This window comes from Bidens hawaiensis, unplaced genomic scaffold (genome assembly GCF_021521415.1).
Source record: "Bidens hawaiensis isolate Kalapana, Puna unplaced genomic scaffold, B.hawaiensis_p1.1 tig00011635_1, whole genome shotgun sequence".
Classification (NCBI taxonomy): domain Eukaryota; kingdom Viridiplantae; phylum Streptophyta; class Magnoliopsida; order Asterales; family Asteraceae; genus Bidens; species Bidens hawaiensis.
The window spans coordinates 450,911-522,999 of NW_027491913.1; the positions used below are offsets into that span (position 1 = coordinate 450,911).

A 72,089-nucleotide genomic window follows, 5' to 3' on the forward strand; every position below is an offset into this window, starting at 1 on the left:
GCCATACTTATGATCATCTTCTTTATGGTAAAACCTGGAGGTTCTTTGCCGGCGACCTTTAATTCTTTCTTTGGTCGGTGATGAAAGCACCTGATGACTTAAATTTTCTGCAATCCTCGCGCTTCGACTTAACTACCCTACACAGCGACTTCTTGCGGAGGTGAACGGTGGTCGATAAAGCTTTCGAAACAAGAAACAGAACCTGAAACTCCAGCAACTACCCTTCCTGTCGCGGCCCAAAAAAACAGACTGTGGGTAACGCGGCGAATCCCTAGCTCTGACTCTTGGTGCAGCGACTACGTACGAGACTAGTTCAAAAAAACGTGTTCTCGTGTGATCCCGATCGAGATCCGAAGCTCTGATACCACTTGTTAAGATTAAACGCACGCAAAAACTGAACACACATGCGAAAGCAATAAACGACACAAGGATTTAACGTGGTTCGGTCTAAACTGACCTACGCCTAATGGTGGCAACTAGGTATTCTTTATTAAGTGACAAATGATTACAAGTACATAGAATGATATATAGAGAGAAATAACTAGGGTTTGCATCTTATTAAACAAGAAATCTAAACCAGATCGGGCTTAGTCTGACCACCGTACACCCGTCTGCCCTTTGGACTTTAAGTAATAAACCGGGCATAAACGAAAGGCCTACGAACCCAACAACTGTGTGGGTGGAAACGAACTCTTTGGGGCATTGTTGATATGTCTGAGTAGGAGAAACTGGCTGATTAGGGGCTGTTTGGATGGGAACAAGCTGCTGTAGGGCTGTTGTGGACTGTCGGGTACAGGAGAATGGTTAGAGGTGGTGGTGGTTGTAGTTAGAATAGATGGAGAAGATTGATTGTTAGGGATGTGGGCTGTGTTGGAGAGAATTTCAGAGGTGGCAGGTTGGTTGGGAGGAATTGGGAAGGAGGAGACATAGGGGGAGAGTTGAGGGGATGGATTTGGTGTGTAAGTAGGTTGAGCGAATGGAAAGTATTGTTCGTTAAAACGAACATTTCGGGCTACATAAAGACGATTAGTTGTGGAATCAAGACACTGGTAACCATGATGGGATGGACTATATCCAAGAAAGATACATGGTAACGAGCGGAAGTCCATTTGTGGTGATTATAAAGACGTAGATGAGGGTAGCATTGACATCCAAAAACCCGCAAAAAAGAGAAATTGGGTTTAAATTTTAAAATGTGTTCAAAAGGAGAAATTCTAGAAGCAACACGAGAGGGCATCCTATTGATAAGATAAGCTGTCGTGTCGAAAGCAAAGTTCCAAAATTTCTTGGGAACACCCGACTGAGCAAGAAGTGTAAGACCTGTTTCCACAACGTGTTGGTGGCGCCTCTCAACATATCCGTTTTGCTCACTTGTGTGAGGACACGAGAGACGATGAATGATTCCAAATGAGGATAAGGAGGAGAGAGGTCGAAACTCTCCGCCCCAATTTGTTTGGACAGATTTTAATTTGGTTTGAAATTGGTGTTCAACCATGGCATGACAATGTTTGAAAGTAATATATGCATCAGATTTTTGTTTAAATGGGAAAATCCACATATATCGAGTGAAATGATTAACACAAAGTAAGAAATAGTTATCACCATTAAAAGATTTAATCAGGTGCTGGTCCCAAACATCACAAAAAATTAAATCCAAAACATTGCTACTTTTAAAAGTTGAAGATAACAAATGAAGTTTTGAGGATTTCCCCATGTGACAAGAATAACAAGAGGTACTTAAACTTTTATTGCTAATAGGAAGTGAAAAATTAAATAACATAGACTTCAAAAGATTTGATCTGGATGAGGATGTCCAAGTGTTCGATGCCATGTGTCGGTAGAGGCACGGACAGCAGAGAATGCAACTTTGTGAAGAAGACGAAGAGGTGGCAGACAAATGGAGTAGAACCCGTTGTCACTTAGAACCGTGAAGAGGGTATTGCGTGTAAATATGTCCTTCACAGCAAAAAAAAAGTAGAGTGAAATTTAAAGAAAACGTTATTATTGTGATAAAACTTTTGAACAGAAAGAATGTTTCAAGTGGAATTTAAAGAAAACGTTATTATTGTGATAAAACTTTTGAACAGAAAGAATGTTTCTTATATTGTGGAACATGGAGTATATTGGAAATTGAAAAAGTTTTGGTAGGGGAATGAATTTTGGTTGAACCGATAAGTAAAATAGGTAAACCCTCACTGTTGCTAACATGAAGTGAATCCTCATCATAACAGGGTTCTTGAGTTGTAAAGGCTGTGAAGATCTGATGCAACGTGACTGTTAGAACCAGTGTCCGGAAGCCATACATTTGATGCATGTGAGCGATAATCAGCATAGTTTGCTGATAGTTGTCGTTTCCTTAGGGTGTTAGAATCACAGTTGGGGCACTCAGACGGGATATGCCCAATTCCACACCTATTACATGTACCATAAACTGTATTTTGATTAGATACCCAATTAAATTGACCTCGATTACCTTCATTGTTGTTTCCAAAAGAACAGGAGTTGCTTCGGGCACCATGATCGCGATTAGAGTAACCGCGATCGCGAGAAGCATAGAGGGCTTGCGGCTGTGGTGTTTGTGGCTGAACTTGAAAACCAAGTTGAGACATAAATTGTTGGTGTGCCTGAAGGGTCTCAGTAGGAATTGGACTAGTTGCGGCTGGAGGAGATGGCCTACTGGTTGTGGCAGTGAAAGCCTGAGCGGGAACTGGATCTGTTTTCTTAACCATATAAATCATGGTAAAAAAGAAGACTGTGAAGTTCTATAAAGGCAGTCGGAAACTAACTGGTCAATATGCTAGACTTCAAACTATTGTACTCAGCGCGAAGACCAGCCATAACGAGCATAACTAGGTCTTTTTCTTTAAACGGTTCACCTATATTAGCCAAGGCATCAGCATATTCTTGTCCTCCTTGTTAGGGGTGCAATTGTGATGGTGGAATCAGGACATGGGATAGACCAGTCAACATAACCAGAAAGCTTGTTGGTGATAAGAAAAGGTTGCATCATAGTTTTCCAATAACCATAGTTAGTGGAAGAGAGGGTGAAACCAAGTAAAAATTATGATTGGTTTTCTCTATTGTAGTGAATGAAGCAAGCAAAGCCATTGTATTTGTTTTTGAAAAAGAAAAAAGGAGAAGTGTGGTAGCAACAGGCAATGGTTGATTGCCAAACTTAGGGTTGCAGAATGTTTGGCGGCAGATTAGGATTAGGGTTTCAGGAACGTGGCAGATTAGGATTAGGGTTTCAGAGACGTAGAGACGTGGCTCTGATACAAATTACCAAGTTAATCTTGGTGATTGCATTTGTATATTGTGTCTAATGATATGATGAACTAAGGAATATTAATAGAAAACATAAATACATTCTAGACCCTCTATTATAACATAATATAAATATTGTCTAATAGGACAAAGTGTTATCTTAAATCTTAACACACTGATTTACCATCCTCAGGTCATTTTTAAGGTTTGTAAACATCAAAAATGTTATCAGATGCTACTTTCTATATGAGAAATTACAACATTTTTCAAGTGCCATCATGATCTTTTTATGAACCATCAACCAACAGATTGCAAAGCTTGACCTTTTCATGTGATAACAGTCATAGAAAATGGCTGGCGATCAAAACCCTCGGTTTCTCATTTTCTGCTTCAACTTCTCTTCTCGCCCCGTCTCTAATTTCCTCAACCCTCGTGTCCCATATTTTGTCAACTAGCTTCCACGTATCGTCACTAACAACTTGAGTCTGCACACAACAAAAATGCACCATATACAAGAAAACACATGTTGAGACTTAAATCCATATGTAAACATAACTTTGCAACCATATATTAGATTATATTAGAAAACACAACATTTTAATATATTAGATTATTATTGAAACAATATAACTTTGTAACCATACTTAACGCACTACTTAATAAGAAAAAAGTTGCATTTTTAGACAAAAGTTATAAGTGGCAATCATGAGCCATTCTTTATAGAACGGGTTAATTCGGACAATAATAAATTGTATATGGATTTATTTAGGTAATCCATTAATCAACAGGTCACATGGGGCCTACTCAAATTAGTCAATAGGTCAAAACGGGCAGCTAACATAACACTTGTTAAGTTAAAACAGGTCTAAATGAGTTAGCACCACACACTATCATTGTTAAATATCTTTAGTACAAGCCTATTTTGACCCGAACCAAAGAGACACTTATTTAAACGGACTGTTTTGACCTGAACTCATTTTCACCCGAACCTCGTTTCGACCCAAACCAAAGTGACAACTTTTTAAAACACCCCGCGTTGACCGGAACTCATTTTCACTCGAATCCATGCTGACCCAAACCAAAGTGACCGTTTTTTTTAAAACGGTCAGTTTTGACCTGAACTCACCTTCACTTGAACTCGCTCTAACCTGAACCCAGCTTGATCAGTACCTGTTTTGACCGACACCCAACCCGACCCACCTGCTTCGTCAAGCCTAGACAAGACCGAACCCAACCCATGGTACCCATTTTTGACCCCTTAATTTGACCATGTTACCAATCACTTAAATCACATCTATAAACTTTGAACTAACCTCCATCGGACGCGGAGCACCAAAAGTTACAAAGCCAACATTTCCAGGTGCAAATGTGGCCCTACCAGGAAGAGATGCACCATATATTCCCCATCTTCCCGCATATATCAGTGCAGCATATTCATCCACCGGGGTCACACTAGGCTGAATGATAAAAAACGAAATTAATAATAATAATAATAATAATCATAATCATAATCATAATAATAAAAAGAGCATATGCATATATATTTTAAACATCAATTTCAAATAGATTATATAGTGTAGACAATTTAAATAATATCTTATACATTCAACTGCAAGAGGAAGTGATAACCTGAGATATCCGAGGGGCAGTTTTGTAGATACTCCAAATTTCATCAGCTTCAATTTCTCCCTTCTCAAGTAGAATATCTGAATATAGTAACAATGTGTTCTTATCTAAAATTAATCATAGTATATTACATTCACTTATCAAACCTGTGATCTCTTCTACCGCAGAATAATATCCTCGTAATACAGAACAACATTTTTCCATTGCAAAACGCATGTACTCGTCCTTTAATGCTTCCAGTTTGGAAGCAAGCTATGAAAATAAAATAGAATTATTTTCACGACCAACAAAACATGAAACCCTAAATATAGATTCCTATGCAAATGCACTTACATTTGGCACTAAATCATGTTTCTTCCGGTAGTAAGCCTTCCCAAATGATGTCATTCCAGACTGGAGAATTAAAAACTCAGCATGCATTGAAGCTTCTAATGTAGCCTTTGCAGATATCCAACATAAATTGTCTAATCCAAACATCTCCTCTTCAATTACTCTAGCTATTATATTAATTCAGGAGAGAATATTAGATACCATGTGTGCTGGTGGGTGTGGGGTTGTTATTTTGAAGAATCGAGATTATTATATACTTACGAGCACAAGCACGGACAATGGAGTTTACATAATCTGATTTCCTTTTAAACACGCGCCCTGAGTATTGCATGTTTGATTGACTCTTAACAGAATTGATATCCGTCTGCATATGAAACAATATTATAAGATGATACAGATATATATGTGTGTGTATATATGCACACACACATATATATACACGCGCACATACTTACCCCCTGAAAAGGACGATGGGGATCTGGAAAGTAGCATGCAAGAACTGAAACCGCAGCTTCTCTATACGCCAACCTCAGTTTTAGCTCTTCAGGGACTTCACTTTTATCTTCTTGACCAGTTTCAAAGGTTCCTTTTTGCTGAAAAATAAGCCATCAATATTTCTTAATCTTAACTAAATGTGACATATTAACTCTCTTCATAACGTTTAATACATACCCTTTTCAAGGCTTCTAGAAGCTCTTCTCGCCCTATGTAGTCCATGTCCTTTCTGGCAGTCAAAATGCCAGCTTCATTCCTGTTGACTTCATTGTCAGCTTCTCAATTTCAAAACTAACACATTAGAAGTCACAATGTCAACGTAGTTAAAACTTACAGTATATTCTGCAGTTCTGCTCCAGTAAAATCTTCGGTTTTGTCTGCAATTTCCAGTAATAATGTTTCCTTTTCCTCCTCGGATCGAAAAAACTTATTTTTCGCATGCACCTAAAGTGATAAAACTTGAATAATCATAATAATATTTAATGAATGTGGATACTGGATAGTGAAGATGGGAATGTTTACCTTCAATATGGCGAATCTACCGTCTCTAGAGGGCAGACCAACCCTAACAATCTTATCAAAACGACCTTTCCTTAAAAGAGCGGGATCAAGAATATCCAGCCTATTGGTTGCGCCAATAACCAGCACCTACATAGTAGTGTTAGGTTGTGCAGGAGGACAATTATTAAGTATATGATGGGAAAAAAAATGAGTACTTGAGATGTTGACTCTTTGAAACCGTCCATTTCTGTTAATATTTGAAGCAGCCCTTGTTCCCTCTCTGCACCACCCTATCAAGTCACAGTTTGGAACAGAAAATCATGAATGTGTATTTTTATGTATGAATGTGTGTAATGTATGTATTTTCCATACAAAACGTATATGTATGTATATTTATAATTATGTATATGCATTATTGCATTTAAAATACATATGAATGTATGAATAAAATGTATGTATGTATATATACGTGTGTGTGTGTAAGAATGCATACATATATCTACATATATATGTATGCATGTATATGTTTTTCATACTAGTAAAATGATTTGAAGTTTCACCATTATGTAAAAACTGCAAATAGTTTAGGGGTGTTTGGGATTCCTTATTTTTCCCTCCTTATGACTTATCTGTAAGTCATAAGTCACAACCTTGTGACTTATGAAACTTTTCCACTCACACATTAAGCAATCCCAAACACCTTTTTAACTTTTCAATAAGTTGTAAGTTATAAGGAGGCAAAAATAAGGAATCCCAAACACCCCTTAGTTGTAAATAACAAGTCGGCTTGTATTCTTTTAAATAACTAGCAGCCTAATGAAGATACAGTTATTTGATCTGTAACTTCATTGTAGGTAAATCTGATATAACCGTAAACAAAATATGTTAGAAAATAATACTAAAGAGCAATTCTCGGGTTCGTTCTAACTGCACTGATGAGTCATGAGATCCTTTTTAATAACTAAATTAGTCAAAAAGATTATATACGTCTGCATAGTTGTTAAATAAATACAAATATAGAAAATGAAAGAAAACCACGATATCATATGTTAAATATCAAAAAAAGATTTGAAATTTTGAACTTTTTTTCTACCGATACATATGTGCAGGGGTCTTTATGAAAAACGTTAGGGGCCATTAATGAAAAATCGCTTCTTTTTCAGACCTTGTCACGTATCAATGGTTTCAAGTACAATACTTAAGAGGTGTGAACATATGTAAATTAAGATGTTAAAACATTATTTGGAGGTTAAAAGCAAGTATTGTTACCATACCCCGCCAATATCAGGACCGCCACGTTTACTACCAATAGCATCTATCTCATCAATAAAAATAATTGAAGGAGCAAATGATCTTGAACTAGCAAAAAGATCCTTTACACGCGACGCTGCAACTCCAACAAACATCTGCATACAATTTCAAAGTTACCCATCATTCTGCCAAACCTTAATTTTCCACCTTCAAATCTAATACCTCAACAAAATCCGTGCCGTTGGCTGCAAAGAAAGGAAAGCAATAGCTTTTGCTAGAAGGGTTTTACCTGTTCCAGGTGGACCGTGAAGTAGGACACCTTTAGGACAGTATATGCCTTTATTTTGAAACTCTTCCTCATTCTTTAATATTCTAACAATTTCTTGCAATTCCCTCTTTATATATTCTTGTCCTGCAAAATCATCAAACGTGACACCTGTTGTCTCTTCCGCTGATATAAATTTCGCCCTGCACCCATTTTTGAACACATGTACATATGAATGAACTGATTATTTAGTTATTTTTATAATAAATTTATATATAATAATAATTAGTATATAATCTGGATTGGGATTATTATAAAACTTTCAAATAATTTAAAAACTCTTAATGACCAATCATTTTATTTATTTAGTTTTTATATTTAATATCATTTGAGGGTAGTTTTGTCATTTATTATGTCATTTTATGCTTACATATATGTAAATTGGTTATTACACATGTAAATTATTGATTAAATATATCATATATGTAATCATAAAATTACATATAACAAATGACAAACTATGCTCATATAATATTAAATATATAAAATAAATAAAGAAAATAGTTGGTTGTTAGGAATTCTTGAAGTTTCATAAACCCTTTTGAGTTCTGAAAACCTATATAATATATATTAAAAATGTTAACTAAAAAATAGTGAATAGTAGGCTCGTTTAGGCTCGCAAGCCAGCTGGAGCTTGATAAGTGAAGCTCGGACTCAGGCTCGATTTTTAAACAAGCTTACTTTTAGGGACCAGCTCGTTAAAGCTCGTCTCAATTCGAGCTTTTAACGAGGCAATCTCAAGTACTTGGTTCATAAGAATTGAGGCACTTACCGACTCTCTCCTAAAGATCCAAGTGTCTGGTTTTTTATAGGTTGTCTAATCTTTTTGGGCGGACTTCCCAAATCACACGGGATTAACTTTGCATAGATTGGTCTCATCATATTGTCAATCCATACATACAATCCTATAGCAAGTGCAAGTCGCATTGACCACACGACAATAGTTGCAATACTTGAGTACACTTCTGTATTCATGTTAACAACATCCACATTCACCACTTGTTGATGCAACTTTTGCCAAACATCATTCCAGCTGTCAACTGGCATACGGTCAACGATATGTCTCTTGAATACAACTTCCTTTTTTGATTCTCTATCCTTATAATAAGGTAAAATCACTGATACTGTTTGACCATAATTTGAGTACTCCATATATTGAACATTATTTGAATTAAGGAGTTGTAAGAATTCACTATACGCGATCTTGTGTGAATTTTCTGGGTCCCACTCGGTTCCTCTTAATTTTTGCTGCATTGTTAATAAAGTTCTACTCCAATTTGAAGCCATGACAAGTTGTCTTTCTAACTGTGTGTTTGCTTTTCGGTCAAGCTCCTCAAGTTTGTTAATACGGTCTTTTTCTGACTCCTTCAGCTTCTGAAAACATAATCGGTTAAGTAAAAATATATTATTAATTATGGGAAGGTTTAAATAAAAACACTAAAAATCGTGAGGAGGGTAAAAGAGAAATTTGGACTGTTGATCAAGTCAGATAAATGGCAATTTCGTAAGAAAATGGGAGTTAGTCAAGACTGGGAAAGGCAAAAGAAAAAACACACTCTATTTGCAACATTTTTTAAACGCATATAACTTTTATATACTTCATTATGTTTTACGTTTTTCATTGGACGCATTTACCCCTTTCCCTACGGGACGGCACGTCCTAGTGGCTTCTCACACTTGCCACGATTTAACCCTTTTCAGCATAACCACCTCTTATCATTATTAGATACAAATTCAAGTATAGTTGAATCAACTTTTCTTTTGCCTATCTCTTAAACCATATCATATTATCATTCGAACATTTGTTTGCAAACAAACAAAATGATAAATCTATTTCTAGTGTAAAAATAAATCCAGTTATCTTTGTAAAAGTAGCACATCATTTAAAAATTAAAAAAAAAATTAAAAAAAAAAAAACCTAACTCTGTATGGCAATGCATACGCGGGTCTAAATCATGAATCCCTAGTATGCCTATATTTATTTCATTTAGGCATTCACTTAATTGTTTAGAGTCTACTATGTAAAATTAAGCTATCACTCATTACAATTTAGTCTGAGTTTTATTAATGTTTTAGGGCAAACAGATAGTTTACTTCAAATTAGTGTTCACTCAGTCATGTTCATTCATTTATGTTTGTGAAGCGTTGGTTAATACTATTGACGAGCAAACATAAACGAGCACAAACATGTCCATTTTCTGAACGATTTTTAACACGAACAAGAAAACCTTTTCGTGTTCTATCGTTTGTTTGGTTATAGTTAAATGAACGAACACGAACATGTTCGCTCGGTCTGTGTAGTGAAATCAATGTAGCAATATCCTTGTTCATTTGAATGGCATAAATCAGCATATTAAACTTAACAACTAACGCCTAATTCAGTATCGAGATTACCTCGAACAGCTGCAATGACTCTGAATTGGAAGCCTCTGAAGCCCTAATTCTGAGTCTGCAGTTTCCATTAGAAGAGAAATTAGATTTGCTGTTGCTGAGGTGTAATCGAGTGAAGAACACATGGGGAGATGAGGATAATGGTTTAACTAGGGTTTTGTTACAAGCAGGGGATGATGATGATGATGATAAACAACGCCAGATATCAACCCTAGGCTGTCTTCTCCCATATCTGATTAAAGCTACAAGACTGTTCATTCCCTCTGTTCTGGATCTGGATCTGGTCTTTTGAATTGAAGCTTGGTTTTTCTAATTCATACGGTAAGCATTAGTTCCTTTGTTTTCTCTCTCTAGATTCATGGATTTAGTTGTTTAATTGACGTTTTCAATTCCTTTGTTTGATTAACGTTTTCATTATTAAAAATCAATTTCTTTGTTTAATTGACGTTTGAGGGTTTTGATTTGGCCGAAATTAGGTTGAGTCAATTGAACCCCATGGCGGCTGAATTTGTGCATCCGTCGCTCTCTGCAAATCATGTGAGGCCGGTTTTGGTACCATCGTCTCCAACTGCTACAAGGGTATGAATCTTTATTGTTATATGTTACTACAATTAGTAAATCCAGTCGGATCAAATTTATAGCTTGATGGGGAATTTAGGTGTTTATACTTAATGAACTGGTGGATTTATATGTAAATTGGTGATAAGTAAATCTAATGTTTTGTGGTAACTCTTTCTGCTGTTTGGTCTTTTGATCATAGTGCTTTTTGGTTCTGCTGATCATAGTGCTTTTGATCACATTGACACCTTCTACCGATTTCATTTTATGTATTACTTAGACTGTAGTGGTGTAATTTCCATTAATCATTGTATTTATGCTTTTAAGTACTTCATGTCTAGGTATAAAAATCAGTTTTCACAAATTGGAGTGTGTCATGATATAAAGTTTGAGGTGAACTAAAAAGTTGTCAGAAATAAAGGAATTCAAAATTAAAGAAAAACATGAATGTTTTATTATTGCCCAGAATTACAAAGTACAAATGAAGAACAACAAAAAATAGAAATTGTCAGTCGTTTTCTTGCTAAGGATTTTGAGGGATTTTTGCTCGATTCAATTAAAATAGAAACTCGAGAAAACATACAAAATATACAGTCATGGCTGCATCCGGGGTATTGCTTATGTGTTGCAGTTTTGTTTGGCCATTGTTTTCGATCTAGAACGAAAGATACAGATGGCGCGGTTCTTGCTAAGGAGCCAAATCCGACTGCTGCAAGGGTATGAATCTTTGTTGTTATATATTACTACAATTAGTAAATCGGTTCAGATCAAATTTATAGCTTGATGGGGAATTGATGTGTTTAGATTATTTAGTTTATTATTTTTTTGATTATTTAGCTTATTATCTTTGTGATTGTAGGGGTGAACTGGTCATTTTAAAAAACTAATAGAAGCTTTTAACGTCAGTTTGTGGAAATGAAGAAATTTGTGACAAGCCTTAAACATAAAGAATGATTTGTGTAACGAAGATTAAGAACGAAAAATGTAATTTACCTTTTATTATTGATCAATAATTAGTGTCGAATACGATTGCTAAATCATATTACTTTGTAATAATCGAAGCTTTTGAATAAAATTAGGAGCTTCTATACACTAAACACACGCAGGCATTGGCCCGTTTAACCTGCCTTTGACCCGTTAAAAACTCACATTTTTGAAGAGTTTTTACCATTCTCCTTTAGTATGCAGCCAGCTTTTACAAAGTGAGATTGCAAGGCCTGAATTCATGAGCTGGTGATCGCCAGATAGACTTAGTTTGACCCCATTTAACATCTTGTAAGTAAGCGGTTTTCCTACTTCCAATGGAAGCTTCGAATGTCCAATAATTTCATTTGTTAACTTCAACCATAGAAAACAGAAAGAGTCTTGTATAGACATGACTTAATTGACCAGTTGACTGTAACGCAGTTTCCCCTTTTAAAATCTATCCACTTTCCATGTAAGTTTGTTTATTTGATATTTATTTAATTTCAAGTGGAGTTTTGTTATTTAAACTCAAAATCATCCCGCAAAAAGCTTGTTAGAGCTCATATTACTCACGTATGGTTGCCACATTGTCAACTTGTATGAAGGATTTACCTTTTATGCTTTTGCGGTCACTAGAGGAAGAGTTCAACTTCCTCATCAATAAAAAGGTTTTATTATTAAATTCTCTCTCAATGTATAATTCCATATTATTTATTCTAACTACTAATATTTCAGGATCAAATGAATAACGAGACTAAGATAAAAAAAACATTTGTTTTATCGAAGAGCTTTGCAAGTTTAAGATTGCACCATCTGGGCTCATCTTCAGTTGTCTAAAGGTAACTCAAGGCATTTCATTAAACACATTAAGTGCGTGCTGATTCGCTGTTTCGTTTAACAATTACATTTTTGTTTAAAATATTAACATATTTAATAAAATATTACTTTACTAAAATTATTTAAGATAACTATAGAAAGCTAAAATCAAGGATTATTAGTTGTGTAATTTCCTTCATTCGTGTGATACAGCTTATAAACCGGATTTCATTTTTTTTTTCCTTTTTTTGGCTTTATAGGATTTTTATAAATGAAAAAAGTAGACATAATATGTTACTTTAATTTGTATTAAAATTTCATAGGTTAAGGTGAGAATTACCATGATAAGGTGAGAATTAGTTAAATGCATTAATATTACCAAGATATGTACTAACAAAGGGTTATAAACTGAAATCATACATGTCAAGGATTAATTTTATTTTTTAGGATAAAAATAGATTAAGATCAAATTTAATATACTATTTCAATCTTTCCTAAATATATACTATTTAAACCAATCTATTAATATTAAAAAGTTAAACTTGCTTTATCAATCAAGTCAACTATTTAAAATTAACATATTTAATAAAATATTACTTTACTAAAATTACTTAAGATAAATATGAAAAACTTTAATCAAAGATTGTTAGTTGGTTAAATAGTTATACGGTAAATCAATGTAATTTAAAACTGCAACAGATTACTAAAATATCGACTAAATATACGGGATTACTATTAAAATTTTAAACTTTCCTTATCTAATATTGAATTCAACTATTATATATAATATTTAGGTTTAGGTAGAATTCTTGCCTTTTCACTTCTGGTATCTAGGAACTCATAGTAATATCACAATTATCTAAGCAATGGCAAGTAGGTTAGTATGTGTTTTTTATGTTCTTGGTATTCATATTAATATGTTATCAAACAAATCATTCTACCTTTTATGATTTGACTGTCTTATATTTTGCTTTCTAATACATATATCGGTTGGTGGCAGCAAACTTATCATGCTCAATCAACTTCCAAGTTCGAAGGACTGCCAGGATGGCTCTACAATCAAAGCTCGTGTAATCCGATTATGGGATAATCATGTTTGGGTAGGCCATCATCTGATGTTGAAGAAACCAAATTATTTGCAAAATGGCTTTTAGATATAGGTGAAGGTAATGTTGGCGATCCTAATGATGGTGTTGCAACGATAGATATACCTAACGATCTACTTATAAAAGATTCTGTTGATCCTATATCAAAACTTTTTGACTTTGTACATCCTGATATTCTACAGAATTACGAGAACCAACATTACTTTCAGGATAGAGACATACTTGCACCAACAAACGAAATTGTTGATGAGATTAATGATAGTTTGCTCAAGTTTTTTTCAGGTGATGAAGTCGAGTACTTAAGTTCAAATACCATATGTAGTTTAGAATATATCAATGACACAGTTGATACATGTTTATACTCGCCTGAACTGCTTAATGGTCTAAGAATATCCGAACTACCAAACCACAAGCTTGTGCTAAAAGTTGGTGTTCCTGTGATGCTCTTTAGAAATCTTAACCAGAAAGAAGGCTTATGTAACGGTACTCGACTACAAATTATATCTTTAGGTACTTGTGTAGTTGAAGCAAAAATTATTTCTGGAACTGACATTGGACATAGAGTTTTGATCCATAGATCACCACTGACTCCAACAGACAACAAAATAGCATATAAGTTTCAAAGACGACAGTTTCCCCTTGCAGTATGTTTTGCGATGACCATAAACAAAAGCCAAGGTCAATCATTATCTAGGGTTGTTTTGTACTTGAAAGAACCCGTGTTCTCACATGGACAGCTATATGTCGCCTTGTCAAGAGTTACAAGCAGGTGTGGGCTAAAGATTCTGATTCTTGATAAACAAGGTAATTTGACCAATACAACCACATATGTAGTGCAAGGAAATTTTTCTTATTTGTAAAATAGTTGCGTAATGTTTGTTTTGTAATTCATGTAATTTTACTGTAAGTTGTAATTGTATTAACAATATATGATAATTGTCTCATGTGTTATTGATTCTATTTTGCTTAATGTTTAAATATTATAATTTTTATTAATTCCCTGTGTGATACACGGGTCTCAAACTAGTAAATGTAATATAATAAACGAACACAAACATGTTGAGTCCGATGCTAAGTATAATAAAAGTACTAATAACATGGAGAGCCCGAGGACGTTTGTGGCTAAGGTGGAAGAGAGAGATGGGACGGTTTTCTAAAATTGGATTCATCCACATGCCCAGTAAAATGAACACAATCATGTTTCTTTCGATCCGGACCTAAATATGCGCACCCCTAGCTACAAGCACTGGTTTCTAAAGAAAGAAGCCAAGAAGCTAGGGACCTCACCACGATGGCTTGTGAGCTCATAAGATTAGTAGCATCTTGTTATAGTTACTTAGCTTAGAAAAGTCGACTATGATATGACTTAGAGTAAAAGCCTACTAAAAGTAACTATAGGTACTTGCGACGCCTTCTTTTGTGAAGTAGGATTACACCTTTCACAAAAAAGGGATAACTAGCCTACACAAGTTAAGCCAAGGAGATGACTCTTTACAACTTATGGAAGACCCGTTGTTTCGAGAAAGCTCTTAGTTCGCCTATAAAAGTAATCACATGCACTTCGTGGCGTTCATGCCATCCCTTTCTCTCTATCTATCTCTGTGTGTGTGTGTGTACTTTGACATCTCTTTCACTTATCAATAGAGGTGTTATTCGGGTTATATTTTCGAGTTTCGGGTTTTGGGTTTTTCGGGTCAGGTTTCTTGGGTTCGAGAAATTTTTTTCTAGTACTCATACCCAACCCTAATCTCCTCCGGGTTATTCGGGTTCAGGCTTTGTGAGTACGGGTTAATCATGTTTCGAGTATTTGGCCTAAAAACTATACATACACACACACACACACACACAGACACATAGGGAGATTTCAAATAAGAACTACTTTAAGTTTTAAGAAATTGAAAGAACTCAATGTAACAATTTTTTTTAGAATTTTTTTTACATATGCGTAATATATGTAAGTTACATATACGTAATAAAATTACAGATTTTTTTACGCACCGAGTCGATTTTTTTACATATGTGTAACGGACGTAAAAGTTAGTATAATCACTTACATCTTTATTCTCTCTTATACTTTGACTTTTTTGCCAGATTTAATCTCAACCACATATTATAATCCATTTAATTAAATGTGTGGCAAAGAATGGAGTTCTTAAGTTCTTTAAATCGACATGGTTCTCAAAAGATCTCTCCCCTATATATATATATCGAATGTTTCATGCGAGAAGTGCGAGAAGTCAATCTAGGCCACTCATTTAATTTTTAATCTTACATCATTAAAAATATATGAAAAAGATATTAAAGTAATATAAATTTATTCTCTCTCCAATTAATATATATAATTAAACCATATGAGTTACATCTCTAACTAATATAATTAATCTAATAAAAAATAACTAAAATAATTAAAAAATAAATAAATCCATAAAACAATAAATTTATCTTTATAATTTTTTACCCTATATTTTGAGTTCACCCTACACAACTATAATTTTTTCTTACATCCCCTCAAAATTTTCCTACATATCTTTAATTTTTTCATACACGTCTTAATTTTTTTCCTACTCATTTTCAATTATCTTCGTACGTATGCTTTTTGTCCTACACATCTTATGTTTCCTACGCATATTCAATTTATTTCTATACATCTTTAATTTCTTCCTACACATCTTTAATTTTCTCATACACGTATTATTTTTTTGCCATACACATATTTGGTTTTCTCATACACAACATATTTTTTTCATACACATTTACGTTTGTTGTACACATTTTTTTTTCGTCCTACACATCTCCAATTTTTTCCTACACATATTTAATTTCTTTCTACGCATCTTCAATTTTTTCCTACATATCTTTAATTTTCTCATACACATCTAAATTTTTTCCCCTACACATCTTTAATTTTCTCATACACATCTTATTTTTTATCCTACACATTTTCAATTTCTTCGTACATAGTTTTTTCCGTTTTACACATCTTCAAACTATTTTTATATTTTTTTCAAAAGAGTAATCAAAGATGAAGATACTATTTTGCTTAAATCTTATAAATTAAAAGCTGTTTATTGAAGAAAAAAGAACAAAATTATATCTTACACTAACAAATAATGAAATAAATAAATTGTAACTTACAAATCATAAATTTTGGATATTTATGCTTTGGGCTTTTATTTAGGGATAGATAAGATAAATTAAATGATGAATTATTTTACTATAACTAAACTACCATTTTCTTATTTATTTTAATGTCTTTCAAATTTTATTAAATACAATAAATTCAATAATGTTTCAACCATTGATTAATAATCTAATGGTTGGGATTACTTCTTGCACTTCTCGTTATAAGAATTACTTCTGAAATGAACCTAATAATATATATATATATATATATATATATATATATATATGCTAAAATTCAAGCAAACATATCATTTTCAAATTTGAACTTATATAAGCAAATAACAAACTACATAATACAATAGAAAGAGTCTGAAGAACGCTTCGATTGATGGAATGAACAACCAGTCGACTGATGAACTAAGCCCGTAAAACGGATTCGATTGATTGAATAAATACCTTGTCGAATGAATGTTGGAATAGTAATCGATAGATGGGGTTGAAACCGGGACGGAATTTATATTCATTAAATAGGCTAAGGCAGGTGATATAATAATTAAATAGAATACTTAGTCAAACGGGTTATTCAGGTTTTTCGGGTTTACTCGAAACCCATTAAAAAGTAATTGGTACTCGACTCGTATTAGTTTGGGTTGTACTCGGTTTCATTAGATTCAAGTTCGGATTTCATGAGTACGGGACTTTTGAGTTCGGGTTAATAATTATTCGTGTCGGGTTTTGGGTTACAGTTAAAAATGACAACCCTACTTATCAACTAGCTCCCGATATAATATCTTACTCTCACGTCAAAAGATGATCGCAAGAGACCCCTCATGTGGTTAGGCTAACGGTGTTGTTGTTCTTAACAGACCTAGGAAGCTCTGAGCTTAGTATATCCTTGGACCTTGAACCCTTAGAAAGCCATATTCTTGTTATGGCAACAATTATGTTTATCTTATTCCTTGTTTAGTAGAGTTTGGTTTTCTGGAATGCATAGATATAAATAGGGCCATCGTAATTTAGATTGCTCTAACCTAAAATTGTTATACTCATTTGTTTGGTTTTACCCATACTTTCTTTCTTTTATTTTTTCAATCACAAAACCCATCTTCCTTAAACTTAAACCACCAGTCTTCCTTTAAAACATGGTCAGTGATAAACCACCAGTCTTCGATGGAGAACCATCCAACCCCAAACCCAAACTACGTGGTGCGATTCTTCATTTCCAATTACATTGGTGATGAAATGGTGGTATAGAGGTAGGGTCGTAAAATAAGGAAATAGACCCAGAAGCTCTTGGTCCGTTAGACACTTCTACGGGTCATTTCTGCCAAGAATAGTACCCTCGAAAGACACCCGCCAAAAAGTAGAAGTTCAATCAATTCGTCAGAAATCTACAGAAACCCGCAGGCAGAAGAATAAGTGAATGTAAGAACATTCTTCTAGAAGCTTGCTGGAGGCACCCATAGGAAGGAGAAAGAATGACTTCACATTGTAAATAAAAGACAGTTGGCAAATAGAAGATTCCTGAATAGTGACGTTTACCTTCTCAATAGAGAGCATGTGAAGGTGTAACCAATGAGGAGGAGCCAGCTGGATACTCCCCAACAGTCTAGCACATGGCCAGCTGTTACTCCCCATCATAACCGGCCACGTGCCACTCCAGGTAAAAGAAAACATCTTTTAGATAGTGACAACTTGATTAATCATTCTCTCTCACCCCCGGCTATAAATACTCTCATAATCATCAATCACTTTTCATTCAATACTCTCTCTCTCTCTCTAGAAATTGTTACCAATTCTCATGTCGGAGGGTGGTTACAAGAAGACACTCCATCTTGTCATTCTCGTAACGAGCTCACGGTGGGTTGTTTTTGCAGGATCTCGGTCTATTAACATCCATTTTACCCAACCACGTTACTAAATCCTTATTCTGGTAACGTAGATCTAACCCTAATATTGCTCTGATTCATGCTTCTTCATTTGCGTCATCCGTGAGACTCGAACCCATGACCACGTTTATGGAGGGAAGGGGCGTGAAGCCGAAAATGAGTGAGAGGTGATATGTTTGTAATCATTTACATAAATAGTCAACGCATTTATATAAATAGAGTTACATGTACAATAGTAAAGGATGAAAGGGTCATACAACCCAAACGTGCTACAAGTTTGAAACCATGAACCCAAACTTGTAACCTTTAAAACATTAAATACCCAAAAGTGTACCTTTGGTCAAAGTACAGGAACTGTATTTATAACCAACACTTTGAAAATAAACGCAAATATTATTTTGATTTGAAATATACCTGGTTATCCTAGATATCCTCTCATAAATCAATATTATTTCTTGCATGCATATTTCTCGACTCCATAAATCCATAGTTTGTTTTATAATCGAAACCCTAAAAATCCACATCTTATTATTATCCTCAGCCACAGAAACCTATCACCGCCAATAAATTTAAAACCTCTCATCTTCAATCCCCACAAACCCACTCAAACTCTTAACCCATGGCCATAACCAATGCACCCGAAACCACCCGCCACAAACCCCATCAAACAATGGACGACTATGACAAGGTTAAAAGCTTGAAATCACTCAACGACAGGTTGCTTAAAGAGACCACTGAAAAGCGTCAGCAGGTTGACTCGTTGGTTCAGAAGAATACGTATTTGGAGTCTGAGGTTAATCGGACGGTCATGGAGAACGATGAGTTGAAATCCGAGATGGGTTTGCTGACGGAAGCATTGGTGAGGCTGGAGATTGAGAAAGATGTAGTTTTTGTCTATTTGAATGTGCAGTTGAATCAATTAATGGAGCGTTTGGAGGATGATTTGAAGAGGGTTTTGGAGGACAAGAGTGAGATTGAGAGGGTGAAGCGCGAGAAGGAGTCGGAGATTGCGGGTTTGAATAAGCGGTTAAGCGAGTTTCGGGTCGAAATAGACGAAGAGAGAGCGGTTTCGGCTCGGGTTAGTGACAAGAGGGATGCGATTAAAGTTTTGTTGGAGGGTAAAGTTTTGGAGGTGAATGAATTGAAAGTGAAGGTAGCTAAAATAGAGGAAAAGGAAGCTCGGGTTTTGACGGAGGTAGCGGAATTGAAGGAGGAGTGTGATAGATTAAAGGCGGAGAATGTAGCTGGTGTGATGCGGGTTGAATTGGTAATGAAGGAAAAGGAGGATGTTCAAGCGAGATTGGTTGAATCGGATAGCATGGTTGATGGATTGCGGAGGGATGTTGCTAATTTAGTTGAAGAGAAAAAGGTGATTGCGGACGAGAAGGCTGCACAAGATGATAAGAACTCTGAGTTGCAAGGTTTAGAGGATGAACTTAGGAAGCTGGTAGAGAGGATGAGAACCGAAGAGGGAATATTGCGTGAGAGGATTGCTGATTTGGAGAAGAAGTATGCTGCAAGTTTGGATAATGAAGTGGAGATGAAGAGCAGAATCAGTGAGTTGGTTGAAGAGAAGAAGGAAACCGAGAGGCGGATTGAGTGTTTAGTTAATGAAAAGAGTTTGGTTTTGAAAGATTTGCAGGGTGTGATGGACGAGTTGCAGCAGCAGAAGCTTGCATTTGAGCAGGTTATTGAACGGAAAACCGAATTGGAGAATGTTAAGACGCACGTGGAGAATGAGATTGTCAAGAAAGACGAACAGTTAAGCGCATGTAAAGACACGATTTCGTCACTGGAACAGTCAAATTTTAAGCATATTGAGAAAGTCAAGGAGTTAGAGATTGAATCAGGAAGCTACAAATCTTTACTTGATCAGGTTACAGTTGAGAAGGATGAAGTTGTCAAGCAACTTAATGATCAAAAAGCCGTAGCAGATGATTTAAACCAGACGATCACATCAATGAAAATGGAAATTCAAGATTTGAACCTAAAGTTATCAGCTTTGACAGCAGTAAATGAGGAGAATTTAGGTGAAAAGAATCGATTAACCGATCAGTGTGCAGGGTTGGTTAAAGAAGTAGCTGATCTAGAAGCAAGATTTGCTGAAAATCGAGTCGAACTGGAGGGTAAACTTAGTGCAGCAGAGGCTAACTTGAACCAGGTGCTGAATATGTTGAAGAAAACAGTGATGGTGTGTGAAGGAACCGGTGATTTTGATCAAGAAAACGGTGTGGAAGATGAGATTAAAGAGCATGTTGCAGGGATTGAAGCGATTAAGAGAGCTTTGATGGATAAAGAGAGTAGATTGGAAGAGATGAAAATGCAGGTTGAGTTGGTTAAAAGCTCGGCTAAAAAGGAGAAGGGGTTCTGGACCATGGTGTCATCTGCGACGACACTGTTAGCTGCGGCTGCTTCTCTGGCGTACGTGGCTCGAGCCCATTGATTCAGTTCAAGTTTTGTGGTCGATTTTATAAATTTTGTTTACTGTTACTGAAAGGAGTTTATTGTAAACTCGGTTTTGGGGTTACATAATAAAAGATGTTTATTAACTAATGGTTTGGTTGGGCTCGGTTTGGTTAAAATGCGTTTCTATAAATGTATCAAATAAATTTAAACTGAACTTATATGTTTTTCATTTTAATGGTTCACTAACCAGTTTATATCGACTCACCTATATTTCCTAAATATTTAGTTGTGATTATTTAAGCTCACTCTGGTCTATACAAGTACATATTTTCTTTTTCCTTCTTCATAAACATATATGCCTATGAACTAGTGACTACACTAGTATTAATCCTACACAGATGCAAGCCTATTCTTGCTTCATTTGTTTGCATGTCACTGAAAATGAAGGCAAGGTTTAAGCATATTCGTTAGTATTGATACATATTAAACAACATTCAGTATTGAAACGAAGTTATTTCATCACCATATTTTTTTTCTATTGGAAAATCGGGTAAAAGTAGAGTAACTTAAGTTGCTTGTAAACCATAACCAGAATTTGGTGTTCCAAAGTGAGGTTTAACAACTTTGATGACTAGTAACTTAGGATGCCTGTAGTTAAAAGTAAAATTGAGAAAAAAATTTAATTTGTGAGAAAACAAGGTTAACCATTCCACTGTGTGTCATGCTTAGATCAATAAATTTTATAGTATATGTAACATAAAAAATTCAAAAAAAGTAGAGGAATGCTTAACCTTGATCAGTTGATCAACCCTTAATAGGTCATATCTGATAGGTCATATCGGCCCGTAAGAGCCAAAACTTTGTTTTTAGTAGAATTGGATTTGCTATCTAAAAGAGGGTTGCGACGCAGCTTGTTGCCCGCTTACCTGCCACTTCATTGCAAAAAAAAAAAAAAGTAGACTAGGGAGGCCTTTTGGTTTAGTTTTGAAGTTAAAATGAAGTTGGTCAATAAGATCTTGTAGCGTTACAAACTTTTTGAAGCCTCCTTTCGACGAGCAAATATCATAATAATTTCTTGTTCTGCATAAAGAATTTACAATGGGGTTTCACTGACTTTGTATTCACGAGTCTTATTCTTCACAATATTTAGCATTACAAAATACAAACTATGTATTCTCCGCAACCTTTGATTTGTCCAATAGAATAAGTTCTTTATAGGCGCGTAAATTTATATATCGAAATTCAACTGATTATTTTTAACATCTGCCAACCGTGTTAAAGCCTAACGTTAAAATCCATGGTTATTATCAAAATTCACAGTTCAGACTTCATAGCTCCCAGGGCCGGCCTGGGGGGGGGGGGGATGGTCTGGGTAGTCGACGACCCCCGGCCTGATGCCCCGCTAGGCCTGATTTTTTTAATTTTTAATAAAAAAAATTATATGTATTTATATGAAAAACAATATGTATATTTAATGTTTAAATCAATTACATAACAACCAGCTTAGTTTAGTGGCAAAGAGGTATGACTTCCAACCAAAAAGTTGTGGGTTTTTTTTTTGAACAATAAACTTTTATAAACAACAAAACGCGTCAAAACCGCAACCTCCACAAAACAGAGAGAAACCCCACCAAAACAAAAGAGAAACTACATAAATGCAAATTTACACCACTTTGACCAATCTATATGTCTATCTTTCGATTTATTCTTGTACCAAAGAAAACGATAGACTTTATATCCCCAATTATGTCTTCAACCTTCACTTAGAAAAGGCTGTGAGCTCTAGTCTATTTTTATACAAAAGTTTTTAACGTAACCCAAATAATAATGAAGTAAGCCTGTTTAAAAATTAAATTGTTTAAAACCAATAAAATATTCTTTTTAGTTAAGTCTCAAAATATTTTTCTCATTTAGATCAAAATATTTTAACAATTCTCGAAGACCGACACCGCCTTAAAACAAACTATTAACCACACGTCCACACATAGCACTAAGGAACGTCTATTTTGATGTACTGTATGTAAGACGACTGTGTAAAATTAATATATATATTCGTGTTGCACAAGTCTTTCTTCACTCTTTCAATCATTCATTCACCGGAACGGAACGGAACGATGTCTACTGAATCTGCTGCTTCCGCAATCCTCAGGTTTTACTCCCAATTTCAATACCTACTGTTCCTTGATTTGTAATATGAAGTTAAGTGATGCATATGTTTGAGCAGGTGGATTTGCTGGATTTCATCGACTGGACGGGAGTCGAATGCCTCAACCAGAACACGGCTCATCCTTTCGCCAATGCTCTCAAACAGGTAGCTCACTTTTCATTTCTTACCTAGGTTTTTAAGATAGTTGCTGTTAATTAATACCGAGGTTTTTAAGATTCAGACCTAGTGAATTTCAATTAGCTTTCCACTTACACTGGTAGGGTTTGGTGAGGCTGGGTTGGGCCAAACCTTTTCGCTATTCCGGAAGATACTGACACCGCTGACTCCTCTTGACATGTAAACTATAGTATCCAGATAACTAACTTTGAGTGTGGCACAATACAAAAGTACTAAAGTAATAGTAGTAAACTACTGATAACGGTGATGGATTGGTGAGAAAACCATACCAACTCATGAACCACAAGTAAGTATATTCACCTAAATAGGTGTCACGAACTCACGGTTATATGGATTATTAATATGATAGATTAATGAAGTACAATTCATCTGAAATTTCGAGTTTAAAAGTTTAGCGTGAATGCGTGAGATGCACAAAGTTAGGAAATGACAAAGTGAGTGTGTGTGTGTGTGGGGGGGGGTAGGGAAGATAGGTTAGTCTGTTCAACCCCATGCAAATATACACGAGAATCTTACTTCAGCTTAGTACAATTAGCTTGGGTTCGTGTGTGTAGCACAACCTGTGAAGTGAGAAATATTTGTCAATGTGTTTTTTGGTTTCATGATCTTTTTAATTTTTGAATGTTTTGGTTTGTGGAACAGGGTTATAGAGAAGACGAGGGTCTAAATCTGGAAAGTGATGCAGATGAGCAACTTCTGATTTATATACCATTCACTCAAGTTATCAAACTGCATTCTATTGTTATTAAAGGACCTGAGGATGAAGGTAAATGTTTCTGGCCTTCTGCATTTTATTGTTATTAAAGGACCTGAGGATGAAGGTACATTTTTCTGGCCTTCTAGTTGTATCATGCATCTGTTTGGTTGTGTACCTGCAATAATGTATGACATGGACCATACCTTAATACATGTTTTTGGCTATAAACGATACTGCTAATCAAGAGAATACTTATGGTCCACAATCAATTTCACTAATATCTTGTGATGATTTCTAACATAACAGCCAGTCAGATAAATAAGGAATTTAACCTTTTTACTAAACGAAACTATTTTTTTTTCTGGCTATAATTGGATATAGAAGTTTTGCATTATTGGGAGTATTGAACTCACTTCATGCATGTGCAAACTATTTGATTGTAATAAGTACAAGCTAAATTTGATATGCTGAAAATCCAAAAAGTAATAAAAGTTCTGTTCATCTATAAAACAGCAGTTAATTAACATTAAATAGTGCATAGTGTTATATCTTCTAGTATGCAAGAAGCGATAAACGATAAAGATATAAAAGGCCTAAAAATGTGAGGACATGGAAGATGGTTTGGAAATTTGAGACAACTTGTAACATATGAATATATGCTTTTGTCAAATCTTCTTATAAAATGTAACCTGTGAAAGTTTCATGTAAATGCTCTAGTGCATAGTATTATATCTTCTGGTATGCAAGAACAATAAACAATAAAGATATAAAAGGCCTAAAAATGTGATGACATGGAAGATGGTCTGGAAATTTGAGACAGCTTGTAACATATGAGTATATGCTTTTGTCAAATCTTCTTATAAAATGTAACCTGTGAAAGTTTCATGTAAATGTTCTGGTTGCCAGCTTCTTGTTGTTTTTGAAGTGACTTATATTCTTATCAATACCTTTTACCAATATTTGTTACTGGAACTCAAGTCCAGTTAGATATAATGTTGTAAATTTATTGTGAATCTATTGGACCTTCCTACACTCTTTATCCAATTTGTAGGTCCTCAAACCGTAAAGCTTTATACAAACAAGGAACACATGGGATTCAGGTAACTTAAAAAAATATAATAAGTTATTCTCCTGGTTCGTTTATCATATATAACCGGTTATTACAATGGCTATATGTAATGCAGTAATGTTAGCGACTTCCCCCCTAGTGACACACTTACTTTATCTCCCGAGAATCTCCAGGTAAGCCACATACTCATTTTCTTTAATACCTTATATAATTAATGAACACATAAATTATTATTCTTGCAATAGTAATATATTAAGTCTTGATGATTTGGCCAGTTTTCTTATTCAGTGTTTTGGTTCTATGTTCATTCAGGGTAAACCAGTTGTGTTGAAGTATGTTAAGTTTCAAAACATGCGCAGGTAATACATATATTTCTTTACTTGAGATCATGATAAACGATAGGCTGGCTAATTAACATATGCTTTGGGTCAGTTTGACAATATTCATTGAGGACAATCAGTCTGGTTCGGATATTACAAAAGTTCAAAAAATCATTCTGCATGGGACCACGTAAGTTTCTTGTATCATCTTTCTTGGTGTATACGTTTTGTACCTCTTTCACGTGCTATTATAGATGGCATTACAGTGTTTATGCGATATCTTATTGTTTGGATGCACTTGGGTGGTTGAAATTGTAATAATCAGATATTTAAATGTTATCTATGCTGCAGAGTGGAAACAACAGATATGAAAGGCTTGAAAAAGATCGAAGATCATTGATGAAGAGGGTTGTTTGAACTGGTTATTAACTGTTTTGGTTTGATGGCATGTAATGCAACATAGATTTGGACCTACCATTACAAACATATTTATAATAAGGTCATGGATATCCTTTGTGACATTTGCCTGGCACTTTGTTTTTAGACCACTTCTTTTTTAAGTAGCGATTGGATGCTTCGTTTATCATATTATCATTGTAAACTGCTTAATTTGGAGGTGTTTACTTTCGCATGAGTAATTTCACATATCCATGTAATGTTCAAACGTTAAAGAGTTTTCTAAACGGATGGCATTTTGTTAAATGGATGGACCGATGGACCAATATCGTCACCATTCAAATATTGAATTTGGAATGACATAAATAGAGGTTTTGACATCGTCAGCAAAAGAATAGTTCTCCAGAGATCTTTTGGCAGAACTCAAGGAAGTTTCAAAAACCCATATTTGACATGATTGAAGAAACGAAGTCGATTAAGGGGGTGTTTGTTTGGTTCTGAATGGTCCCATTCAGATGCTCAAGATGCTCGAGTCTGAATTGCTCATATATAGGGGTGTTTGGTTCATTAATTTAAACCTCTTAATGGTTCAGGATTATATCCTGAATCATTTAGCTTCAGAATGTTGCTAAATCATTCAGCAGACCTTCACCTCCTCACCACCCATCTTTATCATCGTACTTCACCTCTGAACCTGTCGACCATCACCGCCACCGACCCAGCACACCATTCCACGTGTATTTCTGCTCGTCGATTCCATCCTCGTGGCTAACCAGGTTCAATTTCGATTTCTCTTCCATTCTCAAAAGATTCAATAATCTATTCATTAAATCAACTATGGTGGCTTGCCCAATGTCAGGTTTTGCGATTACTCCTTCTTTACCCCTCCTGAATGGCTGAATTATTACCCCTCCTGCAGTTGCCTTTGAACTTATAGGTATATTAATCCAATTTCGCTACTATATTGATTCAATTTTGATTAATTAAAGTTTTTATTTTCATACTGTAAATTGTTAGATTGAGTTAATACCTTTTGTAATTGAAACTACATAACCACTATGCAGTTAAGGGCATTCTCATCCAACCCCTCATATTATGTGAGGGGTGTTTTTATAATTTAGAAAGTGATCCAGGGTGTTGTGAGTGAAGAGTTTTTATATTTTAGAAGAAGTAGTGACTTTTCTTTATATTTGAAAAGTTACTGTTTATCCCTATAATTTTTTAATATATTTTGAAAGTAGTTGTGAGTGAAGGAAAGAGAAAAGGTAATGATAAAAGGTATAAAAAGTATTATTTAATTGAAACAGAGAGAGAAAATAAAGTGAGTTTTAGTGTAATTTTTGGTTTAGAGATCGGGGGTGGGATGAGAATATAAGGAAACTTCTTATTTCCTTCCTGTTAACTTCATAGGCCCCTCATATTGATTTTTTTTTTTTGTGGTTATTGTCAATTTCTCATGAAAAATAGCTAAAATTTGGAATTTTATAATTACTTTGCGAAAGATCAAGTATTTATTGAAAGAAATGGTTATTCTCAAATTGTGTTGCACAAATCATGATTGGTTAAAGTACTTGTTGTATCTGTATAAAAGCTAGGCTTTGTGTTTGCAAATTCTCAAATTGTGTTGAAGAAATCATGTTTGGTTTTGTACCTTTTCAATAATTGAATTACAAGTTTGGTTTTGTGTTTTCTTTTCGCACTGCAATACGGAAACATGTATCAATATTTTATTATTTTATTGGCATATTACGACTTTATTCGACTTTATTCTGTTGTTTATTTTTTCATCAAACCAAAAAATTAATATCAATAAGTTGTTTGCATGCATACAACGTGCTGGCTGTAAATGTATGCATGAAAAACTTTTTTTGGCCACAAACTGGCTGTATGTAATTTTGATTTTTTATGTTCAGATTGGTTTTGATCAGAAAACTGTACCCGTATGGTACTTTGGTGTAAAGAAACTGATTTGGAAACAATTATTGCCACATTAAATGGTTGTTATGCTAATTATTGATTGTTTGTGGGACTTTTTTAAATAAGTAAATAAATGTTGTTTCGGTAGCCTTTCATAGCTTCATATCGGAATTCTTAATGCAGAATACAAGAAATGGTTGAAATTGTTGAGATTTGAGCTTGGTTGTCCAGAATTGGATGTTTGACTTATTAAATGCGGAGTAATCTTTCTTTTAATGTCCTCAAAGTTGGATGTTTGACTTTTAAACTTGGTATGATCACCACACCTGATATTTCGCTTAGGGTTTGATGAAGATACAAGCAATAGGTTCTGATAGTTGTATACCACCTTGTAATTCTTTTTAGTATGCTTTTAACATGCTCTATTATGTAAAAATTGATGTTAAAATTATCATAACCGTCATTGTAATCTTATGGGCAATGTTGATGTGCTAATGATAATGCAGTTACTCATTATACTACACTTACCACATCTTTAGTTGTGGTTTATGTAGTATTTTGAAATTAAAAAAAAAAGAGATTTTTGTATTTTTAAAAAGCTTTTTAATTTTTCTTTTTTCACACCCGCCGTGAAGCGCGAGCTCTCTGCTAGTGTTTGTGTGTGGTGTGTATATATTAACTATTAAGAGCATTACCTGCTAATTAATGGAACAATTGAAATTAATGAAATTAATTATGAGTCCTCACCTAGCCATGGCTAATCTTTCGTGGTGATAAATTGTAGGTAAAGCTAGTGTGGTTGTTTTATTAAAGTGACTGAGTGAAGTGCACTAACGAGACAGCTTTAGGTAAAGTTATGGTATGCGAGGCTGGAGATGATAAAGTCTTCGGAGCGGGTCAACGAAGTGGAGAATTGTGATAATATCATTTTTTTTCGTAAGCAGCATTATTTCGTAGTTGCTTTAAGTAATTAGTTATGGGCTTCATGTATTATCGAGTCAGCCGTATCTTGTGAACTGTTGGTTATTAAACAGGTTTTGTTTTTCGTAAGCATTACCTTTTATACAAATGAGTCATGTCAAAAATTTCTAAAATATGTTATTAGGAGCTTTGACTAAACAAATATATTTTATTCAGCACAAGATAGTTCAGATGGGTAAAATAGTCCTTCTACACATTCATTCAGATGTCTAACCAAACAACACTTATTGGTTCAGCACTTACTGGCTCAGATGTGACATCCCACATCTGTTGGGAAGGAGAACAAAGCCTTCTTTATAAGGAGGTGGATAGCTTCCCCATCATAACACGTTTTGGGCGCTTAATGGTAGTGGATGAGAGGAGAATTCCACAGTTAAGCGTACTCAGGTGGGAGTAATAGCAGGATGGGTGACCTCCTGGGAAGTCTTCACCTGGACAACCAAAAACAAATCCGTGAGGCGATAGTGGTACGTCCTGGCCAAAGCGGACAATATTATGGTGCGGCGATAGCAGGGCTGTTACAGATGGTATCAGAGACAGGGCCGGACTGGTGGTGCCAGGTCCCGTGAGGACGCTGGACCCCTAAGGGGGGTGGATTGTTACATCCCACATCGGTTGGGAAGGAGAACAAAGCCTTCTTTATAAGGAGGTGAATACCTTCCCCATCATAACGCTTTTGGGTGCTTAATGGTAGTGGATGAGAGGAGAATTCCACAGTTAAGCGCAATGACGAAACTTGGACTAAGACACCGTGGGGGCCGGACTCAAAATACATACAAAAATTCACAAATGATGGGGCGCCGGACTCAAATTTTCAGCCGAAAACGCCTAAATTTACACTACGCATAAAAAATTTCGGACGAAAACAGGTAAATTTACGCTACTACGCGAAAATACCGGGGGGGGGGGGGGGGCACCCCCCGCCCAAGTAAAGCTTTGCCATTGGTTAAGCGTGCTCAGGTGGGAGTAGTAGCAGGATGGGTGACCTCCTGGGAAGTCTTCACCTAGGCAGCCAAAAGCATATCCGTGAGGCGATAGTGGTACGTCCCGGCCAAAGTGGACAATATTATGGTGCGGCGGTAGCAGGGCTGTTACATCCCAAATCGGTTGGGGAGGAGAACAAAGCCTTCTTTATAAGGAGGTGGATACCTTCCCCATCGTAACGCGTTTTGGGCGCTTAATAGTAGTGGATGAGAGGAGAACTCCACAGTTAAGTGTGCTCAGGTGGAAGTAGTATTAGGATGGGTGGCCTTCTGGGAAGTCTTCACCTGGGCAACCAAAAGCAAATCCGTGAGGCGATAGTGGTACGTCCCGGCCAAAGCGGACAATATTATGATGCGGCGGTAGCTGGGCTGTTACATCAGAGCCCCTTAATCATTCAGACTTCTTACTGGTTCAACATTTAAAGCTCATCACTTGTCAAACAGCCCTCAGTCCAATTAGTGGGACTTCTCGCAAAATTGCTCTATACGTTACATTGAGTAATTCTATATATACGATTTAGATTCAAAAGATCAACCTAATTAAAAGAACACAAATACTATGTGAGTTAGAGGGGAAAAACAAAGAAACTTGAAAAAAAAAAAAACTACGCCTAAGAACTTGAGGTAAAAAAACAACCAAGAAAAAAAAAATGGAGAGAAGGGTGCGAACCCGGGAGCACAAACCCAAATCAAAGGTTTATCAATTGCGTGAAAGAAACCTTTAGTAGTTACTGCTTACTACCATTAGAATTTTATTTAAACAAGGATTTTTATTTCTTTTTCTTTTTTAATTTTGTAGGGACACCGACATCCTATTTTAATCTGTATTAGTAATATATGATGATTTCATGTCTTTAAAAATTAGAGAAATCAGTTGCTAATTCTTTGTATAGCGACTCGTTTGTGAGAAAACTTTTGGTAAGCTTATTATTATTTAACATACGTAAAAGTGATGGCTGGCGCCATAGCCAGCCATTTTGTTTTGTTTTTGTTTTTAGTTTAGATACCATAATAAGCGTAATGTTAATCGACTGAACTCTTTTGTTTTAGTTTCAATACCATAACCATATATAAGTAAAAGTGATGGCTAGCGCCGTCGTCGGCCGTTTTGTTTTGTCTTTTTTATTATTATTATTAACAACTTATAAGTTGAAAGGACTAAATATGTGAAAGTCAATATAGAAAAGGGACGTATTAAGCGGAATGAAATAATCAAAGGGGCAAAATAAAGTTTAAACAGTGAGAGCGGCGGTATCAATATACACTACACACTCACAGACATCATCTGATTAATAAACAAACCCTCGTCCACAATTGGTTTGAGCTCAAATGGCGAAATCAAAGAAGATTTTGATGATATGTGGCGATTACATGGAAGACTCTGAGGTTTCTTCTTCTTCTTCTTCTTCTTCTTAGTCTTATTGAATTGTTAACATGAGTTTGATTGATTGGATTTTGCAGGCGATGGTTCCGTTTCAGGCATTGCAAGCTTACGGACTATCCGTTGACGCTGTTTGCCCCGGTAAAAAGTCCGGCGATGTTTGCCGCACTGCTGTTCATCAAGCTTCTGCTCACCAGGTCTACTAATTGTTTGTTAATTGCAGGCACTTGCTTATAATTAAGAGTTTAGAAACAAGTAACAGTTATGTTTAACTTATCAACTATTAATTATGATTTATGTATGTGAGAAACACTTAAGAATTATAGGAGTGAAATTACTCATTTAACCTTACTCGCTGTCGTTATAAGAATTATTAAGATTGGTAGATCAAGTTATAACCATATATAGTTTATAGAACACCAACACAGAATTAAACTAATTGACTTCCTAAACATATAAGATAAACCAGCAAATAAATAAACTACTAGACCGATAAATCAAACTATTAATTAAACTCTGTCACTTTGGCCTCCAACTTTCTTTTAAACGCGCTTCAGGATTAACTTTCAATAACTCACAAGTCACACCAGAAGTAAGATAGACCTGTTACTTTTAGTAGTTACTAGCTAGCAATCTTATTATGATTTACTTTGATTTTAACAGACATACTCTGAGTCACGTGGGCACAACTTCACTCTCAATGCCACATTTGATGAAATTGATGCAAGCACGTATGATGGGTTGGTTCTGCCAGGTGGACGTGCACCCGAGTATCTTGCTTTGAATGACTCTGTTCTTAGCCTGGTCACACATTTTGCTAAGTCTGGAAAGCCGATCGCCTCCGTTTGTCACGGGCAACTTATCTTGGCGGCTGCTGCTGATGTAGTAAAAGGTCGGAAAGTTACAGCATATCCTACTGTGGGACCCGTGCTCGTTTCTGCTGGTGCTCATTGGGTACAACCCGAGACGATGGCTGCATGCACGGTTGATGGAAATTTAGTCACTGCAGCTAGTTACTTTGGTCACCCTGAGTTTATCCGTCATTTTCTTAAGGTGTTAGGAGCTACTGTAAGCGGTTCCAACAAACGTGTTCTGTTCCTTTGTGGGGTAAGTTTCAATTTTTTCCTTATGCAATGTTCAATCACTTCTACTTAAGTGTATGCGTGGGTTGCTTTGCCCTCAAACCGCACCAAAAACTAAAATTTCAGTTTTTGAATTTTTGAAACGGTTTGCCATTTGAGTTTGAAAATTTTGGGCTGAAAAAATTTGACCCAAAATAATGAATTTGGGCCTAAAACTTCCGGTTTAATTCTTTTTCGTAATTAGTAAGTAATTGATTATTTATACGTTTGGGCTAAACTATTTGTGTTACACTATTTATTGAATTCTTATAAGTTGATTAAAAATAAAAATTCATTAATTCAGTTTGTTTTTTTGGTATTACTTACATGCAAAACCGAACCGAAAGTTCAGTTTTTACAAAATTAGTAAACCTATGTAGGTATTTGTTTGGGTACGGTCATTTCGATCGGTTCTTTTGGTTTCTGCCCAAAATTCTACTTGATTGTTTATCAATATATCTGTGTTTTTAGCTACTGATTTCATCTTTATATGTCAAATTATGAGATGAATTTTCACTTTTTTTTTTGTTTTTTTTAGGTCAAACTATTTTGATTTCATTAATGTATGAAAAAATTTTCAACTTTTTACCAGTAACTGGCTTCACAGGTTAAAATATTGCTCATGTGGCTTTCAAGTTATGAAAAATGATGATGTAGACAAAGTATATGATTAAATATGCTGATGTGGATGCTTTGTTTTTTATATGAATTCCAAGTCTATTTCTGTTGTAATAAATTCTTATAAGAAAACAAACATATTTTCATCATATTTAGTGAAGTCTGACTTTAATTGTGGACTTTGGTAGTTTGAAAAGGGTAAATTGCATGCAAATGGAAGTTATTTTTGATCAATTTCAATAAGGGATTAAGGGACCTGGTTGCTGGTATAGCCCTTACTTATTAAGGTTAACTGTTTCCTTTATATGATTGCCAACTTATAGTTACAACTGACAAGCTAATGACGCATCAGGGTAGATAGAAGACCACTACTGGACAGAAAATCCATTATTATAGTTTTGAGTTATTTGTTAGGATTAATTTCATATATACCCTTATTTGTTAATTTATATTTGTTCTTTATTTGTATTGCATTATTTTAGTCCAGATTTTTAAGAATTTTTTTAACCAGGATTCTAGTTTTAACTCTAGATTTAGGAGAGACTATTTCAAGCTGTCCTACTTGAGGTGGTATCAGAGTAGGTTTACCTCTCATGACCACTCTTGGCAGTGAGAATCAATTCTAATTTCTTTATAAAAACAAACAGAACATCATCTGTTTTTTTTTTTCAATTTCTTCTTGTATCAGTAACCTTTGATTTTTCTACATTTTATTTTTCCTACTTTTGATTCCACTTTTCTTGAATTTACTGTTGAAATTTATTAGGAATGTCTTTAATCTCCCTGTTTTTTCTTTTCTCATTTGTTTATCAGAATCTAGCACCATAAATGTGGTTATGAAAGTATATTCCATGAATAAACTAAAAGTAGGTTTCTTTAACACGCAAGCTTTGACCTATGGCAGGATTACATGGAAGACTATGAGATAATGGTTCCTTTTCAGTCCCTTGAAGCTCTTGAATGCTGCCATGTAGATGCGGTTTGCCCCAACAAGAAAGCGGGTGATACATGCCCTACAGCTGTCCATGATTTTGAGGGGGACCAAACATACAGTGAAAAACCGGGCCATGCTTTCACACTAACTGCTAACTTCCATGACATTGATGCTTCAAGTTATGACGCTCTTGTCATCCCGGGAGGTCGAGCTCCAGAATATCTCGCACTAGACCCTGAGGTTATTAAGCTCGCTAAACATTTTATGGATGCTGGAAAGCCTGTCGCGTCCATCTGCCATGGTCAACAGATTCTCTCTGCTGCTGGTGTTCTCAAGGTATGTAAAAGACCTTTGTATTTTATTGGAAAATGGGAATTTAATAATCCTAGCTATGACCTATTGCCCGATAATAATCCATATTTACACGTTAAATGGTGATAATTCTAACTTATACTTCTTTTGCCAAAAGCAATCCTGGTAGCATAGTCATCATACAATAATGATTATGAATGAAATGGAGACACGCTCAGACTTACTAGTAGAATCAAGTATAAATCACATGTAAATGAAGTGTAATATCTATGATCGCTATGCTACCGGGGTTGCTCTTGGCAACAAAAGTGAAATTTAGGACTATCATCGGTCAACGAGCAAATATGAATATTATCAGCAAACAATTTTGGATTATTAAAATCCAATTTTCCTATATTATGTATATGGTGGATTCAAATGAGAACCGTTAAATAGTCACCGGCTTTTGTTGAATCATTAATACTTATAATGTGTTCACCGTCGAATACGGGTGGTCATAAACCGTCGAAACCAACAAAACCATCCAAACCAAACTAAATTGGTTGGATTGAAATAGGTATGGTTCGGTTCACGTTTCGAATTTGGTAGTTTGACGGTTAACGATGTGGAACTTGGAACTGGCATGTAAACCAAACTGGCCGTTTAACATTTATTATTTGTATTTTTTTTCATTTTAGGAATATGAAGTTGTTTGTGTGTGTATATACATACAGTTTTAAGCTTTTGAAAAGAATTTTAAAAAGTTGTCCAAAACTAAATTTAGTAAGTTATCCAAAACTGTAAAATCGCTAAACCGTCAAATCGTAAATACCGGTCAATTCGACAACCCAACCAACTTGGTCAGTGTGGCCCAAAAATTTTGTAAATCATTGACACCTCTACTAACCATTGATATATTTTTATATTCACTAGCATATAAAATGGTTTATTATGATGCTCAAGTATTTAGTCTTCTCATTTGAACCCACCAATTGAGGGGTGTTGATTTCAGAACCAACAATTTGTTAAGAACCATGAAAACCGCATAATGCAACATATTACTTGAAATGTTATACGCTATGTAATCGTCTTTGTTTCTCTCTCACTGTGATTATTCTTTATGCACAATGTACCAGTTCATTATTTGGTTCTTGCGTTTCTCAACATATTATATATACATACGTTTATTTTTTTATTAGTAAACTTGTGACCAACCACGGAACCTCATTGCATTTACCAGGGGAAGAAATGCACCGCATATCCTGCTGTGAAGTTAAATGTTGTGTTGGGTGGCGCATCCTGGTTGGAACCAGATCCAATAGATCGCTGCTTTACGGATGGAAATCTGGTCACGGGTGCTGCCTGGCCAGGACATCCTCAGTTCATAGCTCAGTTCATGTCGCTGCTTGGTGTACAGGTACATTTCTAGTATGATGTTTGTGTTTGTGCTATGGTATGTTTGTAACCACAACCACCATACATTTTCTTGTACACGTAATGCATGTAACCTTACGCTACTGATAATAAGTTTCGTGTATGGTGAGTTGATCGCCACCAAACAATCTCTAAGCACTTTTTGAACACGCCTTTCCTAAATTGTTGAGCTATCTCAAAAGATGTGCAAGAACCACTCGTTTAGGCACGGTAGACCCATCCACGGGCTATCATATTGGACTGTTTTTTCCATGTATTTGCAAGTTAAGCTCTGAATATAATCCCGTTTCAAACATTTAGACTCCGTTGGCAAAGGCAAAGCCTTTAAACACTTGGGTTTGGAAGGGGGAGGTATTGGGTTCAAATCCCACAAACGACAAAGATTGTTCCAAAAAAAAAGGTAGTGTAGTGGAGGTGACGGTTATTACAGATGGTGCTAATGTTGTTTAATGACAGCCAGTCAAGTTAATTTGGATTTTTTTAACTCAAAAGTCATTATTTGTAATTAAATGAGAAATAAAACTAGTGGGATTTCCTGGTCCGATGTGGCGGGAGTTCAATTTCGGTCAGTTCGGTTTATGGTGTTGGTATAGTATTGGCACTCAGTATAACAATTGAGAGATGAACCAAGGAAATGCAGTTGTGATAAGGTTATTGACACATGTTTTACAACGGCCGTAAGCCATAGAAACGAATACTGGTACCAATGTTCGTATAGATTAGGTCTGTCACAAAATTCATGTATTTAGTTATACTAATTTAAATTAAAAAAAACTTTGTGAACAACCTTTAGAAAGCAACATTTGTGTTCAATTTGTAAACACAAATTTTGAAAAGTACACAAATTACTGTTAATGCACCAATCCTGTTAATCGCAACTTAATATTTATTAGTTGGTCTACATACTTTTCTCTTATATTATGCATATGCATATGCATATCGATTCATTTGGCATTTATAGCAAAAAAAAACATATATTTATTACATACAAGATACAACTCAACACAAAATACACATGGGTGGTCCCTACGGACCGATTTAGGCCCTATAATTAGGGCTCTTAAACTTCTAAGATTTTGGTATTCGATTAGAGTGATTGAAAAAATTATCTTTGCACGATCCACGGCATTCAACGCTAACTTCAAGTTGAAGTGCAAGAGAATGTGAGATAATAAGGAATTGCCGCTTGTTTGGCGGTTCTGTTTACATACTTTTCTCTTATATTAATTTGTTCAATTGTATATAAAAGATTTACTAATTTAACTACTTTTCTCTTATATTAATTTGTTCAATTGTATATAAAAGATTTACTAATTTAACGAATATCGTATTATAACAAAGCTTAAGTTTATTTCGCTAAACCAATCACATCTAAGGGCTCTTTTTATGAGGGTCCATCCCATTGCGACAAATCATGTTTTTTTTAGTTAACTAATCTCATTCATAACACTTGTTTTTTGGGTTGGTTAGCTAATGTCCCACTACCTATGTAACAACGACGTGACAGCATTTTCGTTAACTAATCTCTTTTCACAACACTTAGTCCAATAGGTTGGGTCGTCCTGGTATATTAAATATTCTGTTTTTCCAAAAATACTATATTTGTTTATTTTATTAGTGATTATTTCCAAGACGGCTTTTGCATTTTACTAAAAGAATTATTGTAATCAAAATATAAATAAAAGTCGGCTAAAAGTGTACTACTAAGAGAATTTCAAATTGAGAACCACAAATAAGGAAAGATGAAAGAAGGTCGCCAAATTGTGTTTTATATTTTTTTAATGATTAGAATATTTATTTAATGATTAGAATATATAATTACAAGCCGACGTCGACACCAGTAAAGCGTGCGTTGGATATGCGAATATTCTGAATCTTTGTAGTGGTGGACTCAAAACAACAATTTGCATGCAACTTTATAATATCAGCCCTAGTGAGTGGAAGATGCTAGAGGAGTACAAGAACCACTTTCTGGACCGATTCGATTCCAACGCTACATGAAAGAAACTGCTTTTAACCCAATACTACCCGTTTTCAAACTGATATAAGAATCGCTAAATAAGAATCGTTACGAGGAGAGAGGGGGGGGGGGGTTTCTTCTCGTAACCACTTTCCGGCTTGAGAATCAGTATCAGTGACCGAACAATAATAAGAATTCGCTAAATACTGGTGAGTGAAGTCCTTTTACCGTTGGAAGTGGGATGCTATTTATAGCCGAAATGAAGGAGAGAGTGAGTGGATCATCTGCGTTGTCAAGAGATCCACAAATCAGAGGGCTTGCAAGTGCCCAAAGACAGTTGGTGGATAAACCAGCTGACTGATGGTGACATTTGTACCACATATGTAGTACTACTAACGATGCGTTGTCGCTATTTCATTGGTTGGGGATCTCTTTCACCCGGATATCCCTTTTTGTGCCATACCTAGGAAGATCTTGAATGTCAAATCTTCTAAAATGTCGGAAGGGATGCTTGGCATAGGGTGGAACCTCCGCCAGCATCATTTATTTTTATCTATTTTCAATGTCCATGCTCCACGACAAGTGTGGAGCCTCCTACGAAGACTTGTGTTCCTCTTAAGTGGGTTTGAGACCCTGCCTCTTTAACACCATATAATACATTTAACAGTTTCATATTATCCCCTAATTTGAATAACCAACCACCTTTAACAAACCTAGTTAGCTTATATTTGAATAATAAGTATAAAAAAATTGTTTTATAAAAACTAATTTCACTCTTTATATAAAAACACTAATATATGTATTTAGCATAGTGAATTAAATATGCATTAAATGATCCGGGGGATACGAATATGGGACCCCTAAGGAAAATATACCACCACTTCAAAGTGGTGATTATAGATCATGCGTAGTCGAGCATTTTGGATAGGCGTTTTGGGTGTTAACGTTGTGTACACAATGCTTGAGGAGAGGAAGTAGATTGGGTGGGGGTGGGGGGGGGGGGCTTGGCTTTTGACCAATCTAAACCAATTAGCCTCACATTTATATTATTATTTATATTACAAAATTGAAAAAGTAACAACTGAGCAATGATTGATGCAGAGTATTTTTGAGTTTTGACTACACCGTCTTTTTGAAAAACTCTAAAAAACTAATTGGACATCAAAATTGTGACTACATATTGTAACACTCCGGCTAAAGCTGAGACGTCTGAGTGTAACGTACAGATTGCTCAAACACACGTGACACTATTAGGTGACCATAATAACATTATTCCATTTAAATCTTCATGTAACACAAGTTTATCAAATAATACAAGTTGTAACAAATAAATAAACAAAATGATAAGTTTTCTTTGAATATCCTATAAGCATGCTACGTGTCTTCTAACTTTCATCATCGTATCTCTACACCTGTAACATATGTATAAAATAAAGTCAGCTACGAACATAGCTGGTGAGCTTCCCATAGTTTGATATAATACGTAAAAATCATACAATTCATGGACAAGTGATAAACGAGCAAGTAAAGTCCTTTCCAGTTGGTATCAACCAACGTACTCGGGTAATCGCGCAAGTAAGGTCCTTTTCAGTTGGTAACAACCAACCTACTCGGATAATGAGGCCCTTTTCCACTCGATACATTGGATCTAAGTGCAAAGGGGAGCGTATGATCATACTTATTGAGGCAATCACTGAGCAAGTAATTCTGAGTAAGTAATCAAGTAACACACAAGTCCATACAGTGAATTGTAGTTTGTAATCGACATCATAAATACTTGAAGTTTTGTAGGATACAATTGCCACTCAAAATATGAAAACGTTTAAAAAGGGGTTGTGAGAAACTCACTTTATGAGTTGATACGATATTGATAACCAAACACGTTGTAAAGATTGTAAACGGCGAACAAACCGAAAGCGTCACAAAAGCCAACTTGAAATATCCGCACTAGCTAGGATAAAAGAATACGAGACTCAATCGATAATCTAACGGGGTCATTCATTGTATAAACTTATATTGAATGGTTAGTTAATATTTTATTATTTTATAGCTTTTGATTATTATATTAATATTTATGTTTTAACGGCAACTTGATTAATATTATGATATAATTATTTTAATGGCGAAGACACGAGGTTTGCACGTTCAAAAGTCTTGAACTAAGGTTTACAAAACGAAATTATAATTATTGTTTTAGCGAAATGATTTTTAGCGAGTTAAAGTTTACGTTTAAGGTTAATAAATGATTTTTAATTACGGTTTACGAAAACGAAAAATTTGGGTTTAAGTGTGAAATGGTGAAATATATTTTATATATAATTTAGATAATTTTTTATTTAATTTAAACTGATTTTTACGAGTTTATTATGATTTTTAAATGATTAAAATTAATTAATAAAAGATAATTAAATTAATAAAACTTATATTAAAAAAATGAGGGTCTGACTCGGGTTTCGAACCCGGGTCTCTATGTACTAGTTTAGTGTATTAACCAGTTGCGCTAGGATGGGTATTCGTTAAAATTATGATTTTAATTTCTTATATATATTAACATAAACAAGTCATATTATTTAATAATAATAATAATAATAACAACGGTTTAAAAATAAATGCTTGACCCGGGTTTTGAACCCGGGTCTGTTGTTTACAATCCCATGAAGTTAACCAGTTGAGCTAGGTAATATATTCGTTTAACTCATGGAACAAAATAATAATAAACAGGCCTTAGATTCGTCTTCTTCACTTGGAACCCTAGGGTTTCTAATTGATGAATTCGTTCCGTGTACGAAGATTTAAGCATGGGGGTTTTGTTTCTCATATCAAAATCAGCATTTTTCATATTATAATTACCTGGAATGTTAATGTTTTGGCCGAGAACCAGCTCGCTGGAATAACGGGACTTCGAGCTTGGAGTTTTAATTATTTAGAGACAAAGAGAACGAGGAAGAGGTGTGTGCGAGTTTAGTTCAATTCTAGGTCTGTATTTATACTAGTTATAGGAGCGTAATACCATTAAATTCGTTAATTGATTTCGGCCAAAGATCCGACGGGGATTACGGGGTTGTTATGACGTTTAAACCCAATTAATATATTGATTAACTACTGTTACGGTTATCCAAATTTGTTAGGCTAAGGTTTCGGGTCAAAGAACGACATTTTAGGGTATTATATAGTGGCCGGGACCATTTTCCGGTGGCCGGAAAGGCGGACCGGAAAAATGTAGGGGGTTTACATTTCAGCCCCCTATACTATTAAATGATATTCAAAATTGATTTTAAATAATATGTTTTTAGTTTAAACCCTGAACTTTGAAGATGTTATTATTTTAAGTTAAATAGTTATGATTCTGGATATTTACGTGTTTAACACTGAAAGCTGATTAATGAATTAGCTCGAGATTTTGTTAACGAATCATTGAAATAATATTCGAACACACATTGAACATCAAGCGTCAGGAATATAAACAATGAACAAAAAATATATTGAGCGAGAAACCGAGTCGGAAACATTGACGAACGTCAAACGAATCTTGGGAATTTATTAATACACACACACACACACACACATATATATACTTGAAATAAAAAACAATTCGAAAATTCGAACGGGTCGGGTTTTCGGGTTTGAAAAGTAACGAATGTTACATATATGGTCACACTTTATAGGATGAGTTTTCAGACTGCGTTGTGGCCCGCCACCACAGCCGCGAGTGGCCTGGCGTGAGCCATGTCAGCCACGAATACCACAACAACCTCCTGCGACCGGTCTTGCAAGCGAGCGGCCATGAGCCGACTCACGGTGGCTAAAGCTACCATTGAATGTGGGGATGGATGATATGACCGTTGGGGACCTTGGTAGACTAATTTTTTTTTTCATTTTTTACCTATATAAAACCCCAGTTAACTTCAATATTTTACCAACACTCTCAATTCTCTCTACACTACTTCAATACACACACACACACACACCATATCACTCATTTACCTATTTTAAAAAGTATGGATCAATGGGGTGGGTGTTACCTACTGGAAATGCCTTTTGGTCAAGACGATGACAATGTGTTTGGCCCCAACGAGATGGAGCATAACTTGAGTCAAATGCCACCACCGTCTCCCGACTTTTTTGTTTCGGAGACACAAGAGGTTCGTAATGAGGCCGCCAAGGGCAAATGAGCTCAAAATAAGAAGAACCAATGAGGAGCTGGAGGCTCTGTAACATTCATTAATTTCAAAACCCGAAACCCGGTTCATTTTTTAAATTTTTTCTGGATATGCACTTATTAATGACAAAACGAATTTGTATGACTTATATTATTTTCGTTGTGTTTAATTTCATTTAAAGTATCAATTATGCGCTTTTTACCCCTACATTTATTTTTTTTTCTACTTGTGATCAAACGACAATAAACCAAGGACCAAATTGCAAACCAAATTCAAACTCTTTCCCCTCCAGCCCATCACCACCATATACCCACATCCATTGCCATCTTTAATCCTTAATTCACGGCCTAAGTCAGGAAATTGTCATCACTAAATCATTCTTTGACCTTAAGCGCGTTGAACCGACATTCTATACATCTTAAATCATCACAATTGACAGCTAATTGATTCGTTTTTTATTATCTTAGCAGCCGTCATTGACCTAGGACGATTTGCTATAGAAACATGATTAAAATTCAATTAAACACACCTACACCATCCTCACTCCAACGCCACTCAAACCCTATCCTAATTGCAACGCTAGAAGCCGTTAAGATCAAGTTTCCGTTCGTGTTCTTGGCCGAAACTATAATCCATCGGTTACCTTCAATTCGAACTCAAAACGGGTAATTGTTATTTGCATTCAAATCGTTTTTTACGAATGATCAGTAATCCCAGATAAATTTTAGTCTACAATGACAATTAATATGTTTTGCAATTCTAGGGTTTGTATTTGAAATTGGGGAAAGGTACCTTGGGTTCTTATTAAACTGTTTTCATACAATAACCAAGTTAAGACGATGGCCTGATGGCCAGTGTCTGTTCTGTTAGAACTGTGAACCGGCCTGGGCCCAGGTTTGAGTCCCTCAGGCCTGGTTTTGGTTTTTTTTTTTAAAAAAAAAACCCTTTCTTTTATAATATTATTATATATTAATAACATTTAATAAATATAATTTTTAACGAAACCGAACCTTCGAACCCCCTAGACCCGGTTATATATAGTATTCTTTCATATACATATATATTAACGTTAATTTCATTTGTACGTTAACCCTCCGCTATATATATATATATATATATATATATATATATATATATATATATATAGGGGAGGGTTAACGTACAAATGAAATTAACGTGCTAAACATGAGAATCAAGTAGAGTAATTATATGTACATGTAGAGTAATTATGTAATTACACCATGGAGTAATTACGTAATATAATTACATAATTACTCTACTTGTATATATAATTACTCTACTTGATTCTCACGTTTAGCACGATAATTTCATTTGTATTTGATCCAAACCCTATATATATATATATATATACATACAGGATTAGGTTCATTTCAGAAGTGTTTCTTATTGCGAGAAGTGCGAGAAATGAATTCAACCAATCACATTTTTTTCTTTTACTTTATCATTTATTTAATGACAAGGGTGTTATAGTAAAAGATCATGTGTTTTTTCATATCTGGTAGGTCGTAATTTATGGAGAAGTTATATATTTTTTATATTTTTTTAATATATAGTTAAATCAACCAATGTTGAATTCTTTATTTTTTAGTCAAATTCAATGTAGTCGATTAATCCATATTATTTTTTTTATTCTCCTAATTTGAATTTCATATATTTGTCCAGATAATAGTTCCAAAATTCAATAGCGCTGATAATTACATAATGTACTTAAATGAACCTACATAGTACATAAATGAACCTATACATGTATATAAATGCACACACACAATTAGAAATACCATCGACAAAGTATATATACGAACGTACGCAGTACATAAATGAACCTACATACGATAAAAAAAATTACACATACACAGTACATATATAAACCTACATAGTACATAAATAAACCTACAGATGATAAAAATTTATACATACACAATTTGAAATACCATATACATTGTACACATACGAACCTACACAGTACATATACAAACTTACACAGTACATAGTACATAAATGAACCTACACACGATAAAAATTAGACATACACAATTAAAATACCACTTACACAGTACATATATGAAACTACATACTACAAAATAAACTTTTTTTTATTATATTAAACAACAATATATGGATCCTACATAAATTTTTATATCACAAACACTGTATGTGTATGTATCATACACACACTATATATATATGCATCCCACACAAAATTTTATATCACAAACACTGTACATGTATGCAATATGCAAGCTAGTCTGAAAAAAAAAACACTAAAAAAACAAGAAAAAAGACTATCATAATAATAGATGAAATAAAAGAAAAATAAATAAATCACAATTAATTATCAATCAATGAAACTTAAAGGTTGAAGCTATTAACAAGGAACATTGGGAGTTACATTTTTCTTTTATTTTAATTGTGTTAAACAAGTTACCACATTACCCTTTTTAATTAAAATAATCCTTATAATAAATTCTTATTAATTGCAAAAATATCACTTTCGTTAATGACCATTGATTAGTAACATCAATGGTTGAAATCGACTTCTCACACTTCTCGCTATAATATCACTTCTCGCAAGATCCATCACACACACACACACACACACACACACACACACACATATATATAAGGATTAGGTTCATTTCAGAAGTTTTTTATTGTGAGAAGTCCTTCCAACCAATCATATAATTTTCTTTTTATTTTGTGTTTAATTAATTATTAAGGCATATTAGTAAAATTTTCATGCTTTGTTTTTTGGTAACCAATAAATAAGTTAGGAGTTTCACACATTATTTTTTTTTATCTTTTTTTTTATATTATATTGATTATTAATTTTTCGTTATTTCGAAAGTCTTTTTACAATTCCAGATTTTTATATTAAAATAAGAAAAACTCATTCCGAATAATTATCCCTACACATTAAAAATACATGCTACACATCAATGTTAATAACATATCTTATACACATCATACAACATATCATACGCATTAAAAATATATGCTATACATCAATGTTACCACCATATCCTACACATTATATAATGTATCAGACAACATATCCTAAACATTAAAAATACATGCTACACATTAATCTTAAAGATATAACCTACACATCATATAACACATCCTACACATTAATTGATCAACATATCCACAACCCTTATATGAACTTACATAACACATAAATGATCCTACATGTTATAAAATTTACACATACAAAGTTCGAATACACAGTACATATATGAACTTACGTATGACAAAATTTACATGTAGGCAATTTGAAATACCACATCCACAATACATACATGAAACTACACACAATAAAGTTTACACATACACAATTTAAATATCACCTACACAGTACAAAATAATTTTTTAAAATATTAAACTACGTATAATAAATAGCGGATCATGCTAATAACCTACAATTATAAAATTTTCACATGCATTAATGTCTAGCTTAATGAAAGAAATAAAGTGATAAAAATTATATATGACACTATGACCATTGATTAAGCATAAAAAAAATGAAACCGTTAAATGCATTAATGGCTAGCTTAATAAGGGCTACATCACAAAAGACATATGCACCATTTTCAATTAAAAATATGTCATAAACATGTATTTGTATTTACGAATTTGTCATTTCTTGTTAACCATTGATTAAACACAATCAATGGTTCAGATTCTTTTCTCATACTTCTCGCTATAATATCACTTCTCGCAAGATTCATCCCCATATATATAATCCTTAAGTAAATTATATACACACATTTATATATGTTTGAAAAAAAAGGAAAAATGAACTATTATACTGTTACCACTAGCTTAAGGAGCCGAACTACATTCAAAATAAAATTTTTGTTTAACTTTCCCGATAAGATAGATATATTATTATATATAACATTTGTTTTATTAATAAAAAAAATCAAACATAAATTGACAATGGTAATTTCGTAAAAGACTTCAATACCTTTTTAGTAATTGTTTTGGTCAAAAATTGACAATGGTAATTTCGTAACCAAATTAGTAATCAGGACTAGGTGCTTATATAAAATGAAAGTAGAAGTGCTTGAATACAAGGATTTGTTGCGAGGAAAAAACCCGTTATCCTTAGGATAACAAGCAAAAAACCCCGGGTGGTGAAAACTATCACCACCAGTTTATTAATAACAAAGGTGATTACAATTGTGGAGCTCAAGCTTGATCGTGATTACAAAGAATGCGAGTACTAGTAAGTTCTCGAGTGCTAGAGTGTGTGTTATGATCCGGTTTTGAGCTCTATTTATACAAAAATAAAAAGCTAACAATTTGGCCTATAATTAAGGAAACTGCGGAATTATTCCAATTAGCCGTTAGCCTTTCAATCAGCACCTTTTCCTTTCTTGTCACGCTTTATTAACTGAAAGTACGAGTCTTTGGGATATCACAATAACAATCTTTGACCTGGTAAACATAGAAAGAAGAAAAAATCTTGTTATATATATAATGTAATTAGGATACCGGTTACCTCTGAGGATACCGCATCCCAAATCGGCTCTGAATAATGTTTGCTGAGGATACTGAAAATCCGTGCCCTAACAATTGTCCCCAAATTTTAACAGTCGTAGATATGCATTATAGCTGTAAAATTTTTTTATTTTGAATTTCAAATTTCTGCATGTGCGGCGGATTGCTGTTACACGTGTCACTCATCCGTTCTTTGGGTAAACCCTAGGTCGGCTTTATAATTACCCGGATAAATAATATATCCATCCATCTTCTCCCATTGTCCAGGTAACTTTCCTCTATTCCCTCTTCTCAAATCATGAGTCCTAAGCTTCGCCCTTCCGGTATTGAGGATTTTGTATCACAGAATCTCCTTGCTAGTCCAGCAAATGAAATATGCATTTTTGGTGATGCAGACATCGCCAACTTGAGGTCTCGAGGATGTTTTCCTCCGCGAACAGTGTTTAGGCCTTTTGACGCCGTCCTATCTTCTGACCATGTTTCAAAAACCTGGATCTATTTTCCTTTTTTGCCATTCAAAATTGGTTTTTCCTATCCATTTCCTGCCTTTACCACCGAGTTCTTTTCAAGAACTGGTCTCAACTATTCCCATGGTTTGGAGGACTTTGCTTGTTTTGGAGAGACTAATCGCCGACCACGCTCTCGACTTTACTCTTTCGGAGCTTGCTTCTGTATACGACCATCGTAGCCATGGGTCTTCAAGATATCTTTTTAAGATCAAATCTGGTCAATCTCCATTGGTCTTGAAAAACACCCAGAACAATGATCAGTGGAAGAGGCAATTTTTCTTTGTTAGAAGAGATTCTCTTCCACAGCCCAATACTCTTCCTTATCTCTGGGTTTCCAAAAGTAGGATACTGTATTCTGAATATATACTGATATCTTTTGTGACTGATGTGTTTTTCTTTATTTTTGCAGCTTTGAAGTTCTTTGAGATCGCTCCTCCCACCGGAGAAACTGAGGACAGGCTTGCATCCTTCTTTCTTATTGACGAGGAGGAAAGGACGTTTCATCTTCAGTCAAGCTTTCAAGAGCCATCTCCCTCTTTGAGTTCCGTTATGTCTGGTAAGAAACATTTGAGATGTTAGTATCAACATTTTAAGGATTAGGGATACTAACCTGTGTATTTGTAGGCAAGTCTGCTTCTGCTTTTGACCTTGAAGATATAGAAAGCATGGTATCCACTCGAAGCGCTATCAAGAAAGAACCCACATCCAGCTCTATCCCACATCCAGAAGGCAGCCGAGCGAAAGGCTCTAAGAAACGGAAGAGCCAGGAGACCAGCGAATCCATTCCCGTGCACGATGTTGATTTCCATGATGCTATGAATAAGACTCAGCAGGTATCCCTCTTCATTTGTCATGATTTCTCATATTCTGAGAATAACTTATATTGGGGATTCTTTATCCTTGTAGGGTCTCGAGTATCTTTCCTCCCGGTTTGCTGCCATGAGCCTTGAACTCTAAGAAGCCCATACTCGTATCTCTGAATTGATTATGGTGGGGGTGACAAAGGCCAGTCTTCTTGATAAGAAGACCAAAGAGCTAGATGACCTAAAACTGGAGTTGTCGTTGGTCAAGAAGGAGTTGGCTCATCAAGTGGCGGAATGCTTGATAAAGGTTTATGATGCTATGGAGGGGGCGAAGAAGTCTGCTGCTGTTTCTGTATTCCAATCCCGGCATAAGATGGCTAAAGAGGCGAAGGATGCTGGTCTGGACACTCCTTTCTGGGATGTAGCTGGTTGGGAGAAGATACTGGCTGAGCTTGGTGGGGAGAAGGTGGAGGAAGCTGGTCCGAGCGGAGTAGAAAAGGTTGTGGAAGAGGCAGTGGATGTGGCAGCCAAGGGAGTGGCGAAGGCGGTTGGTGGCGAGGTGCAATTGGGCGATGATGGCGGTAAAGAAAAAGCCTGAGCCCAATTTTTATGTTTGTGTTTGTGGTTCAATGTTGGGTTGTGATGGTTGATGAACAATTTACTTTTTTCTGTCTTGAACAATTGTATGCTTAGGATACATGGGTGGAGGGATCTTGACTTTCCAAGACGAAACCCACGTTATCTTAACTTTTGAACAACTGGTAGTACTTGGGTGGAGGGATCTTGGCTTTTCAAGACGAAGTCCGGGTATTGCCTTTCTAATTTCCTGCATTTATGATTAGTAATAGTATAATATTTTGGCTTTAAGTTTTGTGTTCAGGATGTCTGTTAATTTTACATAATTTATCTGAATAAGTTTTAGTCCAAGTATTACGTATCTTTCATTTTTTGAAACAAGTTATTTTGGCGATAACGTATCCTGAAGACATGGTTCTCAAATACTTTGAGGATCATATCATTTTGAGAATAATACATCCTGATTGTAAAATGTTTTAATGATTATAAGTTTTTAGAAAACATAATCAAAAAAGAAAATATTTTTAGGATAATGAATCCTTATGCCTTGTGCGAGTTATCACAATCAACCAAAAGATTACACCTTGAAGTATAAACTAAGTGTAAAGAGTACCTTCGTGGAGATTATTTATAAATCTAATGGGCTTAGATGCGATGCCCCCAATCATTGATCTTTTTAAGTATCGATCTTTTGGGATTTTGCCAAGTTAAAAACAACTCAATGGCCTTCTTAGATTTAGCGATCTGTCAAAACAAAGTTAGATAATTCTGGCGATAAAGCCCATTAGCTGGCGATAAAGCCTTTTCACTAGCGACTAGGCCTTTGCTTTAGAGACATGAAAATGTCTAGACTTGAGACCAAACTGGGGAAGGTCCCAAGCGCATGGGCATGATTATGCCAAGACTTTAAATAACACGAAAGTGTTATAAACCTTAGATAACATGAAAATGTTATAAACCGTTTGTGTGACACGTCTGCCACTTATCTTAAGGATTCGGTATCTAGCCAACAACAGACGGATTGTCAGCTGGTTTGGTCAGCCTGCCTCGAACTATACCCGAATCATTGTGCGCTCTAGGCGTCGTTAGAAAGGTGAAGACCTTTAAACCATTTGAGATATCCGGGATATCTTATTCATGCGCCCCTGGCGTTCGTTGGAAAGGTGAAGACCTTTAAACCTTGGGGGATATCAGGGATATCATATTCGTTTGGGAGGTGATCAGCCTCTGACTGTTGTCGAGATAACGTGTCCTTAGGATAATTGCAAAACACTAAGCTCTTGATGAGGGGTGGGTGTTAGCCTGGCTAACACCCCTCCGATACTTAAGTCAGTAAACTTGGTTTAGGGATAATAAAGTTAAAAAATGTAAGAATAGATAATGGAACATACCTTCATCTTGAGGATACCAACATACCGGTTAAGTATTCTAACAAAAATATGCCTTGAGGTGGATAGCATTCCAGGCTCTTGGTATAGGAACACCTTCCAAAGTGATTAGCCTATAGGCCCCTTTTCCTGCCTCCGAGTCTATCAGGTAAGGACCTTACCATTTTGGAGCTAGCTTTCCATCTGCTGGGTTAGTGGTATTCTAAAACGCTTTCCTTAGCACCATGTCTCCTAATTAGAATCTTCTAATTCTGATATTCTTGTTGTAGGACTTGGCTATTCTTTGTTGGTATGCCGCCATCTGACCTTGGCTAGATCTCTGAGTTCGTCAATGGTATCCAAGTCTTCAGCAAGGCTTTGGTCATTGGACTCAATATCTTGGAGGCTGGTTCTTGCTATAGGGATCACCATCTCTGTAGGGATAACAGCTTCGGCCCCAAACACCAAGGAGAAAGGTGTTTGTTCCGTTGCATTTTTCGAAGTGGTTCTATCAGCCCAAAGAACAAATGGTAATTCTTCAGCCCATTTTCCTTTTTTGGATCCCAGTTTCTTCTTCAGATTGTTGATGATGATCTTGTTACTGGATTCTGCTTGACCATTAGCCTGAGGATGTACTGGGGTTGAGGTCACCATCTTGATTCCCCAACTTTCACAAAAGTTGGTTGTTCTTCTTCCGATGAATTGTGATTCATTGTCGCAAACGATCTCAGCTGGAATACCAAACCTTGTTAGGATGTTGCGTTTGATGAATGAGATCACATCCTTTTCTTTAACTTGGACAAATTCCTCTGCTTTGATCCACTTGGAGAAGTAATCAGTCATGGCCAACATAAATACCTTTCCACCAGGAGCTTTGGGCAATTTTCCCACAATATCCATTCCCCATTTCATAAATAGCCACGGGGATATGACAGGATATAATGGTTCGGCTGGTTGATGCAATATGTTGCTATGCCTTTGGCAAGCATCACACTTCTTGGAGAAATCCATTGAATCTCTCTTCATTGTTGGCCAGAAGTATCTTATCCTTAGTATCTTGGATGCTAAGGCTCTGCCCCTAGTGTGGTTTCCACAATCACCTTCATGTATATCCTTGAGAACGTCTTGTGCTTCTTAATTTTCCAAGCATCTCAAGTATGGACCTGCAAGTGATTTTCTGTATAAAACATTATTTAAGATAATGTATTGGGTTACCTTCATGCGGAAAGCTCTGGGATTTTCCCCTTCTGGGATCTCGTTATCCTGAAGATACCGTATTATGAGATTGGTCCAAGATGATGGATTATCCTTAGAATTTGAAGTCTCTAGGACTTCGAGGTTCTCCTTTGTTGTTGGAGTCAAGATATGAACGATGGGTATCTTGATATCATCTGGTATCTTGAGAGCTGATGCCAAATTTGCTAAGGCATCTGCTTCAGTGTTCTCTTCCCTTGGTACCTGTATTATATCAAATGTTTCGAAACACATAGCTAATTTCTTAACTATTTCTAAGTACTTTGCTAGGTTTTCTGCATTCACTGCATAAGAGCCATTAAAATGGTTAGCTAATAATAAAGAGTCAACATAAACTAGAAGATACCTGACCTCCATATCCTTCGCTAATTGTAAACCAGCTATTAAGGCTTCATATTCAGCCTCATTATTAGTAGCCTGAAATTCACAAGATATTGATAGAGGTATAATGTCCCCATGTGGCGATTTTAGCAGGATACCTAGACCTGTTCCTCTTATGTTGGAGGCACCGTCAGTATGTAGGGTCCAACTTTCCTTGACTTCCAATTGTTGAACTTCTTTTTCAACTTCTTCAATTATATCCTGGCTAAAATCAGCCACAAAGTCGGCAAGTGCTTGAGACTTGATGGCTGTCCTTGGCTCATACAAGATATCATATGCGCGAAGTTTTACAGCCCACTTTGCCATCCTACCTGACATCTCTGGTTTTCTCAAAACAGCCTTGATAGGATAGTTAGTCTTTACGTGTATAGCATGAGTTTCAAAGTAATGTCTAAGTTTAGTAGAAGCCATTATAAGTGCTAAAATTAATTTTTCAAGATAAGAATACTTGGATTCAGCATCTAGTAGACTTTTACTTGCATAATATATCGGATGTTGTTGACCTTCATGATCCTTGACCAAGACAGCACTGATTGCACTCCTGGAAACGGCTAGGTACAGGGATAATGGCTCACCATCAATCGGCTTCATCAGGAGTGGTGCTGAGGATAAGTATTCCTTCAAGGATACCAATGCCATTTCTTGCTTCTCTCCCCATTAGAACTTTTGATTCTTCCTTAGGATATCATAGAAGTCTTTACACTTCTCTAAAGATCTTGAGATGAATCTGTTGAGAGCAGCTATTCTTCTGGTCAATCTTTGGACATCTTTGACATTTCTTGGTGATTTGATATCCAGGATAGCCTTGATCTGCTCTGGGCTTGCTTCTATTCCTCTTTTAGTGACCATGTATCCCAGGAATTTTCCTGCTTTGACCCCAAAGTGATACTTGGCTGGATTCAATTTCATGTTGTATTTATCCAGGATATCAAATGTTGTTGCCAAGTCTTTGAGATGATCCTCAGCCTTCTTCGACTTTACCACCATGTCATCTATGTAGACTTCCATCTTGTCCCCCAGTTGGTCTTTGAACATCATGTTGACGAGCCTTTGGTATGTTGCACCTGCATTTTTAAGTCCAAAAGGCATTGCAGTATAACAGTATATACCTGTAGGAGTCATGAAGGCCGTGTCTTCTTGATCTGAAGGCTCCATTTGAATCTGTTGAAATCCTGAGGATGCGTCCATGAATGTTAGCAGCTCGTGGCCAGCAGTTGCATCCACCATTGAGTCAATGTGCGGGAGTGGGAATGCGTCTTTTGGACAGGCCTTATTCAGGTCTGTGAAGTCCACACACACTCTCCATTTTCCATTTTTCTTTTGGACAACAACTAGATTGGCCAACCATCTAGGATATTGGACTTCTCTTATCATCTTGGTTTTGAGCAGCTTCTGCACCTCTTCTTGTATGATAGCGTTTCTCTCAGGAGCAAATTTCCGTCGCTTTTGATTACTGGTCTGAAAGATTTGTCTATACCAAGTTTATGAGTGATTATAGATTTAGATATACCTGTCATATCTTCATGTTTCTAGGCGAAGGTAGAAGCTCTTTTCTTTAGAAAGGATATCAATTCCATCTCAATATCCTCAGGAATACTTGTTCCTAACAATACTTTGACTTCAATATCCTGAGGATCTAAAGATGCTTCCTTTACATCCTGCTCTCTTGCTTGCAGGACCTTCCCTGGTTGTTGCTGTAATTGCTATGCTTGAGTAGGCTTTGTAGTCCACTTCATTTATGAAGCATAACATTCCCTGGCATCTTGCTGATCACTTTCAATTTTGATGACTCCCCAGGGACTTGGGAGTTTCACACACTGATGGTAGGTCGAGGGTACTTCCTTCATGCTGTGGATCCAGGGCCTGCCTAAAATCACATTACAACAAGATAAAGAGTCAATAACGCAAAACTTTTGTAGGGAGTTAGTTCCCTCAATATATATTGGAAGTTTGATCTCTCCCAAGGTGTTCTTGGTTTTGCCACTGAATCCGACAAGAACTGAGGATTTCAGGATAATCTCTGTTTCTGGGATATCCATTTTCTTCAATGCATCCATCTGGATAATGTTTACAGAGCTTCCTCCATCAACGAGTATCCTGCACACAAAACAGTTAGCTATACATAAAGTGATTACCAAACCGTCGTGGTTGGGGTCCACAAGGCCACATCTATCCTCCTCATCGAAGGATATGATCCTTTGAGTTGTCAATGTGGAAGTATGGAGAGGTCTTTCTCCGTTGTCTATTTTCGTTTCTCTGGAATGTTTCTTGGCTGCTGAATACGAGGTCTCGCAGATGTCAGATCCTCCAGAGATAAAGGATACCACCTTAGCTCCGGGTGGTGGAGAAGGTGCCCTTTCAGGTATCTTGACAAGATCCTGACTCTTGTTCTTATTTCTTCCAAATAGTTCCTTTAGGCGTCCCTTACTGAGAAGGTACCCTATCTACTTCCGGAGTGCTATACAATCGTCTGTCCGATGGCCAAAGTCTTCATGGAATGCACACCATTTTGACTTGTCTTTGTTTGATCCGGGCTTCTCATTCTTCTTAGGCCATCTGGCCTTGTCACCTAAATCCTGCATGGCACAAATTACACCACCAATATCAAGGTTAAAGCAATATTCAGATATTTTAGGATATTCTTCGTCATCTTCGTCTTCTTCCACAGCGTTGATCTTGGGATTATCCTGCTTGGAATAAGGCTTTAGCCTAAAGAACTTTTGGGGAGAGTCTGATTTTCTGTTGGTAGACTCGTACTTTGGGATAACCAAACCTCCATGAGCCTTCTTATCATCTTCCAGTCGAATGTATCTCAACGCCCTGTTTCTGACTTCATCTATATTTCTGCATGGAGTTATGACGAGGTTTTCATAGAAAGGAGAATCCTTCCTAAGTCCCATCTTGAAGGCTTCAACAGCAGCTGCCATATCAAGGCTGGGGATTTCCAAAGCTTCCCTGCTAAATCTGATTATGTAATCCCTTAGGGATTCATTGTTATGCTGAACAATTCTATATAAATCACCTGTCATTTTCTCAAAAGATCTACTACAAGAAAATTGATTATTAAACAAGTTAATTAAATGAGTAAAGGAAGTTATAGTATTGGAAGGAATACTTAATAATCATTTGAGGGCTGGCCCTGTTAGTGTTGAACAAACCCTTTACATAGACAGGCTTCTTTGATTTCTGCGGGGATAGGGTTGACGTCCATCCTTTCTCTGTATTGAGTAACATGCTCCTCAGAATCCGTAGTGCCGTCATAAAGTTTCATGTTGGGCGTTGGAATTTCCTAGGGATCTCCACGTCGCATATGGGCCAGGTGAACCTGGATAATTTATGACTGCCTACTGGTACCTCAGCTATGGGACGGATTATCCCCGGGATACTGGAAATCACATCCTTCATTTTTTGCAATTCCCTAGCTATATCTGGAGATATCCCCTTATCTTGCATAGATCCAAGGTTAGTGTATAAATTACGATTAAGTAAACCGTTACCGAGATCTTGGTTAGGCCTCTGATATCCTGAGCCTTGATGGTCAGTTCCTCCATTGATGGTATTCTCAGGATAAGGTGATGCCTGCATAGGGATATCATCTCCAATATGTACTTCAGAGGACATCATGGGAGACCCTGACGAGAATATGCCAGTTGGCCTAGTTTAATGAGGTTGTATATTGATGGATCCTGGCCTCGTTGGTCCGGGTAACTCCGAGGATACCGAAGGAAAAGATCCCCAGTATCCTGATTGCTGCTGCGATGGAATCCTTGCTGATTGTGTCCCCAAGTATCCGGGATTCTGAAGGATAGAAGATCCTGGAGAATCAAAATCAAGGACCCTGGGCATGATTGGAGTGGCCTCCTGCCTTGGTTTCTTTTTGATTCCTTCAATCTCCTTGAATAGCCTTGAGTTGGTCTTCTCTTGCTGCTCCATGTGCGTTTTGACCTGTTTCATCAAAGCAAAAATATCATTATTAGATATAACCGGGTCTACCCGTGTAGAGGATCCCGCGAATGGTGGAAGTTCTTCTCTGGGCTGAGTATTTTTCTTCAACGGTGGTGGAGGTCCTGGGTTGACACTTGAAGCAGTGGTGACCACCGGAGCAAAGACTGAACTGGTTTTTGGTTGTGAGGCCATTGTAAAGAGAATGAAGGTGAATGAAATAAACGGATTTAATGGATTAAAGCACCGTTAGCCCCACGGTGGCGCCAAATTGTTTTGGTCAAAAATTGACAATGGTAATTTCGTAACCAAATTAGTAATCGGGACTATGTGCTTATATAAAATGAAAGTAGAAGTGCTTGAACACAAGGATTTGTTGCAAGGAAAAAACTCGTTATCCTTAGGATAACAAGCAAAAAACCCCAGCTTGATCGTGATTACAGAGAATGCGAGTACTAGTAAGTTCTCGAGTGCTAGAGTGTGTATTATGATCCAGTTTTGAACTCTATTTATACAAAAATAAAAAGCTAACAATTTGGCCTATAATTAAGGAAACTGCGGAATTATTCCAATTAGCCGTTAGCCTTCAATCAGCACGTTTCCTTTCTTGTCACGCTTTATTAACTGAAAGTGCGAGTCTTTGGGAGATCACAATAACAATCTTTGACCTGGTAAACATAGAAAGAAGCAAAAATCGTGTTATATATATAATGTAATTAGGATACCGGTTACCTCTGAGGATACCGCATCCCAAATCGGCTCTGAATAATGTTTGCTGAGGATACTGAAAATCCGTGCCCTAACAGTAACCTTTATGCCGTGTTGCATTATTTTAATTGTTTATACTCTCTAGCTTACTTATATTATTTACAAATATAAAGATAGTTAAATTAATAATATTATAATTTCAATTTTACTTAAACCCTATCAAATCCCGAATCCGTCATAAGTCTTGTATTTGGAATAATTTCGTTATAATTAATTTATATTATCGTGAACAACTAGGAACTTTTGTCGACGTATTCGGAGGAGCTCGGCCATTTCTATCTTAATTTTTATCGCCATCCCGTCTTCGTTAATCCGCTCGTTAAGGTGAGTTTACATACCCCTTTTCCATCTTTTATATTTTGGGGATAGCATGTATACATTATTCACTTTTACTCAAGTTCTATTACCACATATATTTAAAACACAATTCGATATATGTTTATGTGTGATTATTACATGCTCTATGATTATACTCTGTGTGCTTAAATATTTATTTTATGTTTGGTGGTTGGTATCTCATCCTCATCTATTCTCATATAGTATGATCATACATTTACCCAAGCATATTGATTTTGTATCAATAGGAAATGGTCCACATCTATTTAATTGTTTACATTTTCATAAGAATTGTAATGCTCACCATTTACATAGGAATTGTGATTTACTTATCTATGTATAAAACGAGATTTATGTATTCTCACCAACATTCGTGTTGACAAACTTTATTTTTATACATGCTACAGGTTCAAGTATTAATCTGATGTAATCAAGATTGAAGATAGTTGGTTGGCCTTATGATATTTGTTCAAATTACAAGTTATGATGTATTGGTTTTTCTTATTGAATTTGTGTACTTGTTTAATGCTAATGATGTTTAATGCCAATCAATACTTTACACCCTGGCATGTTCCGCCTTTGGTTGGGGCGTGACAGGTTCGAACCAAGCGGCCGAGGAAGTCGTTCCAAAAATAAAAACAACTCCTTGGACAATAGAGGAGAAAAAGGTTTTGTGTGGTGCTTGGTTGAAATATCTGAAGATCGACAAGCCGCTATTTATTGTAACCTTTTTTTGTTTCGTACAAAAATTTTAAAAATATGTTTGAAACTTATCTTTATTTAATTGTAGCGGACTATCAAAAGCACCATATATTTTGGGGAAAAGTGCGAGAGGAGTTGTATAGGATGGTGGGAAGTACTGGCCGTACCGACAATATGATGACGGGAAGATGGTTTGAAACTCGCAAATTTGTCGGAATTTTTACAAATTTATATAACAGAAACAATCGTCGAATGCGAGCGAGCAGAAGCGATGATCTTCAAGTCTACAAATTCACATGCGACGAATAGAAAATCGAAGTGTTGAACAAGTACGCAACGGTAAAAACGTGGGATAATGACAAATTGTGGCAATTACTCAAGTCGTGCTCGAAATGGGTCGAGTTAGTTGCACTGGACCATGATGGCGGCTCAATGCCAAAGCGAACGAAAACGACTTCGTCCATTGCATATGTCTCATTTAGTAGCTCGGATGCTCATGTAGGGCTCGACCTAAACGTGTCCGGGCAAGAAGATCAACTACAAGTCCTAAGTCGACCACCCAGAAGGGACCAGGGAAAAAGATCATCACGAGTACCGAGGTTGATCCGAAATTTGTCAAAGACGTACACAAAATATCGAGTAGTATTGAGACGGCGGCCGGGGTGAAAGTTTCAAAAGACATATTTAGGAAATTAGACTTTCTTACCAAGGACTTTAGCAATCTCGGCTCCATATGACGAGAGGTATTCGAACAAGAACAAACACCTGCTCTTGAGGAAATCAAATTAGATCAAGAACGAATGCGAAGAGCAGGAGGCGACAGAGATCGGGAATAAATTTGTATTTTTATTCTTAAATTTGTATTTTTTTTAATATATTTTTAGGATGCTTATGTTTTTTTTTATTTTGAAGTTTTTTTATGTTATTAGGATGTTTAATCTTTTTTTATTATATAAATTAGTTTTTTTTAGTTATATGTAAAAAATAAAAAATCAGATAATTTGCTTAAGTTATCGTTCGCATGGACCACAACTGGCTCAGGCAGCTTTAGCGGGTGTCCATTCAGCATTGCATGACAAAATAATTGGATAAATTTGAATCCCGGATCAATGACAATACACGGTCTCACTGAGGAGGTGTGCGGGGTTCACAAGGTAAAAAAGAAAGAAACCATGAAATTTGGTTTAACTATTTGTTTTAGATTTTGAATATTTAAAGTTTAACTTTAGTTTATCGACATTCACAATTAGAATTTAAATTTGTATATCTATTAACAATTTTTATAAAGCTATTCAAAAGTTGGAAATCTTATAAAATGTATTTTATCTGAAAATTTCACTTCTACTCTAGTCTATGCTCATATATGTTTATTATTCATATTTAACCCGAGTTCAACTAAATATTCTAATTTTTTTTACGTCAAGTGTGATATTCACCTAAATATTCTAATTTTTTTTACTAATCAAACACATAAAACCCAAAAAAAATTGTTTGAAGTATACATAAGTTAGGTCTTCCATCCATTATGCATGACATTTATATGGCTTTACTTGACAATGAAAAGTTGGCTTTTAATTTAGAGTGCAAGTGGCATTATATGATAAAAAAAGATTTACAAACTTTGCAAATTGTAATTTCACTTCCAATTCTTTAAATAATATACAATTTTAACCTTTTTTTTCATTCAATCTTGTTTTTTCTGATAACTTGCATTTGTTAGCTTTAAAAAAATTGTGTAACGATACGGAGATATTAACAGGACCAATTGCAAAACCCTAGACAAATCCCACATCGATCGTGGACATAAGAGATTTTATATTCATAAGAGAAATGCACTGCTTCTTAAAATCACCAGCGCATTTTGGACTTTGTTAGTTGTTGAGCATATGAAAACTCCATAGTTAAGCGTACTTAGATGAGAGTAGTACTAGAATGGGTAACCTTTTAGGAAGTTTCCGCCAGAGAAAAAAAAATCCGTGACTTCTTGGATGAGTCATCCATCAAGGTATAAACGAACAACATTGGCTGTACGAGGGGCCGGATGTTAAAACTGAATACTTAGTTGTTTTAAATTTTCCCATCAACGTTTTGGTATACTCTGATTAACCTGATTCCAATCGAACAACATCTATACATGTATTTGTTTATATGATTTTCGATCGATGTAAAACACGTGTCGACGATCCTTTCGAACACATCACATCTATATTCATAGGTTTTCTCTTTTATTTGCTATAACCAATACCAGCTCCATGATAAACCAAACTCAACACCGATCAAATTCCCACCGCATCACGCTGTGAATCAAACTAACTAGTTAAATAATAATCATAGTGTAAGGGCTACTTTTGTTAAGTTGTATTAGTTGGGGCCCTTAAAGTGGAAACATATGTAAACCTGACGTGTAAGCGTTGGCCGCCAGATATTTTTAGACGGCAACTGGTTTCCTCCATAAATATCATCACCATCTTCATCTCATACACACACACACACAGTCATCTATTATTCTTTCTTTCAAGAGAGAGTATTATTAATAATTTGATCGATCCGCCGATCTATCCTACCGACGAACAACCTCCGTTTGCCGGTTTGAATTTGATTTGGATTATGAGCTGGTTTGATAAACTCCGGGGTTCTAATTGCAGCCGCTTTATTGCCGGCCTTTTGATTTTCATCCTTTATCATTCTAATCAGTTGGTTTCTAATTTTCCTAATCCTATACACCGCTCAATTTCGTTTTAAATCTTTTTTATTTTATTTTTTTTATTTCACCGGATCCACGCTCTCTAGTGTTTCTTTCTCGTTCTCACTTTAATTTGATTTAATCTCATGGAGTTCAACGATTCCATTTCTGGTATTTCTCTGCCCTAATTACGTTTTTATTATTATTATTTGATGCATGCATTGAATTGAATTGAATAGAATATTAGATCAATGTTGGAATTGTTGTTTGAAATTATTGTTATTATTATTATTATTATTATTATGATAAAAAGAATGATAGTAAATTGCATGCCATAGATAGATTCTACTTTTCAAAGTGGAATACTACTTTACAAAATCCAACAATTGTTATATCCACAGGTTTAAGTTTGTTTTTTGGAATAATAATAATAATAATAATAATAATAATAATAATAATAATAATAATAACAATGTACTTTTTGAATCAGTTTTTTGATGCTTAGGATTCTTTTCTGCTTTTCATATTCTGTTTTTGCTTTGATAATTTCACCAAATTATCGTGGACATTAGGGGTGTGTGAAGTCGGTTTGGTTCAGTTAGATGGGCTTAGCCATAACCGAATGGTCGGTTAACCATAAGTTGGTTAATTGTTCAATGTATGTTTTTATGTTTTTTTTCCCTCTGTTGTAATTCAAGTTGGTTCGGTATGGTGTAAATGATTGAAATAGAGAATAGAGGTATAAAGATGGAGATAGAGATATAAAATTTGGAAAAACATAAACATACAAGGTTCGATTTCAGTTAAATTCGGTTAACGAAGACACGTTAACCGTAACGATAACCAAATGGTCAGTTAATCATATTCACTTAACCATAACTGTTGGTTTTGTTCGGTTATGGTTAATTTCGGTTAATGGTTCCGTTTTTGCTCACCCCTAGTGAGCATGGCAGATTTTGAGGTTAGAAGGTTATACATAGAGGTTATTTGTATTTAAAATTCTGCATTGAATATTTATATATAAGTTCTAGGTAAGTGATGAAAGAAACCTGTCATAGATATGAATATATTATATAAATACCTTGAGCCTTAAATGAAACGGAGTTCAAGATTTCTGCTAATCTGTAAGTTTTCTTGTTTGTAGGCGCTTTTGCTTCGTGCATCGAGTTGAAACAGAGTTCAAAACCTCGTGTCATTGTGATAGGAAGTGGTATTTCAGGGATATCTGCTGCTCATATACTCAATAATGCTGATTTTGAGGTGAACTTATAATCAAGTTACACATTTATATTGCATTTTGGCCTGTTTTAAACTTCTTATTGCAATTAACAATACAGGTTGTGTTATTGGAATCACGGGATAGAATTGGTGGTCGAATTCACACTGATTATTCGTTTGGTTGCCCAGTGGATATGGGAGCATCATGGCAAGTTGCCAATCCACTTTCTTTACTTGATTCATGCTTTTAAATTCCGAGTCAAACATTTCATCTTTGTACAGTTTATATATTATAAAAAGTCAATTCTTGAATCTATGACTACTTTGCTTTTAAATTTCCAGTCAAAACATGTCATCTTGTCCAGTTTTTATATTAGTAGTGGGAAAGTTTATTCTTGAAATTAAGACTGCTTATGCAACTTGTTTGCCAATCGCAACGGCACCGTTTTATAAACTTGCTTTCTGTAATTTGGTTAATTTTATTTTCCAACATGAAATTTAATATTTGAACTATTTTTCAGGTTACATGGTGTCTGCAATGAAAATCCTTTGGCCCCACTGATCCGTCATTTAGGGCTTTCATTATACCGGACAAGTGGTGACAACTCAGTCCTTTATGACCATGATTTAGAGAGGTAATTTTGCGTACCTTTCTATTTAGTTGATAATTCTGTTCTGTTATTCATAAATATTTTGATAATATGTTTGCTATTTAGTTCAATTACCATAATGGGATTTATATCTAATCACTTACTAGTTCATTCGATAAAAAGAATTTGTAGTACTCTAACTGGCAACATGTTTCTTCGACTGATGCACTTTGGTTAGAATGTTAGAAATGCTATATTGTCATAATGCTGGTAGTGTAGCATTTTAGATATGCTTTCTTTGTAGTATTCAATTGTTTATATAAAACGCAAGGGAAAAAAAAAAGAAGTAATATGATGATTTTGTTTTTTCTTTCAGCTATATGCTGTTTGATAAGGAAGGTCGGCAGGTTCCTCAACAGATGGTTATTGAAGTCGGAGAAGCATTTAAAAGAATTCTCAAGAAGGTATGTTCAGTTTTTAACTTTTGCATTGCAAAAGTTATTAGGGGTAAATTTCGCATTTCTTAATTAGTTAAATGTTCAATGATAGACTGAAGAAGTGAGGAATGAAAATCCACAAGATCTATCCGTTCTTCAGGCAATATCAGTTGTATTGGAACGACATCCAGATTTAAGGTATTATATTCTTTGAATTTCTTTCTACTTATTATACAACAAACATTAACAATGCTTAAAAGGACGAATAGTTTTTGCATGCTAACATCACATACATTCTGCAGACAAGAGGGACTTGCATATGAAGTGCTACAGTGGTTCATATGTAGAATGGAAGCATGGTTTGCTGCTGATTTGGATATGATATCTCTGAAAAACTGGGATGAGGTGAGTCATACGTTTATGTCCACACATCTTGAATTCATGTTTTCCTCAACGGCTACGCATTTTGATATTTTATACATGCACCTATGGCCGAAGAAACTGAAAATATTTGATTTTAGCATGACTGATGAAAAAATATTTGATTTCAGATTATAGTTTACATGTTATATATGCATATAAACTACTTATACGTATTTTGAGTAGGGGTGTGTATGAAACTGAAAAAAAAACAAAACAAAATAACTGAGACAAAAAAAAACCTGACAGTTTGGTTCTATGTTTTTGTAAATAATTTGAACTTTTGGTTTGGTTTTGTTATCCAGACAAATTCATGGATTTTCATTTTAAATTTGAGTTTTGTGTGATTTATAAGAATTTAATATATAGCTTTACCAAATATTTTATCCCAAAATGTATAATGAGCAGTTAATTATTAATTAACAAAAAGGTTTAAGCACAAAGTGTTCGGCCCAAGTCTATTATTTTGGGTCAATTTTTTTCTGGCCCAAAAATTTTAATCCCAAATGGTAAAACCGAAAAAAGCAAAACCGGCCGGTTTTTAATAACTCAAAAGCCGAATTTTCAGATTTTGATTCGGGTTTGAGCCCAAAACCGAGACCATTTACACACCTAATTTTGAGTTTTTTTAATTTACTTTAAAATAGCAAAAATATTTTGTTAAGTATAATGCATTTGTGATTATAGACTAAAGGCAGTCTTCAATATGCAGGAAAACGTTCTCACTGGTGGACACGGGCTGATGGTTTAGGGTTACTATCCCGTGCTAAACGCTCTCGCAAAGGATATCGATATCCGTTTAAATCACAGGTAAGTTGATTCCAAACTTGTGACTAATATGTACGGTGCTGCTTGCGTATTTTAAACGTTTTTTTATACCTGGTTTGTTGTGGATGTGTGTTAGGGTTACAAGGATATCAAATGTGGGGCCCAAGGAGATAGTTGTTACAGTTGAAGGTGGAAGACGGTTCGTTGCAGATGCTTGTATCATAACTGTCCCTATCGGGGTACTAAAAGCAAAGTTAATCGAGTTTGAGCCTGAGTTACCTGAGTGGAAGGCTTCTGCAATATCAGATCTTGGTATGGGAAATGAAAACAAGATTGCATTACGGTTTGATAACGTGTTTTGGCCAAACGTTGAGTTGTTGGGCACCGTTGCACCAACATCATATTCTTGTGGCTACTTTTTAAATCTACATAAGGCGACTGGACACCCTGTCCTCGTTTATATGGCTGCTGGAAGATTTGCTTATGACCTCGAGAATCTGTCTCAAGAAGCCGCTGCTGATTTTGCGATGCTGCAGCTTAAGAAAATGTTCCCTCAGGCAACCCAACCGGTTAGTTGCCTTTCTTGATTATTTATTTGAAAAGCTGGCTTGTTTCAAAACCTAGTTGTACTTGTAGGTTGTGCATGAAACCAACACAATACATTTTGGTATTATATTTTTTTGGAAACCGAATTTATAGTTCGGTAACTTTGGTTTCAGTTTCGCATGTGGCGAAAGTTGAAAAGACGAACCCAACACGTGAAAACCGACTTCTGTTTTTATTGATATAGTTTTTATTTTTGAATAGATTTGAAAAAAAAAAGAGAAATGGTATAGCCTAAAAATGTTAGGCCCATATGTTTAATAATCAACTAATTATTAATTAACAAATTAACTTACGCACACACAGTTTCAGAACCAAATTTATTAACTTGGGCCTTTACTTTCACTTAAATATTTTAAGCCCAACTGGAAACACCTCAAAAACCTAAATCGAGCGAAACTCATTGTGAAAACCGAAACCAAATGGTTTTCTTTTTACAACTCAATTTTAGCAAAATTTATATCGTAACATAAGCAATGAGCGTATATAAAACACAACTGTGTTTTTAAACTTTTAATAGTAGATAAAAACTTATGTTAAATGACTGAATTATGCGTTATGTCTAAAGATAGCGACGTCACTATCTTGAATTGTGACAAACCCATAAATTAAATTTAAAAAAAATAACCACTTGTCATAATGGGTTTTGAAACCAACCCATTTTTGCAAAATGTACCACTTTTCTGTCTCTTGTTTGTAAATTATTAATTTTCTTTTAAAAAATAACCACTTGTCAAGTTGTCATCATGAGTTTTGAAACCAACCCATTTTTACAAAAAGCTCCATGTTTCTCTGCCTCTTGTTTGTAAATTTACTGTTTACGAAGTTAATTTACGCTAATGTTTAATGTCGTTACATAAAAAACACAGGTTCAGTATCTTGTTTCACGTTGGGGAACAGACCCGAACTCGCTTGGATGCTACTCGTATGACATAGTTGGAAAGCCGAGTGACATATATGACAGGCTGCGTGCTCCTTTGGGCAATCTGTTCTTTGAAGGTGAAGCGGTTAGCATGGAAAACCAGGGGTCCGTGCATGGAGCTTACTCGTCTGGTGTTGCAGCTGCAGAAAAGTGCCGCAACCTTCTTATGGAAAGACGTGGCTTCTTGGACAAATTTCGTATGCTCTCGTTTAGTGATGCGGTTTTTGAAACCGCATTCCCTCTTCAAATCTCCAGGATGTGATTAATGATGATGAAGATACCAAGTTCAAGTTCTCTCGTCGGTTGCTGGTTAATTAAAGTTCTGTTCCGACTTATGTTTTGACTGTTGCTGTTTGGTTGCATGTTTTTAATTTCGTATTTCCAATAAAAGTATTTTATTCTGAACATTCAAATTTGTTTGTGTCGCATTCGCAAATATGTTGGATCATGTTAGATAACATGGTTGTTTATATAGCCTTACAAGACGTAAGAAACCAACCTACCAATCTACTATTTCACAGTATTTAAGCTAGTCATATTCTTAATTTGACGACTCTTCTCAAGCACTCTTTTAACTGATTTGTATGTGCCCTCCCAACTCTTCGGACATTTAATATCGTAAGAAAGTCATAAATCAACGAAAGGATGAATTTTGTTGTACTTCTAGAATTGTAGGTGGTTTAGGAAACCTTTTGTGTTTGTAGGTCGTTTGTTAATTGTTTGTAAAAGTAGGTAACTCGCAACACCCTGCTGCACCCTTTAACAGGGCCGGCTTAACGCCCTTGAGGTCTAAAATTAACTAAAATGTTAAGGTCTTTTTCTTTATGCGTATATCATTAAAGAGTATACAAGATTACAGAATACTAGCTTTTAGCCCGAGTGCTACGCGGGTTACATTTAGTTTTTTTTTTCTTTAACTATTGTGAATATATATTTCTCGCGTATCATGTGTTTAGATATTAAAATTAAATATTATGTGAACGTATAAAATATCTTATATTTGTTAGTTGCAGTTAAAGTATAGTTTGTTTTATTTTCCATTTGTATATCAAACGGCGTCTCATTGGTCTGTCAGTTAATGTAACCCAACATTTTGTTGTTTAAGACACGAATTTTTGTCTTGATTTACATGAATGTATGTTAGATGTTTGTTTTATTTACTTTTGTATTGAGTTGTTAGGGTTTGTTGGTTATGTAAACCGTATATGTTGTTTAATGGATCACCTCAAATGGGATCCTATGGGTCTATCAAAGACTAAAAGCTAGTAAATATATATAATGAATCAAACATAATGGGCTTATAATTGTTGTTTTTGTTGGTTATATCATGTTTACTGTTTTGTTTTCTATAGTTGAGATGGTTTAATTTTTATATTTTTATTTGTCCATTTTTCATCTTATCCATAGCCAATGTCATTATTTTTTTATGATTTATGAGGTATTGAAAATTTTTAATTTTCATTGAATTTTTGTTTTTGTTTAAATATGTAAGGTTTTTTGTTATGATGTGTTTAGGTTTCAACTTTAAACATAATTTTGAAGAAACAAAATCAAAATATATGATCCCAAACGCAAAGATGCAAATACTTGTCTTCTGCATCTTGGATACCTTCTGTCTTCAAATACTTCTCTTCATTTTTAGTAGCCAAGATGCGATAATAATCTTCTATGGTATATTCCAAGTCATCTGGTTCATCTGTAAAATAAAATAAACCAATCTTAATCACATAGGACTATGCACATAATAATTTACTATTCAGTTAATTTCAAACGATTGTCAGGGGCATTATTTGATGTCTGAGAAATTGTTGTTTGTGTTGTCTCGGAAACAGATTTCTCGATCTTAGTCCAAAGCATTATAACCATGCAATTATATAAATTCTGAATGAATATAACAAATTCCTTACAATAATTAAATTAAAATTCAAAAAATATGTTCACAGTAATAGAAACGACAATTAAAAAAACCCACATATGCAGCTGGGGTTTGGAATTTATTGGAGAGCTATCATGTATGGATTATCGAGTACATAGTACTTCTAACAGGTGTAATGTTTGTTGTTTTTGCTGGTCGGATGCAAAGTTGGTGGATAATTTATTTTCGGGGTGTTACATGGTGTTGATAGTTTGGCAAGGTTTGGATAAGTGGTGTAATATTCCTCCTCATTTCGCCTTCTTCATAGGCGATAACCTTAGTAGCTATAAGTTTGTTGTGCGCAACTGCACAAGTGTTTTTAATTAAATTAAATTAAAAATTATTTAGTCGTGTTTTCTTTTAGCCTTTGTTTGGCATGGCAAGGTGGTGTTAGTTTTCGATAAGATATTTAATAGTATCTTAAAGAATTTATGATTTATTCAAGAAAAATGAAAACAATTGATAATATCAAATAAATCCAATAGTATGAACCTTCGATTCAAACATGAAATGATTGGATAGCCATGAGAAATCCAGCACGCCCAATTTCCCCATTTTAGTCCTTTTTTCCGACAAAATACCTTTGTAGCTTGTTTTTTTTTACATCCTTGCATGAGTTCAAAAGACGAGTACAAAAGATAAAGTAGTGCAGGTTGTAGTGCAAACTCATCGGTTAATTGCAAAATAAAAGATGGTTTGTAAATTCTATTTTCTAAAGGAGCTAGATTTCATTATTACAATAAAGGTGAACATTTTCACTACTACTTCATTCTATTGCTATCTTCATTGTGTATTTTTATACAAAAATAAGCTTGTTCACTAAAAACGGTCTTATCTTCGTTGTGATTTAGAGCTTCTGTTTCGTTCGTATTAGTAATTGACAACGAATAAATAGTTACTACAGGTTAATTTTATTAGATGTTCAAAAGACTTATGGTTAACATGTATGCTAGGTAGTGGCATAATTACATAGGAGTAACATTTGTTGTTGTAGTTGCTATTTACCAAAAGATTAATGAAATCTAGAAATAAATAGAGTGCAAATTATCCGTGTTACATATATTCTTCCTTCCATGCCGGAAGCATGCCCTTTTAGTACACATGTTCACCTCAATTTAAGTGAATCAAATATGACTCCATTTTTATGGAGTTAGTCAAGGATTTTTTAACTAACTTTTTAACTATTAGACAAAAAAAAAAAATTATAAATCCAACAAAAGGCAACTCCAATCATCAGCTAAATTATATATCATTTTCATAAAATTATATTATCATATTATATGTACTAACCCGTCTACTCGAGTGTAAAACACTCAACATAAGTCCCATCACTTCATCAATGCTAGGTAATATACACTTAGAGGCCATTTCCTTAAACCTTCTAATGTCAAAGGTTAATAAGGAACAACAAAGTAATAAATATGTATAACAAATATCAAAACATGATAATTCTCTTTTTAAGTTCTTGAGCTTCATTGGCATGTTACATAAGGTGACCAAGATTTTTAAAAGAACCATAGATTTCAAAAAATGGATTTACCCATTCGTATATTCTCGTCACATATTGTTGGGTTGTTTGTACCTTCAATACTCGCTCATACACACGATCTCCATATCCTTCCTTCAAGCGAAATCACAATAATCGAAACATCATCATGATAACGTCTTCTATCCCCTTGCGCTATTTTTAACTCATGAAAATTCGTACCTATAAAAATATATAAATTTCATATCAACATCATAACCCTTCTTATTAACCACATAAGTTGTAGGTGGCACTATTTGTTCTACAATAACTTGAATAAACATCTTAGGTTTTTTTTTTTTGGTAGTATTATTTGTTTGATTTAAAATATAACTCGGATAAACTCATAAAGTAAAAATGAATTGGATTAATAATTACCGGTTTCTTGGCTGCACGAAACAAAACTTCTTCGATTAAATACCAAGTTGGATCGCCTTCTAGGGACCACTGAATATAGAGCTCGACTTCATAAATGACCTTCTCGTTAGTGAAATATTGATAAGCTCGTCCGAAGATAATATTAAGAATCTGTCTCTCTTTCCTAATCGATGATGGTAAAGACTTGGGATACAGTTTATGTATGGATAATTTCCAACATAATCGATCCGAAGCATCTCTAAAATTGCATCATTCCATTTAGGCTGCAATAAATCAAGAAATAAATTGTAAAAAGTCGATTGAATGAAAAAAAAAATGAACATTCTTTACATGGCATTTTCTTTTAAAAGTCATTGTGAAAGTCAACAAATATATTCTATGTAAAAGGTTATGCAAAATTCAATCTTTCTTTCTCCTAATTTGGCTTGTTGATCCAAATAGGAATTTGGTAACTTTTAAAAGCACTGACATCAACTTTATGCATAAGGATAGATCAAGTTGAGCATTGTTTATTGACTATTGGTGATTGATCATTTATTCAAATACCTGTTCGGGGAAACCAGCACCAAAAGCACGAGCGACCTTGAGTGAGCCTTTTAACACAATCATTTATAATCGCACAAGGTGTTCGTCCTTTATTGTTTGAACTTCCTGCAAAAAAGATTTAAATAACTTTAAGAAATTATTATTCCAGCTCTTCAACTTTTAAGGTTAAAAGAACAACTTTTACCTCTTCAATGGAGGTACTATTATCCGCTGTATGCCGGCATGTGGTTGATGTTGGATTTGTGTTAGCAACATCTGTGCCGAAATCATCTCTCCAAAGATCGGGCTCGGGCTTTTTTGAGCTAAAACTGCCTGATTATTACCAAGACTCATCACATAAACATCAGTGTTAAACTCCTATGTAAAGTAATTGATTTATACTTTTATAACATTTCCATGTAACATATCTAAAGTCAAGCAATAGTTAAGTTAAAATAAATGTGGAGTCCAATTTCACATTTGGTTGTCCCAGTTGGCTTTTTTTGCCCGGCTCGCCCATTTTGACCCTCGGTAAATTTATGTGAATTAAAGGAGAGACTAATGGAAAGCTATTAAAATATTGGAAATATTTTTAGCTTTTGAGTGAACAAACTTGATAAAATATTTTCTAATTTGTTTTGTGGGTCAAATTTTGAATGTAAAACTTGTTTTATTCAGATGTAATACTTCTATAAATTGTTAACGAAAGAATATGAATGCAGCAAGTGAGAACATTAGATACAAAACAGTAACCTTAGTTCAAACAGATTTAATTAAGCCTTCTTCCAAGCGTGAAATACATGGAAGGTACTTTAAGATCTCCAGTACATGAAAACTTAACCAGTTCAAATAATTGATAAAGCGAATAACGTAATCGGCGTAGACTATCAATTGTCGATGAATAGGCACATGCTTTCAAGAATCACACAACTTACAAAAAAAAAAAAGCTGCTGCTGATGAAGTCAAAGGAATCATAGAAAGTACAACAGCAATACCGTAGCAAATTTAGCATCCATATGGTCAGCGATTGTGAATCTCTGTCGTTTGATAGTAGGTGGAGATTCCCAAGCAGCCCTAATCTCTTGCGAGAACGGAATAGGGGTTTTCAAAGAAATAAAAAAATCTCATTATATACGCTAGGGTTTTTTATTAAGTTTTAGCAACGAATGACAATTAGATAACTTGAATTACCTTATTAGAATCGTTTCACATTGTCGAATCCAAACAATTTTGATCGACAGGGAACTGGAGATTAAGAGGAACTGTAATCGATTCAAGGCATACCTTGTTAGAATCGATACAGAGTGTTGAATCCAAACGATTTCGATCGACAGCGAACTTGAGATGAACAGGAACTGTAATCGATTCAAGGCGTATGAATCAATTTGAAAGTGCAAGGGCTTCGAAGGTGGTGACGGTGGTTGCAGCAGCGGTTAAAAAATCAGTAATCGTGGTTACAGAAGGGGAAGAAAGAAAGGAGAAGTAGGGTTTGAGAGGAGTAGTATAACCCGTTTATTAGATCCATGCCCGTGAAAAACCTAAAACGGGTTAAACGCGGGTTAAACGCATGAGAGGCCACTATTTAAAAATCAAGCAATCTGGTGGCTTTCAAAAAAGGGGGGAGCGACCACAACGCGATACGTAGGATTTTAGGGTCTTCGTTTATATATTATAGATGAATGATATGCAGTGATAATAGATATGAAACAATCTTCTTTAACTAATTCTAAAATAACTCTAATTTCAAAATCTTATAATACATAACTCCTATTTAAGATGGAGGTCTGATAAAATTGAAGGCCTAAAGCCACTGCCTTATTTAGCATGAGAGAGAGAGAGAGAGAGTTTGCATTCGGTGCTTAAAGCTCGATACATGGTGTTGCTTGTTACCTACTTTTTTACACACAATTAAACAAACCACCTACAACACACAAAGGGTTTCCCTAAACCATCTAGAAGTACAAAAAAATAAAAAATAAAAAATAAAGAAAAATAAAAAGGACAAATATCCAAGTGTTCTTTATCATAAAAGGACACACATTTGAGAAGTTATCAGTAATCACTATCAAACTTAGTGAAGTGAGAAGAGATAAATGCTATCTTACTAGTGAGAGATTGTATATGTGATGTCTACTGACTTTAGACGATTTGAGCGAAGATGAACTCTTGGTGTCACGAGTGGGTCTATGATATCTTAGTCGGCATCCACCTGAACCACTATGAATCATTGTGTTGTAGTCTTGATATCTCCTCTACTCTTACACATTGTAAATTACAACCTTTCATAAGAAATATTCTCAAAACAAAACATTTTTAGCAGTTGCAAAAAAGATTAAATTAAACTTAGTCAGCCTTAAAAAAACTATTAAGTTTTATAAAATGCTATGTTTATTGTCTCATTTATCCTTAAATTGTAATTGGCTCAGCCGTTTGTTTCTTTGTAAAAGGCAACTTTGGAGATTATATGAAATAACAATGGTCAATGGGAGAGGGGGTCCTAAATGTCATAGTGTATATACTATATGTCTATATAATATGTAAATGAATAGCACTACGAGTTAAAGACAAGGAAAAAAATAATCTAGTAGTTTTAAAAATACAAGTATTACAATGTGCTTTCAAAAGTTTAATGAAAGAATTGTAATAACGAAAAAAAAGGTGTAGACAATTCGGTCAGTTTCTTTTATCAATCTCTTGGCCTTGCTTAACTCCTTGGGAGCTAATCTACTTGCTTGTGCACTAGGAGCTTGACTACAACCCGTCGAGCAGGGAGGAAAGACGGCCTTAATCAGAACCTCGTTAAATATTATATGATGTTAGCATTTTTAACAAAATCCAAATTGAACTGAAAACTGGATCCATGAGTCCACGAACTTGCAAGTTGCAATGCCGGTTAATTGAGTGGAAACTGAGAAACGGGCTTTTTAGAAGCCCACTGTTGAAAATGTTGGGGCCCAAAATATATTGTGACTGCACTGCAGCCAACGATAACGATTGACCAGCATTGCAATTTGATATGTGGGTGGGGGCCATCCACTCGTGCATGGGCCATTTTGATTATTTCCAGCCCATCATGTGGCCCATGCGGTTGGCCGAAAGTGACAGCCGCCATTACATAATTCAAAGTATGATTTTTTCCCTCTCTCATGCCAGCATTAAATTAAACATATGATTCATAATTTCCACTAAGTCTTAAGTTTATCTCCATTATTGAAATTATTATTATCTCAATAAATTCCCACTGAACCGACTGCACAGGTGCTATCATTGTCAACCTGGTTGCCAAGGA

The 72,089-nt window shown here is 35.2% G+C and overlaps 4 protein-coding genes and 2 pseudogenes across 6 annotated transcripts; 5 read left to right on the forward strand and 1 right to left on the reverse strand.

Annotated features, from left to right (window-relative positions):
* Window positions 1–3,429: 3,429 nt before the first annotated feature.
* LOC143538509 (putative inactive ATP-dependent zinc metalloprotease FTSHI 4, chloroplastic) lies at window positions 3,430–10,441 on the reverse strand (annotated as a pseudogene). Its single transcript, XR_013136255.1, has 15 exons — window positions 10,187–10,441; window positions 8,565–9,166; window positions 7,690–7,935; window positions 7,491–7,622; window positions 6,432–6,506; window positions 6,238–6,363; window positions 6,050–6,159; window positions 5,893–5,971; window positions 5,676–5,813; window positions 5,482–5,584; window positions 5,224–5,387; window positions 5,037–5,142; window positions 4,894–4,970; window positions 4,578–4,721; window positions 3,430–3,749 (listed from the first exon to the last, which is right to left on the reverse strand). The product of XR_013136255.1 is annotated as a putative inactive ATP-dependent zinc metalloprotease FTSHI 4, chloroplastic (transcript).
* A 237-nt stretch (window positions 10,442–10,678) lies between these two features.
* LOC143538510 (uncharacterized) lies at window positions 10,679–16,813 on the forward strand. The gene is made up of 4 exons (XM_077032061.1): window positions 10,679–10,762; window positions 12,847–12,872; window positions 13,628–14,273; window positions 16,808–16,813. Exons 1-4 carry the CDS (start codon window positions 10,679–10,681, stop codon window positions 16,811–16,813), a joined length of 762 nt encoding a protein of 253 aa, XP_076888176.1.
* A 2,366-nt stretch (window positions 16,814–19,179) lies between these two features.
* On the forward strand, window positions 19,180–21,159 carry LOC143538495 (uncharacterized). The gene has a single exon (XM_077032051.1). It carries the CDS (start codon window positions 19,261–19,263, stop codon window positions 21,082–21,084), a length of 1,824 nt encoding a protein of 607 aa, XP_076888166.1. The 5' UTR covers window positions 19,180–19,260; the 3' UTR covers window positions 21,085–21,159.
* A 2,002-nt stretch (window positions 21,160–23,161) lies between these two features.
* On the forward strand, window positions 23,162–26,026 carry LOC143538511 (PITH domain-containing protein At3g04780-like). Its single transcript, XM_077032062.1, has 8 exons — window positions 23,162–23,185; window positions 23,272–23,358; window positions 24,034–24,157; window positions 25,140–25,188; window positions 25,273–25,330; window positions 25,470–25,516; window positions 25,590–25,667; window positions 25,829–26,026. The coding sequence occupies exons 1-8, from the start codon at window positions 23,162–23,164 to the stop codon at window positions 25,875–25,877; spliced, it is 516 nt and encodes a 171-aa protein (XP_076888177.1). The 3' UTR covers window positions 25,878–26,026.
* A 5,022-nt stretch (window positions 26,027–31,048) lies between these two features.
* LOC143538515 (protein DJ-1 homolog D-like) lies at window positions 31,049–35,760 on the forward strand. Its single transcript, XM_077032066.1, has 5 exons — window positions 31,049–31,140; window positions 31,216–31,332; window positions 31,799–32,242; window positions 33,779–34,144; window positions 35,340–35,760. Exons 1-5 carry the CDS (start codon window positions 31,084–31,086, stop codon window positions 35,526–35,528), a joined length of 1,173 nt encoding a protein of 390 aa, XP_076888181.1. The 5' UTR covers window positions 31,049–31,083; the 3' UTR covers window positions 35,529–35,760.
* A 24,829-nt stretch (window positions 35,761–60,589) lies between these two features.
* On the forward strand, window positions 60,590–64,863 carry LOC143538516 (putative polyamine oxidase 4; annotated as a pseudogene). The gene is made up of 9 exons (XR_013136256.1): window positions 60,590–60,758; window positions 60,836–60,924; window positions 61,238–61,351; window positions 61,683–61,770; window positions 61,856–61,941; window positions 62,046–62,148; window positions 62,876–62,973; window positions 63,068–63,500; window positions 64,404–64,863. The product of XR_013136256.1 is annotated as a putative polyamine oxidase 4 (transcript).
* Window positions 64,864–72,089: the final 7,226 nt, after the last annotated feature.

Bases quoted from the DNA above. Each gene is read 5' to 3' on its own strand.
- LOC143538510 (XM_077032061.1), top strand. From the start codon at position 10,679: ATGGCGGCTGAATTTGTGCATCCGTCGCTCTCTGCAAATCATGTGAGG. The intron at 10,763-12,846 runs GTATGAATCTTT...AAAATTTCATAG, and splicing joins CGTCTCCAACTGCTACAAGG to GTTAAGGTGAGAATTACCAT. The intron at 12,873-13,627 runs GTGAGAATTAGT...ATGTTTGGGTAG, and splicing joins GTGAGAATTACCATGATAAG to GCCATCATCTGATGTTGAAG.
- LOC143538495 (XM_077032051.1), top strand. From the start codon at position 19,261: ATGGCCATAACCAATGCACCCGAAACCACCCGCCACAAACCCCATCAA.
- LOC143538511 (XM_077032062.1), top strand. From the start codon at position 23,162: ATGTCTACTGAATCTGCTGCTTCC. The intron at 23,186-23,271 runs GCAATCCTCAGG...ATGTTTGAGCAG, and splicing joins CTACTGAATCTGCTGCTTCC to GTGGATTTGCTGGATTTCAT. The intron at 25,517-25,589 runs GTAATACATATA...GCTTTGGGTCAG, and splicing joins AAGTTTCAAAACATGCGCAG to TTTGACAATATTCATTGAGG.
- LOC143538515 (XM_077032066.1), top strand. From the start codon at position 31,084: ATGGCGAAATCAAAGAAGATTTTGATGATATGTGGCGATTACATGGAA. The intron at 32,243-33,778 runs GTAAGTTTCAAT...GACCTATGGCAG, and splicing joins GTGTTCTGTTCCTTTGTGGG to GATTACATGGAAGACTATGA. The intron at 34,145-35,339 runs GTATGTAAAAGA...TGCATTTACCAG, and splicing joins CTGCTGCTGGTGTTCTCAAG to GGGAAGAAATGCACCGCATA.